The 72,089-nt window shown below is 36.2% G+C and overlaps 1 long non-coding RNA gene and 1 pseudogene across 8 annotated transcripts; both read left to right on the forward strand.

Annotated features, from left to right (window-relative positions):
• The first annotated feature begins 6,059 nt into the window (after positions 1-6,059).
• LOC123379926 lies at positions 6,060-45,870 on the forward strand. Of its 8 annotated transcripts, XR_006584983.1 has the most exons (9): positions 6,060-6,122; positions 15,272-15,395; positions 28,444-28,530; positions 30,844-30,993; positions 41,565-41,654; positions 41,945-42,000; positions 42,102-43,020; positions 43,216-43,314; positions 44,008-44,236. It is a non-coding gene; the product is annotated as an uncharacterized LOC123379926 (long non-coding RNA). The 8 variants fall into 8 exon arrangements; XR_006584988.1 differs by lacking the exon at positions 44,008-44,236 and adding an exon at positions 44,271-45,870 and having other exon boundaries at positions 41,945-43,020; XR_006584984.1 differs by lacking the exon at positions 42,102-43,020.
• LOC101081827 lies at positions 12,386-12,894 on the forward strand (annotated as a pseudogene).
• Positions 45,871-72,089: the final 26,219 nt, after the last annotated feature.

Consider the following 72,089-nt stretch of genomic DNA (forward strand, 5'->3'; position numbering starts at 1 on the left):
ATTTAATTGGATTATATGTGGGATGTTTTGGTGTTCCGTTATATATTCTTTATATTTTTTGGATATGAGCCTTTTATTAGGTATATCATTGAAAATATCTTGTCTCATTCAATACATTGCCTTTTTGTTTTGTTGTTGGTTTCCTTTGCTGTGCAAAAGCTTTTTATTTTGGTGCAAGTTTTTTTGGTCCTGATAGCTTGATTTTGTTTCCTTTGCCTAAAGAGCCATATCTAGAAAAGTACTTTTATGGCTAATGTCAAAGCAATTACAGCCTATGTTTTCTTCTGGGAATTTTATGGTTTCAGGAATTATATTAGGTCTTTAGTTCATTTTGAGTTTATTTTTGTATATGGTGTTGGAAAGTGATCCAGCTTCATTCTTTTGCATGTAGCTGCCCAGTTTTCTCAGAACCATTTGTTTGTTCTGTTTTCCCCATTGTATGTTCTTGACTCCTTTGTTGTAGATTAATTGACTATATTAGTGCAGGTTTATTCCTTGGCTCTATTCTGTTCCACTGATATAGGTGTCATTTTTGTGCCACTACCATTCTGTTTTGATCACTACAGCTTTGTAGTATATCTTAAATTTTGGGATTGTCATCTCTCCAGCTTCATTCTTCTTTCTCAAGATTGCTTTGGCTATTCAGGCAACTTGTGATTCCATACACATTTAAGATTATTTATTCTAGTTCTGTGAAAAATGTTGTTGGTATTTGATAGAGATTACATTAAATCTGTAGTTTGCTTCCAATCCATGAGCATGCAATCTTTCCATTTGTTTATGTCATCTTCAATTTCTTTCATCAATGTTTTATATTTATTGGAATACATGTCTTTCACCTCCTTGGTTATGTTTTTTCCTGAGTATCTTATTCTTTTCATGTAATTGTAAATTGGGATTGTTTTCTTAATTTTTCTGCTGCTTTATTATTAGTGTATAGAAATACAACAGACTTCTGTACGTTGATTTTGTATCCTGCAACTTTACTAAATTTGTTTATAAGGTCTAGCAGTTCTCGGGTAGAGTCTCTTGGATTTTCTATATATAGAATTATGTCATCTTCAATAGTAAAAGTTCTATTTCTTCCTTACAGATTTGGATGCCTTTTATTTATTTTTCTTGTCTGATTGCAGTAGCATCATATGGATATGAATCTTGCCTTTTTATCCATTCAGTCACACTATATCTTTTGATTGGAGCATTTAGTCCTATTACATTTAAAGTAGGGGTGGTGCCTGGGTGGTTCAGTCGGTTAAGCGTCCAACTTTGGCCCAGGTCATGATTTCGCGGTGCATGGGTTCGAGCTCCACGTCAGGTTCTGTGCTAGAAGCTCAGATCCTGGAGCCTGCTTTGGATTCTGTGTCTCCCTTTCTCTCTGCCTCTCCCCCCAGCTTGTACATGCTCTCTATCTCTTAAAAATGAATTAACATTAAAAAAATTAATTTTAAAGTAGTTATTGATATGCATGTATTTACTATCATTTTGTTACTTGTTTTATTGTTGCTTTTGTAGTTTTCTGTTCTTTTTTTCTTTCTTTGTTCCCTTTGGTTTGATGGCTTTCTTTAGTGTTAATGCCTGGATTCCTTTCTCTTTATTTGCTGTATATCTATTAAATAGGCTTTTTGATTTGTGATTACCAGTAAGTTCATATATAACATGCACATAACAGTCTATATTAAGTTGATGGTCACTTAAGTTTGAACTCATTCTAAAAGCATTAAATTTTTATCTCCACCACGTTTTGCGCATATGATGACATACTTTATATCCTTTAATTTTGTGAATCCCTCAACTGATTTTTATATTAATAACTGATTTCACTGGTTTTGTGCTTTAACCTCTACACTGGTTTTATAAACAATTAATCTACTTTTATTATATGTTTGCATTTACCTTTGAATAGTTTTTTTTTTTCTTTCATTATTTCCTTACTCCTGATCATGGTTTGTTTTTTGTTTCTTTGTTTGTTTTCTACTCAAAAACTTCTCTTTAACTTTCTTGTAAGGTTGGTTTAGTCGTGAACTACCTTACTTTTGTTTGTCTCAGAAACTCTTTATCTCTCCTTCTAATCTGAATGATAACCTTGCTGGGTTTAGTATTCTGGTTACAAATGTGTTTCCTTTTCAGTGTTTCAAATATATCCTGCCACTTCCTGTTGGTCTGCAAAGTTTCTGCTGAATAATCAAATGATAACCTTATGGGGTTTCCCTTGTATGTAAATCTTTTCTTTTTTCTTGGTATTTTAAAAATTATCTCTTTTATCACTATTTTTAGCCATTTTAATTATTATATGTCTTGGTATGGATCTCCTTGAGTTGATTTCATTGGGTCCCTCTGTTGGGAGATCTGGATTTATGTTTCTTTCCCCAGATTCAGAAAGTTTTCAGCTATTATTTCTTCAAATAAGTCTTCTGCTTTCTTTTCTCTCTCTTCTCTAAGATCCCCATAATGTGAATATTATTATGCTTGATGTCACCTAGTTCCCTTGACATATTCTCTGTTTTTATTATTCTTTTTTCTTTCTTCTGTTCAGCTTGATTGCTTTCCATGACTCTGTCTTCCAAGTTGCTTATCTGTTCTTCTGCCTCCTCTAATCTGCTATTGATTTCCTCTAGTGTATTTATTGTTATGATTATTTCAGTTATTGAGTTCTTCATCTTTGACTTTTTTTGTGTGTGTGTATTTTCAGTCTTTTTGTTGATGGTCTCATTGAGATACTCCATTCTTTTCTCAAGTCCAATAAGTACCTTTATAACTGTTACTTTGAATTCTTTACTAAGCATCGTGCTTATCTCCATTTCATTTCACTCTTTTGATTTTTTTTTCTTTTTCTTTAATTTGGTACATATTTCTCTGATGCCTCATTTTGTCCAACTCTCTGTTTGTTTCTATGTATTTGGAAAGCCAGCCACATCTTCTGTGTCTTGAAAGTAGTCACCTTTAGAAAGAAGAGGTTCTATGGTATCCTGTAGCAGAAGGCTCCCTGTGCAAAAGCAGGAGCTTCAAGAATGTCTACTGTGTGGCTTGTGTGTACCCCACTGTTGTGTCTAGGCCACATGTTTGACCTCAGTCTGGTAGACTGCAATTGCCCTTTGCCTGTTGTAGGTACATAGGCAGGTTTTGGCCCCTGTGCCGTTAAGCAGTCAGTCTGGGCTTGCTACAGGCTTGTAGTTGGGTGGTATCAGTAGTCAGACTAGATGTCTGCCCTCAGCCTATCTGCTGGGGCTGCAGTCACACCTAATGCAGAGGCTCTCTCTGCATAGTTCCTTGAGAGAGTTTTGTTGGAGAGTAGGGACTGCAGGCAGACCAGATGCCTGCCCCAGTCCCTCTTTTGGTGCCACAGTCAAACTGATTAGCAGGGCTCTGTATCTGTGCTGTTAGGTATAAGGGTTCAGCTTCTGGGATTTCAGGTGCACTGGTACATGTGGTTATCTTTTCCTTCCTAGGGCAGGAGTCACTTTAGAGTGGCACCATTTCCTGTTGGAACTTCTTGCAGCATGTGATGTGGCAGGAGCTGCATTGGAAGGACTTCTCTGTAGTGGGGTGTGTTGGATGGATAGACAGGAGAATATGGAAGACAGGGCTAGCAGTGCTAGCAAAATAGGGGGAGAGTGGCCCACTGGTTCCTGTAAGTGTCCTGTTATGTAGGCTGCTGAGAATGGGGAGACAAATGATGCCTTCAAGCTCTTTTGTTCCTGGAGAAATTTCCTAAAGATTGCTGCTCCTTCCATGCATGTTCCAAGACTAGTAAGTAGATCTCTCTGTATACCTCAGTGTTTTTCAAACTGTTGCTTCTATGCTGTAGCTCAGCTGGGTTAACTGTTATGATGGCTCTTGAAAGACAGGCTCAGTTTTCTAGTGCCCTCTGGCTTTCCCAGAGCCAAGCCCCAGGGTTTGTAAGAACATACAAAGCTAAGCCTTACTGGCCTTCAGAGCCAAATCTCATGGGGATTCATTTTTCTAATGCGAGTCCCCCATGCCTGAGAGGTGTGGTGTGGGGTCTGATTCTCTTGCTTCTTTATGTTAGAGGTGTCCCTCCTGTTTGTTATTAGTCTCACCAGAGACTGTTGGTTCCCAACTGCGTCTCCACCCATCCTATGTTTTTCAATATGGCTTCCTTTCCAGAATTAACTGTGGAAAATCTGTTCTCCCAGTCCCCAGATAGCTCTCAGAGTTAGTTACATAGTTGCATTGAGGTGACTGTAATCTTGGTCTGTCTGCAGGAGGAGGTGAGCTCAGGCCTTCCTATTCCATCATCTTTCCAGACATCTCCTCACTGCTTAATTTTTGAACTTTGAAAGAACCTTGAATTGCTAGAATAAACAGTACTTGATTGTATTTTTTTATCTTTTTTATGTTACTCGATTTGATTTGATATTTTGTTTAGCATTTTTGTATTTATGATTATGAAGCAAAGTGTATAAGCACTTCTTAAGTTTTCCCTGGTTTTGGAATTAGAGTAATTCTGGTTTAATAAATCATTTAATTGTATCCATTTTATAGAAGGATTGTATAAATTGGTATGACTTCTTCATTAAACATTTGTTAGAATTCACTAAATATCTAGGCATGGACTGTGTTTTTGTTTTTGTTATTTTTGGAAGGTTTTAAGTGTGTACTTAATTACTTTAATAGATATAGTACTTTTCATGTTATCTTCTTTTAATGAGTGTTAGCAGGTTATGTATTTCAAGAAATTTGCATACTTATTTACTTTTTGAATTTATGGATATGGAGTGGTTGGTAATATTAATTGATTAGCCTTTATTATCTGTGAGATCTGTGGCAATATTCCCTTTTTGTTTATGATAATAGTAATTTATGTCTTCCTTCTTTTTTTATTCTTCTTTGTCACTTTGGCTAGAGTTTTCTCAGCTTTATTGGTATATCAAAGAGCCAGCTTCTGGTTTCATTTTTTTCCTATTGTTTTCTATTTTCAATGTAATTCATTTATCATATTTCTATCTTTTGGGCCTTTCTCATTCTCTAGACTAAGCCTTGGGTACTACAACTTTTCCTTTAAACCTTGCTTTAGCTGAATTTTATTTCTTGTTTATTCAGTTTTATTCAATGCAAAACATTATTAATTTACTCTGAGAGTATCACTTTGGGCCATGAGTTATTCAAGATTTTATTGTCTCATTTTCAAATACAGAGATTATTAAACTTATCTTTCTGTTATTGATTTCTAGTTTAATTCAATCATGGGCTGAGAAATACTGCATATAATTTCTCTCCTTTTAAATGTATACAGAAGTTTGTCTTATGTAGTATAAAAAAAGTCTTGGTGAAGGTTTAATATACATTGTTAGGGGAATGTTTGAGATCATTAGGTCAAATTAATTGATAGTGTTCCTCAGGTTTTCTGTATCTGTACAAATGTTATTCTCCCAGTTGTATCAACTTATGAAAAAGAAGTGTGTTAAATTCTCCTAGAGTTGTTTCTATTCTGTAGTTTTACTTATTTTTGACTTAATGGATTTTGAGTCTTACTAATCAAGTAATCATGTAAACATGTAGGGTTGTTGTATATTGTTGGAAAATTGACCTTTTTATACCTATACAATTCTCTTTTCTTCTTGATAATATTCTATGTTTTGAAATGTGTCTTTACTTATGGGTATTGTTTACACGCTAAAGCTTTTCTTTCTTTTACTTTTTATAATGTTTTTTTTATTATATATTTTTTATTTTTGCGACAGAGAGAGACAGAGCATGAGCAGGGGAGGGGCAGAGAGAGAGGGAGACACAGAATCGGAAGCAGGCTCCAGGCTCTGAGCTGTCAGCACAGAGCCCGACGTGGGGCTCGAACCCACAGACTGTGAGATATGACCTGAGCTGAAGTCGGATGCTTAACTGACTTAGCCACCCAGGCTCCCCTACTAACTTTTTAATGTCTTTATATTTAAAATGGTGATTTAAAAAAAAAATTAATGTTTATTTTTCAGAGAGAGAGACAGACCGTGAGCGGGGAAGAGTCAGAGAGAGAGGGAGACACAGAATCCGAAGCAGGCTCCAGGCTCTGAGCTGTCAGCACAGAGCCCAACACGGGGCTTGAACTCACAAATTGCGAGATCATGACCTGAGCCGAAGTCAGATGCTGAATTGACTGAGCCACCCAGGTACCCCTAAAATGGGCTGTTCCTATTTTAATCAATCTGACAATTTCTGTCTTTCAATTAATGTCTTTAGGCCATGCACATTAAAACTGATACTGATATGGTTGTATTCTGTTTTCTATTTGTTCCATCTCCTCTTTGTTTATATCTTTTTTATTTGCCCCCTTTCAATTTAATTCAGCACTTTCCTTTCCATTTAATATTCTCTATTGGCATGTTATATTTATATATTTTAAAATTCCTTTTTAGTGGTTGCCTCAGGGTTTACTATATATTTCTTTAATTAATTACTTACAGTTTACCTTTGAATTACATTATACCACTTCATATATAGTGCAAGCACAGTATAGTAGCACATTCTCTATTTCTCCTCCTTCCACCCTTGAGCTAGTGTTGCCATGTATTTCACTTAGCCTATGATATGAACACAGTATCAGATGTTTTAAAATTTGGCTTTGATTAGCTACTGATCTGTTAGCATATTTAAGGTTAAACATTATTTTATCTTAATATCATTATGTGAATCCAGGGTTCTGTTATATTCCTTCTGCCTTTAGTAGTTCTTGTAGTGTAAATCTTTTGCTAAAAATCTGTGAGATTTTGTCTGAAGAAGTGAATATTATTCACTTTTATATTGAGAGATATATTTTGATGGGTATAGAATTCTGGTGTATATATATTTATCAATTTTGAGATGTATCCAATGTTTTTGCCTTAAGCTTTCTGGAAAGAATTCTGCTCTTTGTTTTTTTGTTTTGTTTTGTTTCTTTCTTTCTTTTGCTTGCTTGGTGTTGTCAGAGCTTATTAGGTAAATTTTGGTGCCTGTTGCCTGCTATTAATTTTGCAGAAGTGTCAGTCATTACTTTACTTCTTCAAATAATGCTTCAGTTCTATTTTCTTTCTCTCCTCCTTCTGGGACTTCAGTTACACGTTTGTTAGTTTAAGTCCCATAGCTTTCAGAGGATCCATTTAGATTGCTTAGAATTGTTTTCCTGTTTGTTTTTGAGTTTAAGTATTAACTTCAAGTGGAGAGATTCTTTCCTTGGCTTAACTGAGTCTACTGATGAACCTGCCAAAGGCATTCTTCGTTATTGTTTTCGCATTTTTATTCCTGCCATTTCTATTTGGTTCTTTCTTATCATTTTAATCCCCCTGTTGAAGTTACTCATCTTGTCTCAGGTATTCTTTATCATTTTTGATAGAGCCATCAACATTTTAAAAATAATTTTTAATTCCTTTTCAGAAGAAAATGCTAACGTATACATCATATCTGAGTCTGGTCCTTTTGACTGTTGTATGTGTTGTCAGTGCAGTGCTTTTTCTCTGCCTTTTCTTATGTATTTCAATTTACTGTTCAGTAGTGAAGATGGAAATAAACAAGTTTATGGTCAAAATGATCACAGCTTCCCATGCTCAAAATCTTTATTTGGGGGTTTGAGTTAATCTTGTTAGGAGTTGACCTGAGCTTGAAGTTTCAGTGGTCATTGGAATCTTCCATAACTGCTTTATGTTGAGGGTGGGAGCTGATTTGATGGAGAGTTTTTCTCAGTGTCTGTTACTCACTCACTCTTAGGCTTTTCCTTTGCAGTGTGCTTCCCTCTTACTTCTTACTAGATACTTGCTAGCCTTATGGCGATGGGTGTGGGTCAAGGAGTAACATCATTATCAATTTTTTGGGTGAAGACTCAGTATTAGGCAGACTGTGCTCTTGGGTCTCATGGATGTGACCTTCTCAGTATCCCTTCCATTCTCCTAGCTGTAGTTTTGGCCTAAAATTATTTCTGCTCTTCCTTAAGAATAAAGGTTTATCTGTGTTCCGTTCTTCTAGCTGCAATGGATTTCCATCATGGGTTGCCCTGAAGGCAATAGTTCTTGTTGTTATACCTACTGTAGATTAATGCTTTAATTTGTAGCATATTAGAGTATAAGAATTACTGATGAAGTCTCACGTCCACTATACTTGCTTTCCTAGCCCATGCCAGCACCATGATGGTGTCATTTGGATGATTACCTGGTGAATTAAAAATAAGGCTTGAAAATTCATATGAACTGTCTTGCATATAAACATGCCTCTTACCACACACTATTATCAGCCCACACTCTACCTATTTGTTGTTTTGTTGTTAACTGAATTTTTATTACTTTTGTTTAGCTATATATTCCTCAGGTTCACCTTCCCTTGTAGAAATCTCTCTCTCTTTAGATAATGGGCTGGTTGGCTGCCCAGTGACCTCAACCATTTTGATGAGTTAAAAAAAAAAGTGTACACACATTTTAGCCAGCTCTAAGTTTTAGAGCAATACTATTTTCTGAATTTTAAAAAATAATAAATTGAGCAAAAATTGGTCATCACTGAATGGTACAGAGTAGATATCAGTGTATATCAGTAGCTGTGGTTGGCTCTAAGTTTTAGGAGAAAGGCTTCTTATATCATAATTGTAAGCATGTGTCAAGGAAAGACAAGAATGGATGGAACTAATTCTACATTATGCTTCTCACCAAAGTTATTGATAATTTATATATTGTTGCTTGGCAAGTTAGATCTCATCTAGAAAAGGCCTCTTTCCAGTGGGTAGGATCTAGAATTTTGGTGTGATGGCAGAAACTATTTGGGGAGCATAATTATACTGCCTAAGACATTAACAAAAATGTGTTTTATGAGATATTGTTTTAGGTGGAAGTAAGTCTTTTGCCAGGCCGGGCAACAACAGAGCACAGATCTTAGATGAAGAGAGTTATGGGGGATGGCAGTAGCAAGAGCTGAAAATCAAAATACCAGATTGTCTGAGTTTTACTGCATAAATTTAATGGGGCCCTGGCCTACAAAACCAGAATTAAGGGATACATCTGGTTATAAAAACTAGGAAAGCATAGGAAGGATTAAGAGAAAATCATACTCTTATTTTGGTACATTGGTACCCCTTACTACATGGGTTTAGAACAACAGTCAAAGTTCAGATCTTTGTTTCTGGTGATTATATATATATATATATATATATATATATATATATATATATATACACACACACACACACACACACACACACATATACATATATATGTATACACACATATAAATACATATATACATATATGTATATACATTTATACATATAAATACATACATTTTTTTCAGTTCCGGGGGAAGCACCCTATTTTAATATCCCTACCACAAAAGAGTTTAGATTTCAAAAGAATATTAAAACCTCAGTGTGTAGGGGTTTTTGAAATGAGAGTTCATTTGCTTCCTTTTGGAGGCTGTTATTTATAATTCAATACAGTTCCTTTACAGTTGTCTTTCTGGATTATTCCACAAAGCTATTGTGAAGATACAGTACCATTCCTTGTCTTCTACTCATGAGTATAGAATTTCACTGAAATGTTCTGAACTTATCTCCAAGTAGTTTCATCAGATAAGTTTCCAGTCTATTCTTTATTTACAGTTTATTTTCCTATATTCTCTCTTCTGAATGTTTTGCTGGAGCAAATATAATTGAATGGCAAGTTACTATTTCATGACTCTGATGCCTCCTTAAAAAGGGGTAGGAGTGGAAAGGAGGGAGATCAAGATGGGCACATGGTACAGGTTACATTTCAAGTTTGCTTCCCAAAGTTAACTTTGCATATGATGACCCACTCTCACTACACACATGTATGGACCAGGGGAGCCTGGGTGGTTCAGTCAGTTGAGCATCCAACTCTTGATTTTGGCTCAGGTCATTATCTCACCATCCGTGAGTTCAAGCCCCAGATCAGGCTCTATGCTGACAGTGCAGAGTCTGCTTGGGATTCTCTCCCTATCTCTCTCTTTCTCTCTCTCTTCCTCCTCCACTTGTGCTCTCTCTCTCAAAATAAATAAATAAACTTAAAAAACAATGTCTGGACCAAACTGGGTAACCAAGATCATTATGGATTCTATAAACAAAAATAAAATACAACAAATAATGTTAACATGTGAAACATTTTAAATGTGATATCTTAGTTCAATTTAAAATGATTGATTTTTGCTTCAAATACAGTTAAACATATACAAAATATGTAAAATATATATAGCATATGACATGTCAAATATGCATTTTAAGGTAATTTTTGCCAGAAGTTAAATGTGTAGAGTTTATTTTGGCTCAAAATTAAAAAGGTTTTTCTTTAGTCGGGCATACCTGTGTACTACAACTGCTAGGTAATAAGGAAATTGAATGAATGCCCTGATAACTCTGTAAATTATTTTAAGGTTCATGAGAGCATGAAATTTAGTCATGACCTGTTCTTCTTTTCCCTTACATTACAAAAATGAAAGCTCAACAAGAATGTGTGGCTCCCTTTTATAAATTTGAAATCTACTTGTGTTTCAGAGAGACTGCTAGCTATTTTCAGGTGGGGAGAATGATTGTCTGAAATCTATTTAAATGTATTTGTGATTCCAAGAACATAAATTAAATTATACATAACATATAGGCCAAACACACACACACACACACACACACACACACACACACACAGGATCCACTGCTTCTTTTTAAACCTACTGTAAATAAACATAGTTTTCTACTTTGCTTTAGATATTTACGACTACCTTTAAAATAAAATGTTAACATTTCTCTTGCATCCAGGTTTCTTTCACAATTTGTGAGTTACTTTTAAATGTAAAATATTTGCTGATAAAGAAATAATTTAATAGCATGAGACAGTTTAATTGAATGGCCCTTATGGTCATGATACATCTAAATAGGCATTCCATCATCACACTCCACTGTCTCAGATTTATAAAGTAAGTTATTTCTCATCATCAGTAAAATATGTGGATGACACTACCTCGGTTTCAGAATTGCCGTGAAGATTAAATGAATTTCTGTTATTTCCAAAACCTTTATTATTCTGATCACCATGTTGTAAAAACACACTGCTTAGAATTGAGTATAATACTTGAGTCATGGGTGATTAACAAAAATCATTAATACACACTGTTTTTGCAATTAGATCTTGTATTAATGGGTCTTAGAATATGCTAGACATTTTAACAGGTGTCTAACATTGTTGGCTTGTTCAGCTTAGAGTAAATTAAACTTCAAACCTGAGTGAAATGCAGGTTTCAGATGATAGAGCCATATATATTCTTTACTTCCCAACAACAGGTTATTTGCTAGAATTGCAGTTATACAAATTGCTATAGGGAACAATTTTGTTCTCCAAATTTAATCAGGTAAAGCCGTAAACATATCAAAGTGCAGAAACTGCTGTCATTTTAATATGATTTGTTTACTATAATTTTTCATGTACATGTAAGCATAATTGGGAAATATGTCTATATTCCCTATGAACAGCAATCTGTTATCAAAATATAAGGATATACAGAGATTGTTTTTTTTTTTAATTTTTTTTTCAATGTTTATTTATTTTTGGGACAGAGAGAGACAGAGCATGAACGGGGGAGGGGCAGAGAGAGAGGGAGACACAGAATCAGAAACAGGCTCCAGGCTCCGAGCCATCAGCCCAGAGCCTGACGCGGGGCTCGAACTCCCAGACCACGAGATCGTGACCTGGCTGAAGTCGGACACTTACCCGACTGCGCCACCCAGGCGCCCCCAGAGATTGTTTTTAATGCAATTGATAGTACACAAAGTTTTCTACAATTACTGGAGGTGGGCCTTATCTATAAAAACTTCGCTAAAATTTTTCAAACAAAATTGAGAATTTCTTAGTATAAGACTAAGGAAGAAAAAAAACAGAAACAATAGTCGAAGTAAGAAAATAGACTTGCAATTCCAATTTTTAAAATTTTCTACACTGTTAAAAGACAGAAAAAACAAAATAATAGGGAAATGTGATAGGGAAACATTACTGCATTCATAATTGCAATGTAGAGAGAATTCCACTAGAAGAGCCTACACATTTGTCTTATTTACCATTGTATAAATAATTTATAGTAGATTAGCATATAATAGATACTAAGAATATTTAGAGAGAATATAAATAAACTAAAAAGTGAATAATGAATGGATGAATGGTGAATGGAAAGTTCCACCTATTTTGTGAAAACTTATCTTTTATAAAATTTTCTAATGTTTACTTATTTTGAGAAAGAGTGAGAGAAGGGGGAGGACAGAGAGAGGAAGAAAGAGAGAATCCCAAGCAGACTGTGCACTTGAACACACAAACCACAAGGTCATGACCTGAGCCAAAATCGAGTCAGAGGCTTAACCAACTGAGCCACCCAGCCACCCCAAAAATAAATTTTTAAAATTGAGATATAACTTACATATATTGAAATCTGAAGATCTTGTGTGTAGATTTAAATGAGTTCTGACAATCGTAAAATCTATATACTCATCATTTAAGACAAAGTATAGGATATTTTTGGTGCAGTACAGGGTTGCCATGACAGAGCTGCAGCAGCTCTGGGGGCAGGAGGAGGTATGCTCTGTGGTGAAGAGTCTGGGGAGAGACAAAGTCCAGAAGATACAAGGCCTCATGTTCCAGGGCAGCATCAGCTGTTGTGAGGACAGTAGGGCTTCCATTGCAGCTGATGCCCCAGTACATTGAGCGTTGCCATGCGCCTCCGGTGACCAGTGCATTGAATAAGTTCCAGGACCACCTGGCCCTGTGTACCATGCATTGCAATGACGAAGCCAAAGATTCAATAGATTCAGGAAGTAAAGAGCGTCAGGTGAAATGGAAGCTGGAGAGTTGAGTGACTAAGTGTGTGGATGACCACATGTACTGCATCCCTACCATGACCGAGAAGATGAAGGCGTCTCGCCTGTCTATTGGGAAATAGAAGTCTTTGCAATTGGCCATCAGAGCTGACAGCAGGGATCTATTTAAAATGTGAAATAGGAGTTTTGGACTTTGAAGTGAAGTTTGATGCAGCAAGTTTGGGGCATGTGCCACTTGCCTCTGAACCCTGGTTCCTTTGTTTCAACCTTAGAAAGCGAAACCGAAAAAACTTCTGCTAAAATTTGGGTCAGACATAGCACAGGAGAGGTTTTGATGGCCTCAGTTTCACATGCTTGTCTTGGCACTAGGGATCTCCCTTGCACCAAGCCTGAGCCCTCCAAGGTACCAGATTGTTCTTAGTATATGGGCACCAACAAGCTGGCAGGTTCCTCTACACTGCCTATAATCTGGTGGAGTGTGAGTAGAGGTGTTTCCATTTGTTGCCAACCTTCTGTTTATCAGAAGGACCTCTAAGTCATTTTCCATAAGCTGTAAAACAAAATCCACAAGGTCACTAATTTAGCAAGGGAAAAAATGGTTTCTGGGTCTTTGTTTTGCTTGGTTTTGTTTTATATAGAAGATCATGAAGTTGATTAAAGATGTGGAGCTGGGAGAGGTAGTTTGGATAAGAACTTGAACAATTCCTTGTGGATATCTGTTTCTGTCTATCAGGATGTTAATATGCATTTCTTGAAATACGCATTACATCTTTCAGCCAGTAGACCCTGTAAAAACATGAGAGGCGATATTACACAGGTTATGGGAAACCTACCTTCCCTCTGGTCGCCATGATGGGCCCTGAGGCTAACTGCAGCAGAGCAACAGAACAATCTTGCAATAACACGCTCGCTTGAAGGGAAAGAGGGTTTTGATTACACTACATGCCAGTATCCAGGAGTAAACATTGAAGGAGAAACTGTTGCCTTCTTAATTAAGAGAGTTATTAAGTACTAAATTTGGAAAATCCAGAATGGAATAAAAGTCTTAAACTCATTATTGCTTACTTAGCCCCCTGAAACAACAGAGCTCTCCTGAGACACTCCCTTGGCAACAAGAAGGTCAAAGGAGAAAAAGTAAGCAGCTCAGGGGTGAGCTGTGATTCCTTTAAAGGAAAAGAGGAGAAACTCCCTCGTTACCAAATGCCACTTTTGCTTGGGCCTTCTGTAGCAGTTTGCGGGCTGTCCCAGCTCTAGCACCCTATCATTTTGAGAAAGACCTTGTCTTTCTAGTAACTTATTACTTGAAATGACAATATAGCCTGTATTGGGTGTTTCAAAGCTGTGATATATTTCCTAGTGGTTTGGTTTTTTAAAATAAAGTTTAGTTTTTCATCCAAAAAACAAAGGGGGTATGGAATACTTCTTTCACCTCCTTACCTGTTCCATGCCCCAAAGAAAACCACTCTTGTTTCTACCATCAGCAATTATCATTGCCAGGTCATGGACTTTCTATAAATAAAACCAGAAAGTGACTACTCCTTTGCTTGGCTTCTTTTGCACCTGCATTTTGGAGACAAAATAATATTTATTTGGAGATAAAATTTATTTGGAGGTTTATCTGGAGATAAAATAAAAATATGTGCTTAAAAGTCTGAAATATATAGGAAACAAAATAGGATATTCTCTCTTCCCACACAATAACGTGAGAGACCCTCCTCTCCTTTTGTTTCCTTTCTGCCTGATACTTGCTGGAAAAATCACCAGGGAGAAATTCTAGGAACCCTGAAGGATGGTATGGAGAGAACCCCACTTGTCATGACTTTAGACTTACGTGAACAAGGCATGTGTCTTTGTTTTGTGAAACCCTTGAGATTTTGGAGTTGTTACTGCTGTTGGCATGCCCTAATATAAGTAGAAAGTAGATGTCTTATTTACTGCCATTGTAAAAGCAAAACACAAATTAAAAATAAGAAACTTAATTCTCTCTGTTGAAAATAAGGGAAGAGACTGCCTTTCCTTAGAGCATTTACTTTAGAAAACTTGACAGTAGTGAATTCTTATCTGCCTTCTTGAAATATTTGCAAATCTTTTTAAAAGCTAAAACTGCCCCACTTGCTGGCTTTATGGCCCAGAAATGTCTCTTTCAACAAGCAGGGAACCATCACCTTGAAATGTAATCATCAACAAAGACAGGGCCTCAATATTCCAATTTCTGGGGGAGAATAGGAGCCTAATTTTTGTAGCGCCTTTTGCCAAGTTGCAGAACTACCTTTTTCCAAGTTGCAGAAGATGCTGGCAAGTCTTCTTACTTGAAGACTGGTTATTGTTTCTCTTGAGAACATGTACGTAAATGGTGTTCATCTGTGTGGCTCTTTGAAAGGGTGAGAGATCTTTCTGGTTTTGCAAACTCTTAGCAAATTATCTGTGATGCACATCACATTCTGGTTTAATGCTTATGCAATAATGAAGTTGTTTTATCTCTCTTTTATCTTTGTGCAGAGGTTTTTGAGAAGATTTTGTTTTTAATTATATTTCTCCAACAATTCTGGTAATGAAGACAGTATGTTTGGAAGTTCCTGAACTGAGCAATGCAGCTGAAGTTCTGTGGCCACACAATAGTCAGGTAAGTGGCCATGAATTATAGAAAAGTTTCCCCTCCAGCTCTCCACTCTTTTGGAATACTAGGTAAACCACCACACTCTCTCAGTTCAAGATTTTACTATTGAATAGCATGGGTAATACAGGTTCTAAAACACCATTCAGATCATATTGTTGGAAAATATGAAAATGCAAGAATATTGCCTCTAGCTCTTCCTCTTAAAAAGCTGATATCTTTCTGTCATATTTTGAATGGATATATAAGAATCTGGTTCTTTAATGGCATAAGAACAGTTCTTTTGATTTGGATAAATTAATGTATTTTCCGGGATTCTTGGGTTTCATCCCAAATAAATTAATTATGGGTATTTGGGGGGATATAATTCTAAGAAGAAAATGAAATATGATTTGGATAACCAGAGCAAAATATTGAAAAAAAAAAAAAGAGGAAATGTGAGACTTAAAGGCACTTCCCCTTTATCAGAGCTTTCCTTCTTTCTCTACTGTTCCTGTTTTCTCCATTCCCCCTGTATCTCTTTGTCCTTCCTTGCCTCAAACTGACTCCTTGAAGAAGGTGATGATTTTTTGAACAAGCAGTTCCCTCATTAGTGGATTTCCTTGAAAAAAATAAGGAATAAGGGCACAATTTCTTGACTGGTTAAGAATCACCCACTCAGTTTGATGACACAGGTTTGTGTATCTTATACCTTGGACCTGAGTTGTTTTCATATTTTAGTCTAGATTCCACTTTCAAGCGTCTCTTCTCATCCATGCACTCTGTAGCTAGGAAAGCAGACTTAATGGTGAGATGTAATTGGGGGATAGTGGAGAATATAGTGAAAACCTATGACCCCCTGTATAACCAGTAGAATGGAGAGTAGCTACACCAGTCACTTGGAAAAAGGCAGGCAAGCAAGCTATTAAGTGGATGAATGCCAGCATGGGAAGGGAAATAAAAATGCCCCATAATTTACATTTTTCTTGTCTCAGTGCTAGAAAAACAAGCCCTTCCTATTTGGACTGACAGAAAAGCTGATAGCATTGAGTATCCAGAACTTCCATTCTTTCACATTCACTCAGTATGTGTTTTTAGGTCTGAGGTGAGTCTCTTGCAGGCAGCATAATCATGAGTCATGTTTTTTAACCCATTCTGGCACTCCTTGTCTTTTGATTGGAGCATTTAGACCATTTACATTTAAAATAATTATTGATAGGTGTGAAATTAATGTCATTTTGTTAATGTTTTATAGTTGTTTTTGTAGTTCTCTGTTTCTTTTTCTCTTGCTCTCTTTCCTTGTGATTGATGACTTTCAGTATTATCCATGGTTTTCTTTCTCTTTATTTTTTGTGTATTTATTATAGGTGTTGGGTTTGTGGTTAATATAGGGTTTATCTATAGCATCCTAAGTACATAGCAATCTATATTAAGTTGATAGTCACTTCAGTTCAAACACGTTTTAAAAGAATTATTTTTTTTTACTTCCACATCCATATTGCATGTATATGTTGTCATATTTTATATATTTTTGTTCATAATTTTCTTCTAAGTATAGTCTTTTCCCTGTAAAGAAGTCCCTTTCACATTTCTTATAAGGCCTGTTTATAGGTGATAAACACTCTTAACTTCTGTTTGTGAAACTTTTATCTATCAATTTTGAGTAGTTAACAACATTATCAGCAGAATATTCTTGATTGTAGGTTTTTTCCTACCAGAATTTTGAGTAAATCATGCCATTCCCTTCTGGCCTGCAAAGATTCTGCTGAAAAATCAGCTGATATCTGTATGGAATTTCCCTTACATAACTTCTTTTTCTCTCTTGCTCCTTCTAAAATTCTCTCTTTATCTTTTCTTTGACATTTTACTTATTATGTGTGTGGTGTGGACCTCCTTGGGTTCATCTTACTTGGAAATCTATGTGCTACCTGAACGTGGATATTAGTTTCCTTTCCCAGATTAGGAAAGTCTTCAGTTATTTCTTTAATAGGTTTTCTCCCTTTTTTTTATCTTCTCCTTCTGGGACCCCTATAACATGAATGTTTGTTTGCATGAGGTTCTCCAAAAAGGACTTTAACCTATCCTCATTTTTTAAAATGTTTTCAATGTTTATTTATTTTTGAGAGAGAGAGAGACAGAGTGCATGGGGGATGGAGCAGAGAGAAAGGGAGACACAGAATCCGAAGCAGGCTCCAGTCTCTGAACAGTCAGCACAGAGCCCGATGTGGGGCTCCAACTCACAAACCACTAGATCATGACCTGAGCCGAACGGGACTGAACTATCCAGGTGCCCAACTTGTCCTTATTTTTTAAAATCCATTGTTCTTTTTGCTGCTCATCTTGGGTGCTTTCCATCACCCTGTCTTCTATACAGTCAACCCATTTATCTGCATCCACTAGTCTCTTATTTATTCCCTCTAATGTATTTTTGATTTCAGTTACTGTACTCTTCAACTCTGATTTGTTCTTATCTATATTTTGTATCTCTTATTGAAGTTCTAAGTCCATCCACTTTTTTCTCCAGTCTGATGGGCATCTTTATGATCACCACTTGAAAGTCTTTATCAGGTATATTGTTTATCTCTGTTTCATTTAGTCCTTTTTCTGAGGTTTTGTCTTGTTGTTTCATTTGGAACATATTCCTCTATCTCCTCACTTTGCTTGACCTCCTGTGTTTGTTTCTATGAATTAGCAGAATAGTTACCTCTCCTAAGCCTTGGGAGTGATATTGTGTATGGTCTCCTGCTTTGTAAACTGTGTGTGCCTGGTAACTGCAGCTGTCTAGTTTGAGCTGTGGCTGGCATGGACTGGGGGTCCTAGGGGATCTGTACTGGGGGCTAACTTAGTTGGATGGCCAGAGCTAAAGTGGGCATGGGTGGGGGTAGTCCTTGGGCTCTCCACACAGAGGTCACATGGCAGGACAGCTAAGGCTGAAGTGGGTACAACCCAGGGAGTACAAAGACTCTTTGTAAAGAGGATGCCATGGAAGTATAGCTAACACTGAAGTGGGCATGGGCCATGGCAGTCCCTGGGCTCTCTGCACAGAGGGCATCCTGTCAGGATGGCTGACGCTGAAAAAGGTGCAAGTTGGGGAGGTCAGGGGCTCTATGCCCAGAGAGCTGTATGCACAGAGGGCATCCTGGCAGGATAGTTGAAATTGCAGTGGGCATATGCCAGGGTGTCCCAGGGCTTTCCACACAGAGTGCACCTTGGCAGAACTGTGGAAGACAAACCGGGTGTAAGCTGGGGTGTCACAGGGTGCTCAGTACAGGAGGTGACGTGGCAGAGGAACTGGAGTTAAGGCCAGCACGGGCAGCGTATTCCAGGACGCAGGGTGGGGCAGCTGGAGCTGAGGCAAGGTGCTGACGAGGGGGGTGCCCAGACCCTGCTGCTGCTGTCCATGCCATCAAGGTCAGAGGGAACATAATCTATGGGGCTCACCAGCCCCTCCCACATAGAGCCCCAGCAACTCCCCCACCATTTGGCAGAGTTCTAGGGCTACTTCCTTCATATTCTAGTTGCTTTTTTTAAACCATGGATTTTTTTTTTTTTCTCTGTCCCAGGGCTTCTGGGGCTTGTATGGACTAGGAGCCTGGGCTTGCTGAGGCAGCAGGCCAGCTATGGTGTCCAGACCCTATTCCTGTCTGTGCAATCAAGGTGGAGGGGGAATGTAAATTGTGGCACTTGCCAGCCCCTTCAACCCAGAGAGAATTCCAATAGCTTTCCCACCATTTGTCAGGGTTTTAGAGCTGGTTCCTTTATACTCCAGTTGCTTTTTTTTAAACTGTGGCTTTTTTTTCCCCATGCCTCGGAGCAAACAGATCTGTTTAGAGTCACTCTGTGTTATCCCTCCCCACTGTATAGCTTGCGGCATCAGGGTGGGCATTCCCTTTGCTACCGAGACTTTATCTCTTTGCCATACTCTATGTGGTCTCTCCACCTTTTGTTGTCAGCCCTCAGTTCTTCAGGAATAATTGCTTTATAAATAGGTGTAGATTTAGTGTGTCCATGGAGGAGGTGACTTGAGGGTCTTCCTATGTCACCATTTGGGACCAGAACCCACAATTTCAATATTATTGTGTCTCAGGGAATAGGGAGACTTAAGGAAAGGGACAGATAGGGGGAAACAAATGGTTGCTGGAACCGGCTGACAACACACATTTATTAAGTTTGCAGGCTTTGGGGTTTATGGTGCCCCCAAACAATTATAGTAAGATCACAGATCACCATAACAAATACAATAATACATTTGAAAGCTCATGAGAATTATCAAAATATGATACAGAAACACAAAATAAGCAAATACTATTGAAAAATAATATCGATAGACTTAGTGCAGAGTTGCTGTAAACCTTCAATTTGTTTAAAAAAAAAAAGAAAAGGTATCTGAAAAACACATAAAGCCAAGTGCAATAATATGAGGTATGCTTGAATAGCTTACTGAATAAAAGTAAACATTGAGTCCATGTGACATGCATGTGTGTGCAAGAGTGCAGAGAACAAAAGGCTCTTCTATATGTAAAAATACCCATAATGTAAGTGGAAAGAATAATAGAATAAGAATATTAACGTGTTTCAATCATCAATGTAATACTGATGCACTTATACACTATCAATAATTTTAGTTACTACATATTTAGTAATGTGATTAATCTTATAAAGATTTCTTTTTATAATGAAGTCTGAGGACATTACCTTAAATCAAGTAATGGAATTTAATATCCAGAATATTACAAAATGACCTTATGGCCTTACTAGAGTGATGAACTGAAAGTGACACAACATTATTTTTATAGTACTCTTGACACATTGTGTTTAATCTGAACAAAAAGATAACGATCAAGCAAAATCAAATAGGTGAAGAGAATTAGGAGGAACAAATTTCCAGTTATGCAATACATAAAGAATAGGGAAATTAGTCAATTATGATGACATTGCATGGTGACAGATCATAACTATACTTATCACTGTGAGCATTTTGTAATGTGTATAATTATCAATTATTATGTTGTACACCTGAAACTAATATAATACTGTATGTTAAATACAATAAAAAATTGCTAAAAAAATTTTTAAGTTGTGAGACATATTAAAAACACGCACATAAACCTGAGTTCTTTAAGGTGTCAATGATAGAAAAGACAAAAAAGCAAGTACATAGCTCTATTTTAAAGGAATAAAGAGAAGAGATTAAGGGCTATTCCAAAAAGATTAAGGAGGTCAAAGGAAAAAAAGAAAAATTACAAATAAATGTCATGCACGATCCTTAGTTGGATTGAAAAACAAACAATCATAATAAGGTATTAAATATATTATTGAGTCAACAGAAAAAAAATAACTGGTTATTAGATAATTTTATTGTTTTAAATGAAGGTTCTTTAGCGTATTATAGTTAAGTAGAAGAATGTGTTTCTTTTTTGAAATACATATTACATTAACTGAGTGACATCACAACGTTTATAATATTTTCCCTTTTAATCATTCATTTCCTTTGATCCCTTTTCCTGAATATTTCATTTTCTCACAACTTTTCAAATTTTCTTTTTTAAAAAAGTATGTCATAGTAAACAATACTTTATGAAGTATCCGATGTCATATTAATTTCAGATATATGACATATTGATTAAAGATTTATATATATATTACTCCGTGCTTACCATGGTAAGCCTAGTCACCATCTGTCATCATATTATTATTAGTCACATTATTAAAATATTGTTGGCCATATTTCCTATATAGCACTTTCAATTCCACAATCTATTTATTTTATAATTGGAAGTTTGTACCTCTTAATGCCTTTTATCTATCGTGCTATCCCCTTCTGCAATGTCCCCTCAGGAAATCACAAACTTGATCTCTGTATTTGGGTCTGTTTTTAGATTCTTCACATAAGTAAAATCCTATGTTGTTTGTCTTTCCCTAATTTTATGTAGGTCCATCATGTTGCAAATGGCATGATCTCAATAAACATAGGAATGCGTGTACCTTTTTAAATTAGTGTTTTTGTTTTCTTTGGATAAATATCCAGTAGCGGGATTACTGGATTGAATGGTAATTCAAGTTTTTTGTTTTGTTTTGTTTTGTTTTGGAGAAACCTCCACATTCTGAAGTAGTTGCCTCAATTTGCATTCCCAATAAAAGTGCACAGGGGTTCCTTTTTCTCCACATCTTTTTGCTAATGCTTGTTATTTCTTGTCTTTTTGTTTCTAGCCTTTCTGACAGGTGTGAGGTGATATCTCATCATTTATATCTCATCATGATATATCATCATTTCCCTGATGCTTAGTAATGTTGAGCATCTTTTCATGTGTCTGTTGGTCATCTGTGTTCCTTTGAAAAATGTCTGTTCAGGTCCTCTTCCCATTATTAAAGCAGATTTTGTGTGTTTATTTATTATTTATTTTTGGTGTTGGGTTTTATAAATTCTTTAATTTTTTTAATGTTTATTTTTGAGAGAAGCAGAGCGTCAGTGGGGGAGGGGCGGAGAGAGGGGGAGACACAGAATTTGAAGCAGGCTCCAGGCTCTGAGCTGTCAGCACAGAGCCTGACGTGGGGCGTGAACCAACAAACCGTGAGATCATGACCTGAGCTCAAGTTGGAAGCTTAACTAACTGAGCCACCCAGGCACCTGGAGTTTATAAATTCTTTATGTGTTATATGTATGAATCCTTTATTGTACATATCATTTGAAAATATCTACTCCCATTCAGTAGATTGCCTTTTTGTTTCATTGATTGTTACCTTCATTGTGAAAAACCTTTTTGTTGTAGCGCACTCCCAATAGTATATTTTTGCTTTTGTTTCCCTTGTTTGAGGAGATGTCTCCATAAGTATGTTGCTGAGACTGATGTCCAATTACAAGACGATATGTTTTCTTGTAAAAGTCTTATGGTTTCAGGTATCAAATTTAGGTCTTTCATTCTTTTTGAGTTTATTTTTATGTATGGTATAAGAAAGCAGTCCAGTCATTTTTTTGCATGTAGCTATCTCGTTTTCTTTAGCACCATTTAAGGAGACTGTCTTTTACCCATGGTATATTCTTGCCACTTTTGCTGCAGATTAATTGACCATATAAGTGTGGCTTTATTTATGGGCTTGCTCTCCTGTTCGATTGATTTTTGTGTCTATATTTGTGCCAGTACAAAATGATCCTTTTTTGAATACTACAGCTTTGTAGTATAGCTTGAAACCTGAAATTTTGATGCCTCTGGCTTTGTTCTTTTTTTCTCAAGATTGCTTTGACTTTTCAAGGTGTTTTGTGGTTCCATGCAAATTTTAGGATTCTGTCTTTTAGTGCTGTGTAAAATTCCATTGGTATTTTGACACGGGTTGCATTGAATTTGTAAATTGCTTTGGGTACTGTAGACAGTTTAACAATACTATTTTTTCCATCTGTTAGCATGGTATATCTTTCCGTTTATTTGTGTCCTCTTCAGTGTATTTCATCAATTTCATGGTTTTGAGAGTTTAGGTTTTTGACCTCAATTAAATTTATTCTTAGGTATTTTATTCTTTTGGTGCAGTTCTAAGTGGGATTTCCTTATTTTCTCTTTCTGCCATTTCATTGTCAGTGTATAAAAATGCAACATATTTTATAATGGTAACTTTCCATCCTGAACCTTTATTTATCAGTTCCAATAGTTTTTTTGGTGGAGTTATATATATATAGTATCATGTGATCTGCAAACAGTAACAATTTTACTTCTTCCTAGTTAATTTGGATGCCTTTAATTTTTCATTCTTGTCTGATTCCCGTGGCTACAACTTCCAGTATTCTGTTGAATAATAGTGGGAAGAGTGGACATTCTTGTTCCCAATCTTAGAAAAAAAGCTTTCAGTTTTTAACCATTGAGTATGATGTTAGGTATGGGGTTTTCATATATGGCCTTTATTACGTTCAAGTATTTTTTGTCTAAATTCACTTTGTCAGAGTTCTTATCATAAATAGATGATACATTTGAACATATTTGTTAATTTATATGAACATTTTGTCAAAAAAGTTTGCATCTATTGAAAATTTTTTAATTTTTCTCTTGTTAATTTGATGGAACATATTAATTTATTTGCAAATATTGAACCACACTTGCTTCCCTGTAATAAATCTTCTTGATCATGGTGAATGATTTTTTTTAATGTATTGTTGAATAGTTTGTTAATATTATGTTGAAGATTTTGCATCTGCGTTCATCAGATATATTAGATATATTCTTGTACTGTCTTTGGTAACAAGATAATGCTGGTCTTGTAGAATGAATTTATAAGTTTTCCTTCCCCTTATATATTTTATTATTTATTTATTTTTATTTAAGTAATCTCTATACCCAATGTGGGGCTCACACTCATGACCCTGAAATCAAGAGTTGTATGATCAACCAACCAAGCCAGTCAGGCATTCCTCTTATATTTTTTGGAATAGTTCAAGAAGAAGAGGTATTAATTCTTCTTTAAATATTTGGTAGAATTCACTAATAAACCCATCCATTCCTGGACTTTTGTTTGTTGGGAGTTTATTACTGATACAATTTTGTTACTAGTAATCAGTCTGTTCAAATTTTCTAATTCTTCTGATTTAGTTAACAGAGATTGTGTGTTTCTTAGGGAATTTATCCATTTATTCTAGGTTGTCCAATATGTTGGCATATAATTTTTCATAATTATACTGTATTTTGATGTCAGGTGTTATTTCTCTTTCTTCATTTTGATATGTATTGAGTCCTCTCTTTGTCTTGTTTACTCTGTCTAAAGGTTTATCAATTTTGTTTATATTTTCAAAAGACCAACTCTTGGTTTCAGTAATCTTTTTTTGTCTCTATTTCTGCTCTAATCTTTATTATTTTTCTCTCTCTCCTAATTTTTGGTTTTGTTTATTCTTGTTTTTCTAGATCCTTTAGGTGTAAAGGTAGGTTGTTTGAGATTTTTCTTGTTCCTTGAGGTAGGCCTTTATTGTTGTAAGCTTCCCTCTTAGAAGTACTTTTGCTATGTCTCAAAGATTTTTGACTACTGTGTTTTTATTTTCACTTGCCTCAATGTATTTTTTTTATGTGTTCTTTGATTCCTTGGTTGACCCATTGATTGTTTAGCCATCACAAGGGGTTTTTCCAGTTTTTTTTCCTTGTAATTGATTTTTAGTTTCATACCATTTTATGGATGAAAAAGATGTTTGATACAATATCAATCCTCTTAAATTTATTGAGACTTGATTTGTGGCCCTATATGTGATCTATCCTGAAGAATGTTCCATGTGAACTTGAAAAGAATATGTATTTGGCCATTTTGAGGGAGAATGTTTTATACATATCTGTTAAGTCCGTGTAGTCTAATGTGTTGTTCGAAAACACTTACTGTATTGATCTTTTGCTGGATCTTCTATCTACTACTGTTATCATATTACTGTCAATTTCTCCCTTTATGTCTGTTAATAATTGCTTATGTATTTAGGTGCTTCTATGTTGGGTGCACAGATATTTACCATTGTTACATATCATTTTGTTGGATTGATCCTTTTATGGTTATGTGGTCCCCTACTTTGGCTTTTATTACAGACTCTTTTAAAATCTACTTTTTTTCCTAATATCAGTATTGCTAGCCTGGTCTTTTTTAAATTTTTTTTCACTTATAATTTTATGATCTGTTTTTTCATCCTTTTGCTTTCACTTTGTGTCTTTAGGTCTTCTAAGTACAATATAAATGGGTCTTGTTTTTTTAATCCAACAAGTCACCCTAAATCTTTTTTTTTAAGGAATTAAACTCTTTAAAATTTTTTAAATTTATTTTGAGAGAGAGAATACCAAGCTGACAGCACAGAGCCCAATGTGGGGCTCAAACTCATGAACTGTGAGATCATGACCTGAGCCTAAATCAAGAGTCGGACGCTCAACCAACTGAGTCACCCCCACTTTGTGTCTTTTGATTGGAGCATTCAGGCCATTTACATTTAAAATAATTAATAGTTATGTACTTAATTGCCATTTTGTTCATAGTTTTGTGGTTATTTTTGCACTTCTTCTCTGTTCCTTGCACCCTTCCCTTGTGGTTTGATGGCTTTCTTTAATGTAATGCCTAAAGTCCTTTTTTTTTTCATTTTCTTTTATGTGTTTGGGTTTATCTATTGTAGTTTTGAAATTTGTGGTTACTAGAAGTCTTTTTTATGTTAATGGTAATTTAAGTTTGAAAACATTCTAAAAATGTTAATGGTGATTTAAGTTTGAAAACATTCTAAAAATACTAAATTTTTTTTTAATTTTTTTTTAACATTTATTTATTTTTGAGACAGAGAGAGACAGAGCATGAACGGGGGAGGGTCAGAGAGAGAGGGAGACACAGAATCGGAAACAAGCTCCAGGCTCTGAGCCATCAGCCCAGAGCCCGACGCGGGGCTTAACCGACTGCGCCACCCAGGCGCCCCTAAAAATACTAAATTTTAACTCCTTCCTTCACATTTTGTGTATATCATATTTTAGACCTTTTTATTTTACATATCACTTGACTAACATTTGCAGATGTAATTGATTTTACTACTTTTGTATTTAAACAAAAGTATACTATACTGGCTTTATAAATGATTAATCTAGCACCTTTACTGTATGTTTACTTTCACCTGTGAAACAGTTTCCCTTCGTAATTTTCTGCTAGTTCTAGTCTTTTCCACTTAAAGGATTCCCTTTATTCTAAGACTGGTTGAGTGGTGATGGACTCTTTTGACTTCAGTTTGGGAAACTCATTTATTTTTCTATTCTGAATGATAATCTTATCAGGTGGTGTATTCTGGGTCATGGGTTTTATTCTGTAAGTACTTTGCAGGCCACAAGGGAGTGGCATGATATATTCAGAGTTTCTGCAAAATCAGTCAATAGCCTTCTTGGGTTTCTCTCAGATGTAACTGTTCTCATGTGCTGCTTTTGAAAGTCTCTGTCATTACTTTTTGCCAGTTTGTTTATGTGGATTTCCTTTTGGTTCATCTTGGTAGGGGCTCTCCTTGCTTCCTGGACCTAGATGTCTGTCTCCTTCCTGTTTAAATGAGTTTCCTGCCCCTCTTCTCTCTTTTTCTTTTTGGACCCCAGTAATGTGAGTTTCATATGCTCGATAATGTCACTGATTTCCCTTAATCTGTTCTCATTTTTAATTATTCTTTTCTCTTTTTGCTGTTCAGCTTGGTTACTTTCCATTACCCTGTTCTAATACTCTAATCTGCTATTGATTCCCCATACTGTATATTTTTATTCTAGTTATTGGATGTTTCAGCTCTGACTGGTTCTTTTTAATATTTTTAAATCTTTGTTGAAGTTCTGAGTTTATCCACTCTTTTTTCTTAGTTCAGTGAGTATCGTATGACCATGAATTTAAATTCTTTATCAAGCTTTTGCTATAAATTTTGTCTTGTTCTTTCATTTGGGACATATTCCTCTGTCTCCTCATTTTGTTTAATTCTCTGTTTCTAGGTATTAGGTAGGTCAGCTATGTCTCCTGGTGTTGAAAGTCATGCCCTTTTGTAAAAGAGTTTCTGTGGTGTCCTGTAGCATAATCCCCCTTAGTCTCCAGAATCAGACGTTCCTGGCTTATTCCTGTGTGGACTGCATGTGCCCTACTATTATGGCTGAGCTGTGATTGCCCTCAGCCCAGCTGACTGCAGTGAGCTGCTTTGCCTGCTGAGGGCACATTGGGCAGGGTTTGATTCCCACTTTGTTGAGCTGAGGCTGTGTGTGGTTTGGTCACCCTCGGTGTCTGCATTTAGCCTCCTGCCTCAGCTGCTGGAGGATCAAAGAGCGGGGCTTGCTTCCAGTGTGGCTGAAAGGCTTTCATGGGTGAGTATGGCCTAGATGTCTTCAGTTAGTTTCTCTGCCATAGCTGGCTGTGCCGAAAGCAAGCTATGCCCTGCAATGCACCTGAGCTAAGAGGCTGGGTGGCTGGGACTATGGATACACTAGTGTGTGAGGTTAGTTCCCCACATCCTGCAGAGGCACCAGTCCCTTCCAGGTTTGCCTGCAGGGTGTGGCAAAACAGGAACCACTTTGGAAGGACACCTGTTGATGTGGGCGGGTTGGATGTGGTGGGTCCTTAGGAGAACACAGTACTTACAGGGTAGGTAGAGAGTGTTAGTGCTGGCTCCTGCAGGCATCCACCTCTCTAGTTTGGTGGAGGGAAAGAGAAATAGCACCCACCAGCACTTTTGGTCCCTGATAAATCTTCTGAAGATCCCTGCCCCTCCAGCGCCTGAAATTAGCCAATAAATCTCCTTTACATATACCTAGGTACTTTTCGAACTGCTACTTCTGTACTTGTCTTGGTGGGGTTATTTATTATTCTGGCTCTTTAAGGCAGGTGCTCAGTTTTCTATTGTCCTCTGCCTCTCCCAGCCTTAAGCCCACTGATTTGTTAAGTTCCCAAAGTTAAGCCCCACAAGTTTTTACAGCTAAATGTATGGGTACTCACCTTCCCAGTGCAGGTCTCCACAGGAGTTACCTGACACTGGATCTTATCCTTTGTTTCTCCATGCTTGTGATGTCCCTCCCATTTGTGGTTAGTTCCACCAGGGATTTGGTTTCCAATCAAGTCTCTGTCCCACCTCCCCCTTCCAATGTGGTCTCCTCTCTAGGATTAATTGTGGAAGGTCTGTTCTGTCTTTGGGTCATTTTTTAGAGTTAATTGTATAGATGTAGCTGTTACCTTAATGTGTCTATGGGATGAAGAGAGCTCAGGGTCTTCCTATGCTTCCATCTTCTCTAAATTCATCATCCTGTTTACAATTTCAAAAGATTTAACCAAAAAGAAGTATATATCTATAATTAGAGCTATATTTAGAAAGAAAGACGAAAAAATTACTGTAGTCAATGTTAAGAACAGATTTACAAAGGGAAAGGTATACAGGGGGGTGCTGATTTTAATGTTTTCATCTTTTCTGGAAATTCTTTTTAATTTAAATCAAAAGTTGGGAAGACGACTAAACCAAAGAACAAAAAATAAGAGGCAAAGATTATAATTAAGTTTTGATTATTTTCTTACCTGGGAAATGATAGAGTCCCTTGACTTATTTTTATAACCTTGGGAAATTATAAAATACAGGCTATTATTTATCTTTCAGGTATGTTTGCTACAAAGTACATTTTAATTGATTTGAAATATGTATAAACTTCCAAAGGAATAAAAGTATAAGAGCATCTATGCCCAGGTAATTGGGATATTTCTTTTAGGGTTATTTTTAAGTAAATAGTTATGTAATTAAGAAGAAAAAATTTGCTGCTTACCTGAGAGCGACATCATCTTTAATCTCTAGGATCTTGCCTGAATAGAGAAGTATGTGTTTTATAAACTGGTATTATGAAAGAACTTGGTTTTTTTCCTTTCAGTTTTTCTATTATATATTTACTCAGCTTGAATAAATGCTAATGTTTATTTTTGGAAAAGTGAGTTGTGGGAAATTTATGGAAATAATTCAATAAAATTATGTAACTTTAATAATTTACCATAGTCTAGAAGAAAATTTATATGATTAAGATGAAATTGTCATTCATCATAGTATTATTAAGTATACATTCTTAGGGGAAAACAAACAAAATTCCACAATAAAATTTGGCTTTTTCATATGTACGTTCTCTATGCATATTAACTCATATAGGTTGTATATGTAATCTTGTTGTCTTATTTTTTTCATTGTAAAATTAAAATAAAACATTTCACCATACATTAATAAGAATTAAAAAAAGTTTATTAGTCAATACATGATAGACTACAATCAATAGGTTTGTTAATGTTATAAAAGTCATGTTTTGCTTTCTTATATAAGGATTTTTAAAATATTAATGCTACTGTGTGATTATCTTCACTTTGTATATGCAGGTATGTGTAGCTTTCATCACAAGAACAAATGGCAAACACTTTAAAATTATTCTTAGTTATTTTTTTATTCTTCCTAAGGATGAGGATATGTTCATATTAATGTATAAGCACAATTAAAGCAGAGATTAAAATATCTTTTTAACAAAGATAGTTTGTCTCTAAATTACTACTGCTTATTAAAATAATTTGACATATCTTTGGAGACAATATTGTACATGATAAGTTTTCATGAAGAATGTGTGAATTACTATGAAGACTGAATACGTTAATCAAGAGATAAATTGCAATAACCTAAATATATAAATTTGCCGTTAAGAATTTGGAAAATTGGCTTAAAGTGCTTAAAAGTTGCTATACTTATAAGATAATCCAACCCAGCACAACGATGAGAGGCTGAATATGAATTTTGGGTTGAGTAGACCTTAAATATAGTGAGGAGGGCTGTTTCTGTGAACATATTCCTTAGTGTAGTATGTGCACGTGTTGAGAGAAGAAGTGCAATGCAGTGGTAATTAGTAAAAGGAGGCAGTCAAAAAGATGGAATTCTAGCTATTTTTACTAAGGAATCAGTCCTACATCTAGCCAAGCAGAGGTTTTGAGATCTTGATCCGAGGCACATGTAACCAATTTAAAGAGATGATCAGTTGTACCAGTGTTTCCACATTCTCCCTCCTGCTCCAAAATGGTTTGAGATCAAACTGCTACACAGCAGAATGGAATATACAGAGTTCAAACATAGATGTACATTAAAAATATTTTATATTTAAAATATATCTAATTGAAATATACATACCTATTTCTATGTGCTTATATAATGATATGTAAACATATATATACATATGATTTCACTTAAACAGCAATCAAAGTGAGGTCTTAGACATTATTAGTATTTTTTTTTTATATAACCAAAACAACCTGAGGGAAACTAGGGAGAAGTACCAATCGAGTACATAAGTAGGTATGTTTACTATGTATGTGCATGTGCACATGTTTATTGTTGCTGATATGTTATTTAGGCAGACTCCTGTTCCTTCTCTGTGACCTGACCCCCAGTGCTTATACCTCTTCTGCTCTAAGCTTCCTTTGGCATAGGAAGGTGGCTAATAAGATGTGTCAGTCATAGAGTATAGTTTCCAGAAAAGCTCCCAACAGTGATATTACAAGGTTGGCAGTTTAGGGGAGCAGAATTTGCCACCCTAAAATGTTTCTTTAGCATAAGGATTCTTTTAGGCTGGTTACTTTTTAAGAAACTGCAAACACAGGAGAAGCTCTGAAAATCAAGTAGAAGTTACCCTTTTGCAAGAGAACATTTACATGTATAAAGCAAATCTATTTGTAAAGGTATCTCTCACTGTGCCAAGAATATGGGGATAACTCTAAATCTTTAGAAATTTATGAATGGTGAGGACAGCAACTTAAATCTGCATTAAAAAAAACTTATTTTTGTTTATTGTGATTTTCTTGGGAACTGGCTCTCTACTCCCAACAATCTCTTAGGTGTCTAGCCAGAAATGATACGATATTAAAGGTGATGGCTTTGACCATTTCAGAGGTGCTCAGTTTTTCTGGGTCTCTCTGATATACACATACTCCTTAACTTTTGTTTTTCTCCTGCTAATCTGACTTATATCAATTTAATTATTAGACCAAAGAACCTAGAAGGGAAGAAAGGAGAATTTTTCTGCCCCTGAGGATGATAACCATGAAGGGACAAACTTCACTAGTTGGATACTGCTCACTTCATGGCTGCTGGCAGCTGAGAGATTCTATGACCACTGACAAAAGCTAGCAGAAGGTGAGAATTTTTACCATGTCAGGTCTTCTGGATCTCCGCCTTCAGGGTCTGGTGGAATTGAGAGTGGTAAGAGTCCTTTTCTTTGTCTAAATTTAGATTAGCAGAAGAAAATATTTATGGGATTATTTCCTTGGGTATAGTGACTTTGGTAAAAGTTTGTTATGCGTACTCATTTTCTATTGATCTTTTTCCCCCAAGAGGTGGTTATTATTTTCTTTTGTTTCTGTCATCTTGTTCCATATCTTGAGAGTGTGACCTCTCTGGTCTCTACCAACCGGAAGAGGTCTGTAGTGGCACACGTCTGGTGGACAGCCAAATAGGTTGCTGTTAACAACCTAGGCTTGCAATTGGTCACTTATTGTCTTCCTGACTGTGCCAGCTCTCAGGGGAGTTTATCATAAGGGATCCTGGCCCATAAGGGACCTTTGTCATCTCAACTTTTGTTATTTTGTTAGGCTAGAAAAGTCCAATTTAGTTCTGGCCAGTGTCAGATATTAGCAGATCTGTGACTGGAGGCGTCTCATGGGAAACCAGAGACATTATTTGCACTACACCATTCTTACCACCTGTCACCATAAAGTATTTTCTTTCTTAGACTATCTCTGGAAATAAACTTCCTGTACCTTGTGAGGACTGCATCTTTTAATCCTTTCTTTGGGATGCCTCTTGCATCCATGGGTAAGACATAAAAGTTTTATTGGTTTGAGTTACTATTAAGATTAATAGATCTTGGGGCGCCTGGGTGGCGCAGTTGGCTAAGCGTCCGACTTCAGCCAGGTCACGATCTCGCGGTCGGTGGGTTCGAGCCCCGCGTCAGGCTCTGGGCTGATGGCTCAGAGCCTGGAGCCTGTTTCCGATTCTGTGTCTCCCTCTCTTTCTGCCCCTCCCCCGTTCATGCTCTGTCTCTCTCTGTCCCAAAATAAATAAACGTTGAAAGATTAATAGATCTTACTCATCAATGGCCAGAAAGTAGATACTCTGAATTTTAAAAACTTCTAGATCAAAAAAAAAACAAAAAACAAAAAACAGTTTTATAGAGCTCTCATCCTTAACAGTTGTCTGACTGGTGCCTATGGACAAGTCCAAATTAAAAATTAGACACAAAGAGAAGTGAAATGGTTAGCCTTAGAGACCCCTTTAACAAAAATAAAAGATTACAAATTAAACTCAAAATAAAAATTAAACTCTATATCCAATGTAAATTCCCCCTTCTTGAATTCCAAGGAATTAAATATGCCGCCTTCTGGTACACACACCTGATTTATAAGAACGGCAGTCGAGAAAGCTGTAAATACCTACAAAAATGGCAGAATCATTCTAAGTTTGTTTTGTGTTCTGGCAACTTGACTTGATAACTGTCAGACTGGGGGGTTCCAAACTAAGGCCAGACAGAAGTGTTAATTGCAACCTGTTTGTGGCTAGATATGTCCAAACAGAAAATGTAGGTTAAATTTCATTTGGGCTAGGATTCTCCCAAACTGCCACCAGCCCTCAGGGGAATTACAACCTAGAATTACAATGGCCGTTATGAGGAATATGTCCCAACTACATAAGATTATTTTAAGAAGTGAATTAAAGGCAAGTGCTTTCAAATCAAACAAACAAAATGGAATACATATTTAATTGGTATGCAGATGCCTCCAAACATTTTCAGAATACCAAAATAGCTTCGTTGAAGGATTTGTTATAAGAGGCTAATTAAAAAATTAAAGTTATGAGAGGTACGAAAAACAAGAGTATAAAATTGATGTAATTTCTAGTGTTCCCTTCTTTATTTGAGGACTGTTTCTAGTAATCCTTTGTCTATTCAGTGTGGAAAGGAAATTCAGACAATTAAACAGATACCTTTCAAAATTAAACCATCCAGGGCTACTGGTAGTTCTCTTCAGATATCTTTCACTCCTTAGTCAAAGGCCAAAGTAAGGGCCATAGTTAAAGAATTTCTTAAACTCAGGGAGGATTCTCAAAAGGTTTTGTAAATGGATTACCTCCTGAGATTAGTGGATAGACAAAAAGCCAGAAAATAAAATGAGAAGCCGCAGGACTGAATGAACTCTTGACCATGGTTGATATTCAGAGCCTGATAGGAATTTTTTTTAAGGCTTCATTCCTAAGCTAAATGTGCACAAAGGGTAAGAACAAACTCCCATGTAGGTTGATGGGTGTGATAGTCCTTTGATATCATTTAGGTGCCAACCCAACTTTTTGAAAAATTGAGTACAGTCATCCTTGTTTTACAAAGCTAGGCTAGTTTTTGCAAAACTAGATGTGTGACTGCAGAAACAATTCAAAGTTTACCAATCCCTAAACCTTTCCTATTTATCTCAAAAGGCTTACAAATATTGGCCTTAGGAAACCAAAGTCCTTCCTTCCTGGAGGAACTTATTTTAACCTGTGCTTTTGAGATGTAAATGTTCTACAAACTTCAGGGAGGTAATTCTTATCACAGTGAAAACAAAAAAGAGACTTTGATTTAAAATTTAGGTGAATAAAAAAAATCGTGTATTTTCCAAAAATTTTAGTAAAAAAAAAAAAAAAAGAAAAAATGTTTACCCATCTGAGCAGATAAACTTAACACATTCTATCTAGTGAATTTTATATTAATTGTACCTGTATAATGGCTAGAATTTTAGGATTTCTCTTTGCATATATGTTTATGTGTGCCTATATATGTAAATTGTAAATGTGTGGTATGTATCTACACCTGGATGGCATTGCCAAAATTAATTTGGCTTAAAAGGTTAAAAATGAAGTATTCTTAAAATTCTGAAAAATATTACAACTAAACCACTGTTTTTCAAGTTTACATCATCTGGGGTAATCATGGGTAAATAATGCCTAGTTGAAGCCTGTCATTGTAGTTAAAATAGATCGATCTTCAGAGTTATCTTCCTTTCTGGTTTACTAATCAAATTCATGTTTGTTACAAAAACTGTCAGCAAGAAAATAGCTTAGGATGATAGTTGGTTTTATCCAATGTTTCATGAAGTTTTCATGACTAATCTAAACATAATTATTAAGAACAAGTGAGTTAAATAGGTACAACTAGGATACAAATTTGTAAATGATTTTTCAGCAATATTTATGTCCACTTAAATAGTTTACCGAAACCTTTTCGGTAATGTAAAACCTCAGAGGTTTGCTAAGTTAAATTAGATGATGGGTAGTCATTAAGTAGCTAGATCATTTCCAAATAACATAAAAGCTGAAACATTAAATACTGAACGTAGGTTTTTCTACTTACAGAGAGACTAAAAGATATTTGATATGTTAGTGCTACATTGGAAAATCGAAAAATACATGTTTCTAGAAATAATAAAATGTATTCATGAATTTGCTAATTTAGAGATTGCTGGTTTAACATTTCACAATTGCTTATTAGTTTTCACTAGAAATTAAGGCTTCTAAGAGTTAAGAATTCTATTTAAAATTTTTTCTTTTATAATTTTTTTTAAAAATATAATTAACAGTATTATATTGGTTTCAGATGTATAATCTAATGATTCAACTATTTAATCCTCTGTTTCATCCCCTCCACCTCTCCTCTGGCAACCGGTTTATTCTCTGCATTTAAGAGTCTTTTATTTATTTATTTATTTATTGTCTCTTGTTTGTTCATTTATTTCTTAAATTCCATATATGAGTGAAATCATATGGTATTTGTCTTTTCTAACAACCCCAATAAGTGTGATTCCTGGAAATAATAAGGGAAACAACACTGTAGGCAAGGAAAACACATGTTTTTGGTTAAAAAAACATAGGCTGGAGATGAAAGTGTAGGAAGATCCTGAACTCACCTCTCCCACAGACACACTGATTCTACAATTTTACATACAGCAGTTCCTCCTGAAGAACTGAGGGCTGGTGAAACAGCTTCGGCACACTAAAGTGTAGAGAGACCACATAGGGAATGGCAGGAGAGATTGAGACATGGTAACAATGGAAATCCCACTCTCAATACTGCAAAATGCATTAGGAAGGGATAGCACTAAGAGAACCATGCACATGTCTCCCCATTTTTTGGGAGCACAGAAAAAAAAAAAGCCACAGTTTAAAAGGCAAATAAAATATAAATGAAGGAAACTCATTTACTAACCCTAGAGCATCTGCCAAATGATGGTGGAATGACTAGAACTCTCTCCACAGTCAGAAATGCTAGCAAGTGCTAAGTTTGTGTTCCTCCTCCACTTTCATAGTACATACTTGAGCAGGCTCCAAGCACTCTATCCATCTTTTATACTGGTGAGCCCCAGGCCCCTAGCCAACACCAGCTCAAGCTCTCCCATCAAGGCAGCCACAGCACAGTCCACTGGGAATAACACTGGCCTGTCCACTACAGCTCTACCTATCTTGTCAAGGCAGCAGCAGCTCAAAGCACCCTGGGATACCTGGGGCCCATACCTGCTTTAGCTCCAAGCTTCTCAACAATTTACCCCTTGTGCACAGTGCCCCAGGACCCCTCTGGCCCACACCCACTTCTGCTCCAGCCATCATGCCAGTGAGCCCCCTGCACAGAAAACCCTAGATTGTGCACACTTTAGCTTCAGTCAACCCCCCAGGGTAGCCCTGGCATAGAGTCCCCTGGAAACCCCAACCTCTGTTCATTATAGCTCCAGCCAACTTGCCAAACCTGCAAGTCTCATGTAATCTACACAGGGAATATTCCTACACAAGGGACAGTAGATGTTTTGTCTATTTCGCATAAACAGAAATTGAATCAAAAACAGAGGAGCATGCACCAAACAAAAGAACAAGACAAAATAGAGTTAAGCACTCTACCTGATAAAGAATTCAAACTAATGGTCATAAAGATGCTCACCAGACTTAGTAGATAAACTTACTAACAACTTTGATAAAGAGAGAGAAAGTGTAAAAAAAGAACCAGAGTTGAAGCATACAATACCTGAAATTAAAAATACACTGGAAGCAATCCACAGCAGATTAGAAAATACAGAAAAAGTGGATCGATCTGGAAGACAAGGTAATAGAAAGCACCCAAGCTGAACAGCAAAAAGAAATAGAATTTTCAAAGTAAGACTACATTAAGAGACCTCTGGGATACTCAAACATACTAATATTTGCATTATTAGGGTCCCAGAAAGATAAGAGAGAAATAAAGGAGAAGAAGAATTCATTAACCTGGCAAAGGAAATGAACATCCATGTCTAGGAAGCACAGACTGCCACAAACAAAATGAACCTAGGGTGGTCCACACCACAACACAAAATAATTAAAATGGCAAAAATGAAACATAAAGGGAGAATCTTAAAAGCAGCAAGATGAAAGTAATTACTTACAAGGAATACCCCATAACATTAGCAGCTGATTTTTTAGAAGAAATTTGTAGGCCAAAAGGAAGTGGCAGGATATATTCAAAATGCTAAAAGGAAAAAAAAATGTACAATCAAGAAGACTCTATCTCTCATTCTAAATAATAAAAGAGTTCCCTAGTAAAATAAAAGTTAAAGGAGTTTCCACCACTACACTGGCCTTACAAGAAATGTTAAAGGATTTTCTTTAATTTGAAAAGAAAAGAACATAACTGGAAGTAAGAAGATTTTACAAGAAAAATATTTGGTTGGTTAAAGAAACATACAGTAAGTGTAGTAGATCAATAACTTATAAAAGTAGTATAAAGGTTAAAGACAAAAGTAGCAAAATATATCTAAAATATTAGTTAAGGGATTCACATCATAGGGGCACCTGGGTGGCTCAGTTGGTGAAGCAGCAGACTTGATTTCAGCTCAGGTCATGATCTCAGAATTCATGAAATCAAGCCCTATGTCAGGCTCCACACCTAGTATGGAGCCTGCTAGGAATTCTCTCTCTCCTACTTCTTCTCTCTCTCTCCCTCTGCCCCTCCCCAGGTCACTCACATTCTCTCTGTGTCTCTCAAAAAAAAAAAAAAAATGACATCATATACATAAAATGGATGAGACAGTAAAAATGTAGTGCTTTTAGAATGTGTACAAATCCAAGCAACTATTAATTTAATATTCACTACTATATACACAGGATGATATATATGAAATTCATGGTAACTACAAACCAAAAACCTGTAAAAGATACAGAAAAAAATATGAAGAGACAGGAATCCAAGCATAACACTAAAAGTCATAAATCACAAGGGTAGAGAGCAAGAAAAGAAAAAAGGAACAGAGGACAACTATGAAAACTAGCAGAAAAGAGTTAACAATGACATACCTAGCAATAACTACTTTAAATGTAAGTGGTATTAATGCTACAATCAAAAAACAGAGTGACTGAATGGAAAACAAGACCAATCTGTAAGTTGTCTGCAAGGGAACTGACTTCTGACCAAAAGATACATACAGACTGAAAGTGAAAGGACAGAGAAACAACCAACAAAACTAAAAGGCAGTCTACAGAATGGGAGAAGATATTTGTAAGTAACATATATGATAAAGGATTAGTGTACAAAATCTATAAAGAATTTATCAAGCTCAATACCCAAAAATCAAATAACCCAGTGAAGAAATGGGCAGAAGACATGAATAGACACTTTCCCAAAGAAATCATCCAGATGGCTAACAGACACATGAAAAGATGCTCAACATCACTTATTAGGGAAATACAAATCAAAACTACACTGAGATATCACCTCACACCTGTCAGAATGGCAAAAATTAACAACACAAGAAACAACAGGTATTCGCAAGAAAGAGGAAAAAGGTGAACATTCTTGCAGTATTGGCAGGAATACAAACTGGTGCAGCCACTCTGGAGAATACTATGTAGGTTCCTCAAGAAACAGAAATTAGAACTACCCTACGATTTGGCAATTGCACTACTAGGTATTTACCCAAGGGATCCAAAAATGCAGATTTGAAGGGGTACATGCACCCCAATGTTTATAGCAGCATAGTCAACAATAGCCAAACTATGGAGAGAGCCTAAATGTTCATTGACTGACGAATGGATAAAGAAGAGGTAGAATGGAAAATTACTCAACCATTAACAAAATGAAATCTTGCCATTTTCAATGATGTGGATGGAGCTAGAATTTATTACGCTAAGTGAAATGTCAATCAGAGAAAGACAAATACCATATGATTTCACTCACATCTGGAATTTAAGAAACAAAACAGATGAACATATGTGAATGGGGGTAGAGAAAAGAGGGAAACTGATAGAGAACAAACTATGGGTTGATGGAGACAGGTGGGTGGGAGATGGGTACATGGGTATTAAGGAGACCACTTGTGATGAGCACTGGGTGTTGTATGTAAGTGATGAACCAGTGAATTCTACTCCTGGAATCAATATTGTACAGTATGTTAACTGATTTCTTTCTTTAAAGTGAAAGGACAGAAAAAAATATTCTATCCAAATGGTAATTAGAAAAAAAAAAAGGCTAGAGCTGTAATACTCATATTAGACAGACTTTAAAACAAAAACTATAACACAAGACAAAGATCATCATATAGCAATAAAAGGATCAGCCAAATAAGAGATTATAATAATTGTAAGTATCTATATACCTAATGTAAAAGCACCTAAATATATAAAGCAAACATTAACAGATAAAGGAAAATTTGACAGTAATACAAAAATAGTAGGGGACTCTACATCTGCTTAATACCAATGAATACATGCCAATACAGAAAATCAATAAGAAAAGAATGACTTTGACACATATTCAGAACTTTCCATCCCCAAACAGGAGAATATACATTCTTTTCAAGTGCACACAACATATTCTCCAAGATAGATCACATGTTAGAGCACAAAATAAGGCTCAGTAAATTTGATAAGATTGGATTATAGCAAGCAGCTTTTCTGACCACAACAGAATATAACTAGAAATAATTGCAAGAAGGAAACTGAACAACCTGCTACTACACAACCAATGGGTCAATGAAGAACTCGAAGAGGAAATAATACCTTGAGACAAATGATAATAAAAACACATGGTCCAAATTATTTAAGATATACCAAAAGGATTTTTTTTTAAGTTTATTTATTTTGAGAGCACGCAGAGGAGGGCCAGAGAGGAGAGGGAGAATCCCAAGCAGGCTCTGCGCAGTGAGCAGAGCCCAATGTGGGGCTAGAACCCAAGAAACCAGAGATCATGACCTGAGCTGAAATCAAATACCCATCCAGGGATGCCTCTGCTGGGTATTTACCCAAAGAAAATAAACACTAATTTCAAAAGATTTGTTTATTGCAGCATTATTTCCAATAGCCAAGATACGGAAACTACCTAAGCATACAGTGATACATGAATGGATAAAGAAATGTCATATGTGTGTATTTGTGTGTATACACACATGTACATACACAAATATTACTCAACTATAAAAAATGATCCATGTTATGAATGGCAAGATTTCAATCTAGGCAGTGCTAACTGAAATAAATCAGAGGAAGACAAATATAATATGAGTTCACTTATATTTGGAAGTTAAAAAAAGAAAACCAGAATAAACAAATTTTAAAAAGACAGAGTGTGGGGCGCCTGGGTGGCTTAGTCGGTTAAGCGGCCGACCTCGGCTCAGGTCATGATCTCGCGGTCCGTGAGTTCGAGCCCCGCGTCGGGCTCTGTGCTGACAGCTCAGAGCCTGGAGCCTGTTTCAGATTCTGTGTCTCCCTCTCTCTGACCCACCCCCGTTCATGCTCTGTCTCTCTGTGTTTCAAAAAAAATAAAATAAAACGTTAAAAAAAAAAAATTTAAAAAGACAGAGTGGCTGGTTGGCTCAGTAGGTTAAGTGTCCAACTTTGGTTGAGGTCATGATCTTGCAGTTTGTGAGTTCGAATCCTGTGTCAGACTCTATACTAAAAGCTCAGAGCCTGGAGCCTGCTTTGGATTTTGTGTCTCCCTCTCTCTCTCTGCCCCTCCTCAACTCACACTTTCTCTCTCTCTCTCTCAAAAATAAACAAACATTGAAATAAAGGAAAAAAAAAAAGACTTATACAGAGAATAAACAGGTGATTGCCAGAGGGAAAATTTGTGAGGAAATAGACAAAATAGTTGAAGGAAAATAAGAGGTAACTTCTAGATTTAAAATAAGTAAAAATAAATAAATAAAAATAAGTCAGAGGGGTGAAAAGTATAGCACAGGAATATAGTCAATAATGTTGTAATAACATTTATGGGGATAGATGTTAATTACACTTACCATGGTGAGCATTGCCTAATGTATAGAATTGTTGAATCACTATGTCAGATGCCAAAAAGTAATGTAAGATTGTATATCAATTATACTTTAATTTAAAGAACCTAAAAAAATGTATGAGGTATGCATATGTGTTTTTGTTAAGGAAGAAAACAAGTAATTTTGTCTTGATTGTTCAGAATGGAAAAGAGAGGGAGAGGAGAGAGAATTTTACCTTGTATAATCAAACAGGCTCAAATTGAATTAATATTAAAGTCTATTAAAATAAGTTTTAATATTAGTAATGTGCTATGTAAAAGTAAAAGTTAATTTTCTTTCATTTGCTGAAATGACAAAATCTTTTTGTGCCATTTGCTCCTAAAAAGCAAAGATTGTTTGTTTTATCAGAATAAAACAAATTTATTTTTTTATATTTTATTTTATTTTTATTTTATATTTTATTTATTATCAGAATAAAACAAATTTATCTTTGCTTCATGTTATCTGTACCAACAGATCATTGATTACTTAAATAAACCTATTCCTTTTGATATTAAAATAGCTAAGTTTTGCTCAGAACTATATAACCTTCTATATTTGCCTATAAAGTCTTTAATTATCAGTTTGGTTAAACAGATAAATAACCGTTGTTTCACAGTGACCTATGCTCCTATTTAGTCAAGTGTCCAAAATATTTTGATACCTTTCAGAAACTTCCCCAAATTAAATTTATTAAATGAAGTCTTAAAAAAAAAAAGTTTATTTTGAGAGAGAAAGCACATGCATGCATTTGAGAGAAGGGGAGGGGCAGAGAGAGAGAGAGAGAGAGAGAGTCCCAAGCAGTTCTGTGCTATCTGCTCAGAACCCAACATGTGACTTGATCCCACAAACCATGAGACTATGACCTGAGCCAAAATCAAGTTGGGTACTCAACTAAGTCACCCAGGCACCCCTATATGAAGTATTTTTGACCTGAAAGATACTGTAGGAAATTCCAGAGGGTCCCTGGAACATCACAAAAGATTTGCTAACCTATTAAGCTTATTTTATATGTTAAAATTATGGAAAAAAATTATTGTCTAGTAAATGATGATAAGCCATCATATATTTACCCATAAAACATAACCTGTTATTAATATAAGTGTTGTAACTATATAACTATAATATAGTTGTTATAATGTGTTCTAGATATTCTAATAAATTCCTAAAGTTCTGCTATGCCCTGGTATGATGTTATCAGTCATAATTCTAGTTGTCTTAAAATGTATATCGCAGAAATAACGAAATATCTTTGTCAATTGCATTGTAATGAACTTGCTTTGCATCTGAGCTTTAAGTCTGTCATTTACAGGCAGTTGTTTTATCTGATGGTTTTGAAAAAGTGTTTACAACAAAAGTTTTTCATATATAAGGAGACTCATGGAAAGTAGACTACAGGTTTCTGATAATTTTCAGATCATAAAACTGAAGGGAGTAAGAACTTCCAGAACTAACAGAAAAACGAGACTCAAGCAAAACAAAATCAGTAACAAAGGACTAAATGAGGTAATGAGAATGATTATAGTGTTTGTGATATTTTTGTGTTGCCAAGTTTTTAATATTTTGTTTTGCCAGATTTGGAGAAACTTTTTCTGTTAAGCTATGACTTACAGCAATTTGATAAAAATATACCTCTGTGAACAAATTGAACCATTTGTCTTTTCCACCCTACCTGATTCCTTTAGAATCCAGAAACTTTCAGTGAGTTCTTATATTTTCATGGCAATACATTTGTTTGCCTATGTTCAATAAGAATCTGTTCTTCTTGTTTATAATCTTGTTTTTCTTGGATACAGTCAGAAACACTGGTTATGTTACAGAAGCTTTGCCTGGAATGTCATATTTGAGAGAGGTATGTATAGACTCAGAGGACAAAACAGCTTTAAGGACTATGCTTAATATTACAAAGCCACTAAAACCCCTTGGGAAGACAGAGTGGTACCTTGCCTACAGGGTTTCCAGCAGCCTTCCTAGGTGACTTAGGATGGACATTTCCTGGGAGGTGCAGGAACCTCTAGATATTCTGGGAGCCTCAAGAAGAGAGGAATTCACCCACATCTAATGGTATTACAGGCAAGTCTGATGGCAAATCTTTGGCTTGGCTTCTCATCCTTGAGAGGATTTTAGAAGTTCAATCTGAGCCTCCTTATAAAGTTTCTGTAATGCAGATCTTAAAAGAAGTTATATAATTGATTGCTATTCTTGATGTGCTTATGTAAATAAGCCAAGTTTAATTGGCTAGACTTACTCCACAAACAAATCAGCTTTAAGTTGGCTATCTTTGCTGAAAATAAGAGTATTTTTAGAAGGAAAAATTATGTTTTGGTAACACACTTTTGTCAATATTAAATTCTAGATCTCATTGTTTTTGAGGGTTTGTTGTTTGCCTACAAACTGGATACTGAAATTTTCTGGTTTCCTCAAATATCTGGCTATGACACTCCAAAGTAACATTCCAATTTTCTCCCATTCTTTTGACTTGGAATCTTTGAGAACTAAAATTGCCCCTTTTTCTCAATGCCCTGCAGACTGAAGCTAGATGACTATGTAACCTTCAGAAAAATCACAACAGCTCATGTTTAGACAAATCGTGTCTGTTGCTATGTGAACCACTTAGAGTTTACCTGAATACCTGATGACATTATCAGAGAAGTTCAGACTGCAAAAGATACTTTAACTCCTACGTCTAGAAATGTCTCAACTGGCTGCCCTCAAGATTCAAAATGGATTTACAGTAAAACCTTGGTTTGCAAGCGTAATTTATTCTGGAAACATGCTTGTAATACAAAGGACTTGTATATCAAAGCGAATTTCAAGAACCATTGGCTCAGTTGTGATCATGGGATGTTCGGTGTCATGTACTACTCGTAATGTAAGACATTGCTCCTTTGTCAAGTTAAAATTTATTAGAAATGTTTGCTCGTCTTGTGGAAAACTCCCAGAACACGTTACTCACAATCCAAGCTTTTACTGTATATTATATTCTAATCATTAACCTTTAATTGTTTTCGTTTCCATAGAAATGCCTTATTAAATACCTTTTTTTTTTTTTTTACCTGCAATATAGGCCTACCTTGGAAAGCCCACCTGAAAGACCTGCATCCTTAAATGAAACACAACTCTTTAAAATGACCTATTCTCAGGTCTGAGAGACTGGCTCACTGAGGTATGGAGCAAATCTATCAACTTAGCTTCTGCATTGTGAAACTTCTAAGCTTTCAAAGCAAGACTGTAAGGGAACAAAACTTGCTGTGCAGAATGTCTCTCTTTTTAAATTTTTTTTAAAAAGTTTATTTATTTATTTATCTTGAGAGAGAGAAAGAGAATCTCAAGCAGGCTCCATGCTGCCAGAATCCACAAACCGTGAGATTATGACCTGAACCGGAAGAGTCATGAAAGAATCTGACGCTTAACTGATGGAGCCACCCAGGCACCCCTAAAATATGTCTGTTTTGCATAAGGATTATTTTATGCTGATTGTTTTTAAAAAACTGAAAATAGAATTTACCCTTTCGTAAGAGACATTTACATGTATGAGGCAAATCGACATTCATAAGAGTGTCTCCCTCACTGTACCAGAAAGATGGGAAGGACTCTAAATCTCTAGAAACTCTTACCAAGAGGACAATTTCAGTCTGCATTACACCGTTATCCTTATTCAATGTGCTTTCCAGGTAACATCCCATAACTGACTCCCCACCCGAAACATCTTCTTTTGCCTGTAGCTGGAGATGGTATTTGAGGTGATAGCTTTGGGCATTTCAGAGTTAATCCATTTTCGGGGTCTGTCCCATGTATATATGTTACCAAACTTTTATTTTTCTCCTGCTCATCTGCCATGTATCAATTTAATTATTAGATCATCCAAAGAACAGAAGAATGGAACATTTTCTGTCCCTATGCAGATGTACAAGTTACACATCCCTTTTTGCTACTTATGCAACCCAGAACTCACGGCAGAAGCGATAGCTTCTTGGAGCCAAGAGAATAAAAAGACATCAGCATTATCAGCTTAAGCTATGTACCCTCTCTAAGCAACTTTATTTGTAAGGATGCTAGTAAATAAAAATACACAAGTTGCAAAGAAAGTCTAAACATGTATTCTTTTTTTTTTTTTCAAAGTCTATTTATTGTAGCAATCCCTGCACCCAGTGTGGGACTTGAACTCACGACCTCGAGATCAAGAGCCGCATGCTCTACTGACTGAGCCGGCTAGGCACCCTGAAAAATATGGAAAGAATATCACTGGGAAAAATAGATGTTCAATGCCAACACTAAGGAAAAATTCAAATAGAAGACAAACTACCCGTCATATAGTGCAAAATAAGGGATAAAAAAAATCAGGGTAAAAGACTGCCTTTGGGACATACCTATTATAGACAAAAGACTTAAACATTCTAATATTAAACAATTTTATTCATATGGGTCTTCTCTAAAGGCCCTGCCACACAATGCCCAGAGATGTAAGTGCAAATGTGTTCACTTCATACTGCGAGTAATGGTTTAAAAAAAAAAAAAGAGGAGTGACCAGAAACACTAACATCTAACTGCTCATTTGGGGAAATGGATAAATAAATTGAGTTATTCAAAAAATGGAATACTTTACGAAACATTAGAATGATGTACTAGGTCTCCATGAAATAGGGAAGCCGAAAGGACTCCAGTTGAGAAAATCTTTATTTCTGCTGTTTTTCTGCAAGGTCCCATTTCTGGATAAGCCAAAACACTATATTCCCACCTCAAGGGGAAAACAAGAAAATTAATAATTCTCTGAGTTTTGTCCTACGCCCCAAACACCTGATAACATTTAAGAAGAGCCAGATCCCAAACATGTTCCAGAATATCAGCTCTGAACAATCCTCTGCTGACGCTGGCATCAACCCTCCTTACCGTCAGTGATTTATGCAGTAATACCTATTGTTCACCTGACACTCACCGTTGATAGATTACCCTAGATTCCTACTCTAGATTCCTGGAGGCACATGGACCCTAGACCCCTTTCCAGGATAAATTCCTAACCGCACGTGATAGGGAAACTCACTCTCCTTTCCTTTGAGTCTCCCAGACACTCCGTCTGCTTTGCTCTGACACACTATTCAATAAACTGTTTTTAATTTCTCCGGCTCATGTTTGATTTCTATTCTGCATGAAGCCAAGGACCTTACTGGCTAGTCCTACAGGACCCTCCTCCATATCCTTGGACCCAGCCTACCTGCATCATCCATATGTCCAAAATGGAAAAAATGCAAAAGCACAATACTGAGTTAAAAAAGTAAATTGCAAGATGTCCCCTTTAAGATAGCATTTATGTTAGATTTTTTTAAAAGGATTTATTTATTTTTGAGAGCAAGTGGGGGAGGAGCAGAAATGGTGGGAGACAGAAGATCTGTTGAAGCAGGGCTCAAAACTCATGAGCAGTGAGATCATGACCTGAGTTGAAGTCAGACACTCAACCGGCTGAACCAACCAGGTGTCCCACATTTATGTTAGATTTTAAACACATGCACCCATGTGCATTCTTTTCCAATGTTTACTATATGTGTAAAGCTCTGTAAATGAAAATGCAAACATATATGTGCTTGTATGCACACATAACATGTTTACACAAATAGTAAAAGTAAAAAATAAAACACTCATGGGCATAAGATATTCCAAACTCAGAACAGTGTTTGTATCACAGGAGGGAGGGATAGTGAGTTGTTATATAATTTTGCAAATAGCTCAAGGCCTGTCTAGGTATATATTATACTTTTTTTAATGTTTATTTTTGAGAGGGAGAGAAACAGAGTGCGAGTCGGGAGGGGCAGAAAGAGAAGGAGACACAGAATCTGAAGCAGGCTCCAGGCTCTGAGCTGTCAGCACAGAGCCCGACCCAGGGCTTGAACTCATGAACAGTGAGATCATGAACTGAGCCGAAGTCAGACAGTGAACTGACTGAGCCACTCAGATGCCCCTATTCTTTAATATATGTTTTATGTTAAAAATATATTTTGCAAAATAAATATTTTACATAGAGCCATTTCAAATGCAGAGTACTTTTGTCAGTTTAATGACAGCTATAGGTATATAACCTTTCTGTTATGTTAAAACTTCTATAGTTATACATATTCAATATTTTATATTTGGCATTAAAAAAAGCCAAGATCAGAGATTAACAGAAATGGTGACTAACAGAAATAGTCTACCTGATATAGAAGCAACTTAAATTTTCTTTTATCAGACAAGTTGATGTGAGCAGTATGATATTGTGATTTAAAAATGACCTTGAGTGATGTTTTAATATAATATGGCCAACTATCCATTGAGAAATTGTCCCTAGGGAAGCAATTCCCAGTTCAGAATACCAATGAATAATGCTTTGGCAGAAAAATTGCCAATCTTGGCATTTAAGTCTTTGGAAATTATGATATTGGCTAATGAAGTCTTAAGAGTATATAACATTCAGACAACTGTCAAATTGGTTCCAGGCCTTGAGGGATCTGAATGTTCATTAGCAGGAGGATCATATATTAATACATACCCAGTTATTCATTTCAGGACACTGAATTAGGTTGAGAAAAAGAAAAAAAAAAGTTCCTATTGAAGATACGGTGATGTTCAAGGTCATGTGAATGTGACTAGCCTATAGCTCCCTAAATCATTTTGCCAGATGACTGGATGAGAAAATGGCTTACAGCCTTGCAAGATATAAATTTCTCTTCTAAAACTCCCATCCTCTTTATGAAAATAGCATGCTTTTAAAAACTTTTTAGAAAATAAAGATATGTAGATTAGTTCCATTATCTTTCCCTGTTTCTGGAAACAAAATAGAAAGTAATGGAATCTGTATTCTAAAATATCTTAAAAGGAAAAATCAAGACCCTCATGTGCCTACCAGGATTTAAAATTAATGCATTCCTATTTACTGTGTTGCTAACACTGACAGGTTATAACAGGCCTAATTTCTCTGAGTTGGCACTCATAACACACCGAATTCCTAAACAATCTATATGAGATAAAAAAAGAAAATTTCAGTCTCAGAATTTCTATATTCTACTTTCTATCTTAAATTCTTTGCTTGTTTTTGTCATAGCAATTATCACAATTAGTAAATTATTTTTGGTTTATTATGTTATGATTTATGTTTTTGTTTTTACTCACCTCTAGAAAGAATTCACTATTCAGAGGCCATATATCATGTATCTTAGTTTTGCATTTGTATCCCCAGTCCTTAGCATGATATCCAACAGTAATAAACCTTATTAAATATCTGAATTCAGAATGACTATGAATGAATCAAATAGGACAGAAGTTATTACTGTAATTAATGGTAATACGGCCATGCAAAAGAGAATACATAAGAGACAATCTGGCACAAAAAATCCTAAGGTTAAAAATAAAGCAAAAAGCTAAAAAACTTGCAAATAGCACCAATAGTAAGAAGAGTGGGAATACAAACGTGTTCACTGTTGGCAGTTCTATAGAACCAGACTCCGTTTAAAGGAGATTACTAGGCAATACTTTTTTAAATAAGAATAAAGCAGAGAAACTAATTAATTGTAAAATTTGAGCATTGGAAACAATATCAAATATGGTCCAAGGAAAAGAACCAGGAATAAATTCTTGGCCCTCTACCATAATATTGATAATAATAACAACATTGCTATCATAGTAAGTGATAATTATTAAATTTCATTTTGGCTTGTTATTGCTCTTAGCAATTACTCTGGCACCTGGCACCGCCTCACTTTTTAGCTTAGCCGAGATCCTGACAAGTAGGTACGCACAGAAGTGTGAAGTAAATACTGAATAAGTAATAACATATAGATTAAACAATAATACATTGAGTATTGTTACAGAGAAACTAATATATAAGTTATTCCATAGAAAACCACAGGCCCAAAACATTCTCACTTAGACCGAGTTCTCAAACTGAGGCTTAATACCTAATCTAACCTCCCCAGAAATGTTTTAACCAGTCAGAAATTTTCCAAAAAGTGCCAATGAGTTGGTTAAGTGGGCCCTCACCAGCCCCCAGAGAAAGATGGAGTAATATGCATAATAGGACACCTTGCTTTTCCTCCAAGGGAAAACCACCTTGCCTGAAACAATTCTTTTCCTTTAACAGCTGTCTTGGCCCATTTTCCTTCTACAAAAACCTTTTGTATACACTTCCTTGGCGCCTCACTCTACATGCTAGATGGGAGGCTGTCAATGCATCAATCATTTAATAAAGTCAATTAGATCTTTATAATTTATGCAGTTGAATTTCTGTTATTTAACTGATTTGGTGGCAGTGATGGAATCTGACGTGAACTTCCAGCAGCATTGAGAAAGGGACACTGAGAAATGCGGGCGTGATGTTTGAGAAGACAGTTAGTTAGACTTTAATAGGATGCCTGGAGACCAACAAAGGGGGAGTCAAGATCCATTATGAGGGAAGTTAACAACCTGCCTTGGCAGCATTCCACAAACAAGGCCACAAGAAGCCACATCGAATCAGACAGACCCAAAACAAAGGTCGGAGACACTGACCAAGTAAGGAAAAAGGATGCAAAACCCTGCTCACAAAGAAATCCCCTCCCCAAATAATAAATATTCCACCTAGTTAACAACTGTTAATAAAACCCCAAGCACAGCTCTCCCTTGAAGTCGCCTGCTGTCCTATCTTGAGAGTTTACTCTTTTTTTAATAAGCTCTTCACTTGTGCTATTCAACCATTATCTGATCTGTCCTTGAATTCTTTTTTATTTAATTTTTTTAATGTTTATGTATTTTTGAGAAAGAGAGAGAGACAGAGCATGAGCAGGGGAGGGGCAGAGAGAGAGGGAGACACAGAATCTGAAGCAGGCTCCAGGCTCTGAGCTATCAGCAGAGCCTGATGCGGGGCTCGAATGCACCATGGGATCGTGACCTGAGCTAAGTTGGACACAACCGCCTGAGTCACCCAGGTGCCCCAGCCTTGAGTTCTTTTCTTGGAACCAGATTAGATGTCCCTGGAGGCAGGCTGGGTAGAGGACACAGGGCCAGTCAACTCAGCAGCAAGGGTAGCCATGACCCCTCTGAATTCACTGTATTTCTTGCCAATTCTGAGGGCCATGGGTAAGCTCTTCTCAGTTGTGAGCTTTGCTCTTTTTGTGTGTGTTCGAGCTCCTGATCTAACTGGATTTCCTTTATAAGGCAGGTCCGCTTGAGCTGGCAGATGGTTATGCCTGAAGCCTGAGTAAATTGGCATGTTTGCCTGGAGCCCAAATGAGCTGGCAGTTCTGCCCTAAGCCTAGTTGAAATGGCGGTTTTGCCTAGAGCCCAAGTGAGCTGACAGAAGGGTCTGCCCAGAGTCAAGCCCCTAGCCTTTCAGACCACAATTCCTCAGGTGGAGGAAGATTTTGGAGAAGAATCAGAAGATTCTATTGGAATTGGTGATTATTCACACAGTGCCTCCTCGTGGTCAGGACGCTGTACTACGAGTACATTAAGGTGCCCGTGGTTGTAGTCTTATTTCGTGTAGATAAAGGCTATTGCTAGTGGGGATGTCAGAGGCCAGAAAGCTGCAAAAATTGCTGGGCATGGTTTGAGCACTGACAGGCACTGTTCACCACTTCAAGAGGACTCCCATAAGTTGTTTACGGAACTGATTAGATTTATACCAGGTCACCTACCTAGAAAACTGTCATGCAATGAGGTACACTGTAAAACACACAATCCCCAAACTATGGAATATGCCTATCCCTCATAGGCATTAGTTCAGCTCTGAGAACTAACGGATTTCTTAAATTCTGAAGAGTCAAATGTACTACCTTCTGGCATACCTGCTTATTTTATGTCTAAGACTGTAGTTCTGGAAGTTACAGATATCTAGCAAGATAAAAAAAAATACTAAAAATAACCTAGAATTACAGTGGCTATTATGGGGAATGTTCCAATTAGACAAGATTGTTCATTTAAGAAGTGCACTTGAAAGTAAAGATTCCCGAATTAAACAAATGGAATAGGTTGCCTATTGTAATTGGTATGCAGAAGGTTCCCAAAGGCTTCAAGATTCCAAAATAGCCTCATTGAAAGATTCATTACAAAAGACTAATGGAAAAATAAAAACACAAGAGGAACTTAAAAGACCACAGAACTGAAGTGGCTCCTACTGCTCCCCTCTACTTTACCTGAGTTCTCATAGTCTACTTTCTGTCTGAACTACTGAACTACCTTTCCACTCGGAAGAGACAATTAAAGTTACCTCTTAGATAAAATCGCCTGAATTTGGAGGCAACCCTCCTGAGATATCTTTTACCTTTTGGTGGGAGACTGAACTAAGGGCCATAAAGAATTTCCTACATGAAGGGAGGATCCCCAAAGGTTTTTTTGAAGAGTTTAAAACCCTTATCAGGTCCTATAACCCTGGGCTGCCACATCTTTCTCAACTCGCGTACATGGTGGTAGGATTTGGTGAGGTACAAAAAAATGGATGTGGGAAGTAGAATGGCATAATCCTGAGAATGATCATTGAGGTCCTCAGTCTCTAGTTCTCCTACGGATCGGAAAAAACAAACAAACAAAAACAAAAAAACAAAACAAAACAAAAACCTTGCAAAATAGCAGCTAATCTTTTAAAAAGCCATTCCTAGAGCCTTTCCTGCCCATACTGATTGGTCTATTGTTTAAACATGCAAAAGAATGGAATATGAAAGACTCTAAAGCCCATTTGGAGGCATTCTTTCTGTGGTATTCCAGCTTCCATGCAATAAAAGAGATCACTCAACATGCCCTAGCTGCCCTACTTGTAAATGGATTACCCCCAGAGATGAGTGGGTTAATAAAAAGGCAAAAAATAGGATGGGAGGGCAAGGCCTGACCGAGCTCATAGCTATCTATAGCTGAGTATTATGAAAGGACCTTGGAGCAAGACTATAAGCAAAACTCTACCAAACTGTTGGCTTTACGGCTACAACAGGTCCAAGACCAGAGACCTAAAATAACATCCGGGACCCCACATTTCTAAGGGTCCACCTTCAAAATGATGGCCAGAAGATCAATGTCTAATTCATAACAAACTGGAGCACTGGAAAAATGTCCTCAAGGACCTATGTAAACTCTTCAGTTTTAGTGTCCCCAAGGGAGGCCCCAATGTGGGCCCCTCTCTGAGTTGAGAGGACTCCAGAGGATTCTCTTGTAAGCTGCTACCAGGAATTGCCTTAAACAGCCAAGAGGAAACTAAAATTTAAATTAATGAAAAATCTTGTGAAAACTTGGTTGATACCAGAGCTACCCTTTCTATCTTAAAGCCCATTTCTCCTAGGAAAACAAATTTCTTAGAGTGAAAACAATGTTTCCATAGTGGGGGTATCAGACTTTCTGAAACAAAATTGGGTCAAATTGGAAGCTGGTATTCAAAACCTGAAAAAAAATTTTTTTAGGTCTTCTCTCTTATGCTAAATGTACCCAGAGGAAAAGAAGACATTCTCATAGGTAGATGGTGTATCACTTTGGTTTTTAGCAACAACCATCTGTTTTCGAGAAATTGAAAACAGTTGTCGTTGTTTTACAGATCAAGTCTTTACAAGAGAAAAAGAGTGGTTCCCAAAACAATTCAAACCACCAATCCTTTTTTACCAATCCCAAAACCTCCCCTATTTATTTCAAAAGGCTTATAAGTATTGTAAAATTTCTGACCTTGAGGGAACAAAAGTCCTTCCAGAAAGTGCTTGCATTTTTTTCCCTGTGACTTTGAAATGTAAATGTTCAGTGTTCTACCTGGTCTTTTCCAAGATCTCTTTATCAAGTCCATCTCTTTAAAATGCAAATTTCAGGGCTATAATTCTAAACAAATAAAGCCAAGGGGAAAGGGCCATTTAAAACTTGCCAAGGATAAACACAAGTCTTAAGTATCTTCTCTACAAATGCTAAAATAAAGCTTTATTCATCCAGATAAGTAACCTTAACTTATTCCATCAACACGGAAAACAAACCCAGACTCAACTTTTATAACTAGTGAATTGTGTACCTATCGCAGTAATTTAAAAACAAAAGCTCTAAGATCTTTGTTAACTTAAAACCCTCAAAGTTTTGCTAAGTGATGAGTTTACTTAAATTTATTTAATATCCGGGGCACCTGGGTGGCTCAGTAGGTTGAAGGTCTGACTTCCACTCAGGTCATGATTTCATAGCTTGTGAGTTCGAGCCACTAGGGGTCTGTGCTGACAGCTCAGAGCCTGAAGCCTGCTTCTGATTCTGAGTCTCCCTCTTTCTCTGCCTCTCCCTGCTCACGTTCTGTCTGTCTCTCTCAAAAATACATATACATTAAAAAAAAATTATTAAATATCCACATAATTTCCAAATAAGACAAAATAATAAAATAATTACTAAACATATGTTACCTAATTTTGGCTTCTAGGGGCACCTGAGTGGCTCAGTGGGTGAAACATCTGACTCTTGATGTCTGCTATGGTCATGATCTCAAGGTTTGTGAGATCAAGCTCTCTGAGCTCTGTGCTGGTGGCATGGAGCCTGCTTGGGATTCTCTCTCTCTCTCTCTCTCTCTCTCTCTCTGCCCCTCCCCTACTCACTCAGCTCACTCTCAAAGTAAATAAATAAACTTAAAAAATATATGAAAAAGTCATATGCTTCTAGAAATTTTAAAATGTATTAATAAATTTACAAATTACAAAATGCTAATATGAAAGACCATTCATAATTCTTAATTTTCACTAGAAATCAAGTTTCCTAAGGGTTAAAAATTGTAATTAAAATATGTAATTAAAACTGTTAGGTAGAAGCTACTTGTGAACAGTGGAAGAAACACACTGAGGCAGTCCCCAGGCCTTTGATGGGGGAATGTTGGGGGGAATGATAGGGACCCTAGCTGGAGGCAAGGATGGTGATAGATTATGATTAGCATTAAAAAATGGAGGGATTTGGTGGGGGAGCACAACATCCTGTCTATGACCCTGAGGCTAACAGACCAAGAGCCACAGGTGCTGAGCATGGGCTCTCCTCTTCCACTTCTGCTCCAGGGTAACCCCTAGACTCATTATAATGCATTTGCACCATATAGCCCCAACACAGGAAAAGGCTGCCAAGAGAGTTCTGGCACAAAGGTTGTAGGGTCAAAAACTCCCCCTTCCAAGCTTTGAGAGTCCCACAAATGATTGGAAGCAGCCCCCACTAGAGACCCCACAGCCACCTCTGGGTCTGCCCACTCTCCCACCTAGAGAGTGTACTGTTGCTTTAACAAAGCTGCATTCTGCTTTCACCTGGGCTCTGATCTCTGATTCTTACTGCATCACGTTTAAGAGCTGAGACACAAAGCGCTTTTCGCTTTTCCTAGTGACAAAGCTGGATAAGATTAAAACAAATGTTATTACAATTTTGCTTTCTCTCTGTTAAAAGGACAAAGTTTTCTTGGACTTTCCGTCTGCCTTTGATAGGGATGTACAAGTTTCCTTACCTTTTAAATATTAGGTTTCAAAATTATCTGATCCTATTCAGGCACATGTTTTCAAACTTTCTTTTCTTTCTTTCTTTCTTTCTTTCTTTCTTTCTTTCTTTCTTTCTTTCTTCTTTCTTTTTTTACAAACTTCCCAAAATAAAATTCTAAATGAAGTCCTTTGACCTTGAATATTCCAAATAAAAATGCTAAAACTAATTAGGCTTATTCTATATATAAATTACATGAGAAGCAGTGTCAAATAACAAATACTAAGCTGCCTTTATATTTGTAAGATTGTGACACATGTAGATAAAGTCCATTTTGTTTCCACAAAAATGGCCCTTCAGTGCCAGACTTTTGTCACCCTGATGTCCTCATGACAGACTGCTTCCAAATAAAAATAATTAAGATGGTCATATGATGGTTGTAAATTCAATGAACACTCAGGGTTATGGGGAAGCTCAAGATGACTGTTCAGTGCTCCTTGGCCCCCTGACAAATCCCATTGTTCAATTTTTACATTCCTTCACCCAACTCGGTACATTTAAGATGACTCAAATTATTAAATAGACATTGGTATAAAATTACAAAAACAGGCTATCAGCAACATCTGACTTGTTTGGTCCATAATCCTGAAAAAAAACTGTTGTTGTTTGTTCTTAGAGGCTTCAGACCTCCTTCTGGACCATTTAAACACCTGCAACCGGGTATCATTAAGTTGCCACTTATATAGGTTATCAATATGTTCTTGTTATTGTATGTGTGTTTTCCTTGCTGCAAAGCTGATGCCCTCACAGAAAAAAGCGAATGAACAATAACAAAAGAGTTAAAATAATGTGTATCCCACCTGAGGTATATTTCCCACTATCTCCAGTGATCAAGGCACCTATGTCACTGGACAAATCATAGGAGCCTTAACCAAAATGTTACAAACTTCTTGAAATTCTATCAGTATACAGCCTTCTGTCCATCCCTTCTTATCTCATGCTAAAACGATCAACTACTGTAAGTCTCTAATGTCTTAGGCTCCAGCCTCTTATCAGCCGATTAAAGAAGGCTTCCTGGATCCTAGTTCAAAGGAAACTGTCAGTCACAATCTAAAGCCTGATGACTGGGTATTCCAAAACATTATCAGAGGAAAACAGCCTTCAAGCCCCTTTGAGAGGGGTCTTACCAAGTAGTCCTAACCACTAACACTATTGCAAAACTAAGACATGCTAGAGCCCTCTAAATCAAATAGATGAGAAAGAGAAGTAGCTGATATCAAGGTAGACTGCTTTCACCCAAGACAATGGATCAGGACCATATTTTAGCTAAAGATAAAACCCTTTCCTTTTTTTTTTTTTTTTTCTTTTCCTTGACTCTGCCATTGGCCTGGAAAGGTAGCACTCTCATCTGTATCTCCCAGACCATTGCTAAGGGAGAGGAATAACCTTTTATTTTAGGCTAGGAGAAAATCTAACTGTCCCCATGACTTTTCCCAAGGAAAATAAGCCATCTCATTGGTCAACTCTCCTGAATTTACATTGTTGAGTTAAAAACTTACCAGGAGGCTTTTCTGATTCCAGATTTACTCATGTTGGTAGGTCCTTATTTCCCTGGTTAGGGAAAAAGGTAAATGAGGCTATGATGAAGAATTTCTTAATTGTTAAAATTATTACAAAATGGACCACTAAAGCAATAGCAGCACAACAAAGATTCTTAAACTCTCTAACCAAAGTCATCCTTGATAACAGAATAGCTCTTACCTATCATTTAGCTAAGCAAGGAGGTGTCTGTCCTGACTCCAACAACACCTGCTGTGACTGGATTAACACTTATGGGGAGGTTAAAACTCAATTACATAAGAACAAGCCACTTGACTTAAAAAGGTGATCACTTCCACAAGGTCTCTCTTTGATTTATTTGATTTTGATTGGTTTGAGTCTTGGGAACCATGGCTCTAAAAGTACACTCCAAACATTGGGAATTATCCTACTTAAAGCAATCATAATAATCTCCTTGGTGTGTTATATTCTCTCAGAACTTTAGATGTGCTTGCAGCCACTAACCACCAACCAAAGGATCGCCTTAAGACTGGAACATCTAAAGAATGAACAAAATAACCAATGCAATGTGAGCCAGAAGACAGAACCTGTGAATGTCAGAGGTTAAGTAACAATGTCATGGCCTCTGCATGCCACAAGGAGGAGCAAAAAAGCTGTGGGAACCTCAGAGCATTAGCTGAGAATGATTTTGATCACACCTGTCCGTCGAAAACCACACACCCAAAAGGGGGTCACTTAGACCAAGTTCCCAAACTGGGGCTTAGTACCTGATCTAATGGCAGTTTCATCCTCCCCTAGGAACACAGTCCTAAACTGGTCACTCAGGAATTTTCTGATCTCCACCAATGGATCTTCCATGCAGGCCTTCTCCATCTCCCACCCCCCCAAATGCTAAACAATCCGCTTGATATGATATCTTTTGTTTCACCTAAGGGAAAGCCGCCTGGCCTAAAACCATCTTTTTATTTTGCTAATAACTTTTTGCCCCACCTTCCTTCTATAAAAACCTTTCGTTTTGTACACCTCGTGGAGCCCCCCTCTACTTGCATGCTGTCAACACATGAATGATTTCATAAAGCCAATCAGATTGTTACTTTTACTTGGTTGAATTTTTGTTAACAAAATGAACTTTCCTAATACGTTAAAGGAAAATTGTAGATTAGCACACTAAATTATTTCGGATGATAAAGGGAATATAGACACAAACCAAAATAGACAAAAGTGGCTAAAAAAATACTCTGGACAACTAAGTCTGAGGTTCCTACTTGGAGAACAGGGAAAACCTGTGCACTGTTGATTTTCATCTTGTGGCACTTTCATTCAGCCTGCGAGATACCATATTACGTAAAGAGGCTCTGGTTAATGAAAATCCAGTTCAGTTCAGCAGAATCTATAGTTTTGTTTTGTTTTGTTTTTGTCAGATTTTAAAGAGGAATTAGAAAAGTACATTTTTTAAAAAAACATGGTAGATTTTATTAAAATACTTTTCGAAATTAAACTGTCATTTGTAGGTAGATATTCATTTGTTTTGTAAACAAAACATCAGGGTTTTTTTTTTTTTTTTTCTTTTCATTTCACGCAGGTGTTTTCACATCTTGAAAACATGTTTTTGTTGGTTATGCCCATCTGCCCATCCTTCTGTGACGGTTTTTTCTGGCCACAGAAATTTGAATTAAACCCTCCAGTCCTCATTTCACAGCCATTTCTATCAGTGTTTACACGCTGTACAGTAAATGGTCTGTTCCGAAGTCAGTTTCTCCCCGTAGCTTATGCCATATTCTGACAGAGTACTCAATAAATGTGTGTTAATGAATAACATTGAATCTTTCTTGCTGATATGACTTTGCTTGTTAAAAAAAAATCACATTTAAGAAGATCAAAACCCATTTCAAATTCATTCATTCATTTTAAAGAGGAATTTTATAATCATTTGTTTTGATTCCCCTCATGAAATGTGTGTTTTACGTGAGTTTATAGCGTTCTTAGCCGATGTGTGAGCAAAGAAGTTTGCATTACAGTGTCAGCAGTAGTAGGAGATCTGTTTTACATTAAATCATGCAAAGGCTGCTTTCAGCTTTGGCTCACTTTCTATTTTACAGTAATGAAAACAGTTGATAAAATAACATTAAAAAGCACATACTATGTTCACCAACCCTTAATAATATTAAAACCTACTTATGAAAGGAAATGTTAGAAACTATGGAAGAATGTTTTCTAAATTGCCTAATTTTCATTCTGTCAGGACTTTATTTACAAAGTGATGTGAAAATTGATAACAGAAAACCTCACTAAAATGGAGTCAGGAGATTTCAGCAGAGGGAACTTACACACCCTACGACTCATAGTCAGTTGCAAATGCAACAGGAAGACACGGACTTGACTTTGTGTGGGGATACTACCTTACTATCCCAGCCAGAGGAAGACACACTTTAATCCCTGGCAAAAGCTCAGCCAATGAGAAGCCATGGTACTTCCAAACCCTTAGTTTAACCCAATTGATTTTTAGTGTATAAGAGCCTTCCCAACTCACCCCTTTTGTCCATCATAGAAAAGCACGCATCTCTTGTTTTCTGGATGCCCGCCCCTCCCCCCCCCCCAGGCCCTCCCCCCAGCAACCGCCACAGTTTTGCTTGCAGTTTGTCCTGGATTGCAATTCTCTTTTATTTCTGAATAAATCAATTTTTCAAGGTAAAATAACTAATTTTTTTTTAAGTTTATCATTGCTTGGTGGCAATGATGGGATCCAGAGAGGATCCCCCAACAACTCTGGGGTTCTGGGCAAACAGGTGTGCCCCCCTCCACCCCTCGAGATCCCGAGATGATTGGGCTCACTGCTTTCCTGCCAGCTCTGGGGATTGAGAATAAGTTTTCTCCAGGATTTTTAAATTCCACACCTTATATCCAGAACCCTCCAGGCTTTATTCAGGATCTATTTTAAGGCTTTTTTTTTTTTTTTTTTTAATCTCTGCAAATACTCATTTGGATTTAGTCCCGCTCATTTTCAGGATTGGACTGTTCCTACTTCCCGTTTGAAATTGTCCTGTTCCTGCTGAAATTGTGCTAGCCTTAGGTCTGACTCCTTTTCTGAACCAGACTGTTCTTTTGAAACTATACCAGTTTGAAATGTGTTGACCTTCAGTCCAAATCCCTTTTGGGATTAGACTGTCCCAATTGGAACTGTGCCTGATTTTTTATTTTTTTATGATTTAGTGAAAATTACGTAAATTCATTACCTAAATATATAAAGTACTACATTAATCTTTACATGCTTAACAATAACTGTCTTATGACAAAACAAGCATGATCGAAGTTAAGTATATGAGAATGAGAAGGACCAAGAGAGACTCCAGAAAGTAATCTAAAAAGAAAAACCACAGAGGACAGTTGGTACAAAATTAGCAGTTAATCAGAATCAGCAATGCTCCAGAACTATAAGGAATTCTAATTCCTGTAATATTCCAGGCTGTTTCATATCTCCTCTATACTTTCCTTTCTACTTGTATCCCTCACTTTTTTTTTTTTTTTAATATTTTAAGATAACCATTCTTTTAAAGTTTTTTGAGAGACAGAGGGGCAGAGAGAGAGGGAGAGAGAGAAAATCCCAAGCAGGCTCCACACTGTCACTGGCACAGAGGCTGTTGAAGGACTCAAACTCATGAACTTGTGAGATCATGACCTGTGCCAAAATCAAGGGTCAGAGGCTTAACTGACTGAGCCACCTAAGTGCCCCCAAATAACCATTTTTTAAAGGCTTCCAGTCCTTTTTTATTTTTTTCTTTATACATGTTCTCTATACCCAATGTGGGGCTCAAACTCATGACCCTGTGATCAAGAGTCACATGCTTTTCTGACCAACCCTGTCAGGCACCCCTAAGATAACCATTATTCATCATTCATTAATATATTTTCCTTAATGTGACCTTCTTATCCTTCCATGTTTCTATAGTCTTTAATACTTTTACTTTTATAATAAATGTTTTAATTATATACATGTATATAAAACAAGAACAAAATTCATTGATTAGGACTATGTTCCTAGTGCCTAACACATTTCCTACTTCATGGTACGTGCCTAAATTGGTGAATTAGAGTCTAACTATACTATGGTGTCCAGAAAGTTCAGAGAATAGGTCAAATATCACATAAGCAAATTTCTCATTTATGTGGCCAAAATATGGTAATGGGGATGAATTGCGTATAATACTGGAAAACCAAATACATTTTATTCATCATCAAAATCAGATATCAGGGGCTCCTGGGTGGCTCAGTCAGTTGGACCTCCGACTTCAGCTCAGGTCATGATCTCGCAATTTGTGAGTTCAAGCCCCATGTCAGGCTCTGTGCTGACAGCTCAGAGCCCGGAGCTTGCTTTGATTCTGTGTCTCCCCCTCTCTGTCCCTCCCCTGCTCATGCTCTCTCAATAATAAATAAATGTTAAAATTTTTTTTTTAATCAGATACCAAAAACTGAGCTATAGTTTAGGTTGAAAAAAATTATTAGACAGCAGAATTTGGGGCACCTGGGTGGCTCAGTCGAGTGTCCGACTTTGGCTCAGGTCATGATCTCATGGTCTGTGAGTATGGGCCCCACGACCGGACCGGCTCTGTGCTGACAGCTCAGAGCCTGGAGCCTGTTTCAGATTCTGTGTCTCCCTCTCTCTCTGCCCCTCCCTCACTCATGCTCACTCTTGCTCTCTCTCTGTCAAAAATAAACATTAAAAAAAATTTAAAAAAAAAGGCAGAATCTGTTCATTGTGGAGCAAGTAACCCGTGGCAATGTGGAACTTGCTTTCTGCATTTTAACTTTTTCTGCATTTTGACTTAGATGTTGATTGTTGTAGATATACATCGACTCTTGTTGGCCCTATATTTTTATGCATTGATAAACAATTTAAAAGATTACTCAGAGGGTGCATGGGTGGCTCAGTTGGTTGCTCATCAGACTCTTGATTTCAGCTCAGGTCATGATCCTGGGGTCATGGGATTGTGGGATGGAGTCCCATGCCTGGCTCTCTGCTAAGTGTGGAGACTGCTTAAGACTGTCTCCCTCTGCCCCCTCTCCCCACCGCCCCCCTCGCATGCTTTCTCTCAAAAAAAAAAAAAAATTAGAAGCTCTTTTTATTTTAAATGTTTGGAAATGATTAATCCCTTGAAAAATAGCAATTAAGTGAATTTAACGTACAATTTTGAATCCAATTTTCTCACATTAGCTAATCTTTTTGTTTAATATTGGGAAAATAAGATATTACATGTTCTATACACTTATTTAGGCACATGCTTATATGACAAAATTCCAAAGTGGTTAGGTTCATTAATCTCATAGTATAAATTTTAATCAAATAAAAGCCTTGCTAGGTAAGATGTAATTTAGTAATTAAGGCTACAAATTATATGCATATGTATATCGTCTTGGAAATTGTCTCACTCAGTGACTCAAATTTAAAGTAGTTATCGCAATAATCATATAGTTTCTTTCTTAGAAAGTGATTGCACCTTTATAACAAAATCAGAACTTGTATAGCCTGAACAGTATAGCTGATAATAGAATTATGTTTTGGGAAAAAAAAAAGTTTGTGTTTTTTTAAAAATATAAAAGATAAAGTTAGTCTTATGATATCCAATGAGTGATATGAGAATTAATGGTTTAGTTTTTCCCAACGTGGCCTTGTAAAATGAGAAAAATAATGTATAGACCTTTAGTAGTATATTCAAAGGCATACTTGCTATTGTTTACTTGTGAGAAACAGATGGCAGTGCAGTTTAATTTTGTGGTGGGATCGATCCTGGAGGGAAGACTTAAATAGCTTAACAGATGGAAAAAGAAAGAAATACTCTAGGTACAGAGAATGAAATAGAAAGGTGAATGGAAAGATGCCCAGAGAACATAAATGTGATAGGCACCCCAAGAATATACCTCAGCTACTATATGTGATTGTTTGATGAGCATTTAAAGATGAGACCATAGAAGTAGGTTTTGAAATGTGAAAAAAATATTTTGAAACTGATGAAAGAAGAAAGAGTACAGTTAGTAAATATACCAGAAAAGATTATCTTAGCTAAAAGATTAGGAAACAGGAGCAAAAGGTCACTGCTAGTAAGTTTTTATCTCTATTATGTAATCAAAACTAACGACTAGTTTCTTATCCTAGAACCTAATGTAGTGTCCGAAACAAAAATATATTTAATAAGCAATAGCTATTAGGTAATAAATTGCCAGTCTACATATCTTTCATTCAAAGTAATCAGCTATATTTAGATAGTTATCCAGAAAATGTGGGAAATTGTAGAAAATCAAAGAAATTCAATAAAAATTATGGATATGTTGCTTTGCAAAATAAACAGAGAGGAGATACAATATTTATAAACTGAATCTCACTTTTTACCATGAGATGCCCTTTGTTTAAAAAAATTAAAACTAAACAAAACGCTATACACTGAGTTTTAGATATTCAGACCTTTGGGTACTCACATAGGCTTTTTGTTTTTCTTAAGTGCAACCTAGTCTCATTTACCAACCCAAACACTGTACTGAAAATAAATAATGATACTCTTTATCCGCCTACTTATTTAAGTTCACCAAATTGATATAAACTTAATTTTCTAAAATGGTTATTTGATAGCTTCATGTGTGGAACTGTAATTTGTATATGATATTTACACAGAAATATTTAGTTTCATGACTTTAGACAATTGTATACATCTGTGTAAGCACTCCGAAAATTAGAAGTAGACAAATTTTCATAACATAGAGATGTACAAAATTCCCATAAGCTCCGCTTCAGTCCATTCTATCTCTCCCAGAGTCAACCATGTTTTGATTGCTATCATTATTAGTTTTTCCCAAGTGAAAACTTATCAGTACATTTGTGTGGGTTCCTCTCAAAATGCTGTGTTTATTTTTTGTTTTGTTTTGTTTTGACTCATCCATGATGTTTAATGTATCAATAACTCGTTTGTTTTATACTTAAATATTATTCCATATCATAGATATACCAAATGTGTTAATTCATTCTCTTAAGAATATTTGGGTTGAATTATAGGTTCTCATGAATACATATGTGCAAATATTTTTCTACGTCTTTTAAAAATGTACGTGATTAAATATCTAGAAGGGTAATTGCAGGGTGGCAACCTAATGTATATTTAACTTAAATTATAAACATGTTTCCACAAAGTGGCCATACAGCTAGCTATTCTCCCACCAGCAACATACAAAGGTTCTCATTGTGTCGATCCTACCAAAATAGGGTAATCAAAGTAGATTTATTTTAGCTATTCTAGTGTGTATGAAATGGTCTCCTATGAAGAAATTTGCATTTTCTTCATAAATAATGGCATTGAACACATTTTCATGTGGTTTTTTTTTTGCTATTTCTATATCTTTTTCTTGTGTGTGAAATGTCTGTTCATGATTTTACCGATCTATATTATTTCTGTTTTCTATTGTAGATTTGTAAGAGTATGTATAGGAATTTTTTTTTTTTTGTAGGAGTATTTACTCGGAGGATTTTAAGTAAGCTCTTTGACACATATAAGAATTACAAATGTTTTAGTCTGTGACTTGTATAGTAAATTTTTTTTTAATATTTTTTTCTGACTAGTATTTTTTAAGTTTATTTATTTTGAGAGAGAGAGAAAAAGAGAGAGAGCGCGCACAAGCAGGGGAGGGGAAAAGAGAGAGAATCCCCAGCAGTCTCCATGATACCACTGCAGAGCTCGACATGGGACTCATGTGGGGCTTGGTCCCATGAACTGGGAGATCATAACCCAAGCTGAAATCAAGAGTTATATACTGAACTGACTGAGCCACCCTGGCACTCCTGTAATAAATTTCTTATAAATTTCTTTTTTTTATTATAAATTTTCTTTTTAGTATTTATTTGGGGGAGAAAGAGAGACAGTGCAAGCAGGGAAGGGGCAGAGAGAGATACAGAATTTGAAGCAAGTTCCAGGCTCTGAGCTGTCAGCACAGAGCCCAATGCAGGGCTTGAACTCATGAAGTGTGGGATCATGACCTGGGCTGAAGTCAGACGCCCAACCGACTGAGCCACCCAGGAGCCCCATAAATTTCTTAATGATGACTTTGACTAGCAAACATGTTTTATTTGATGATGTAAAATTCATTTTTTAAAATAATTAGTGCTTATTATGTACCATTTAAGAAAATTTAACCCAAATTCTTGAAGAAATTTTACTGTTTGATTCTAACATATTTCTGATTCTGTCTTCTACAATTAGGTCTATCTATTTCAAATTATTTTTATAATGTATAGGATGAGGTAGGTGCCATGTTTTATTTTCCCCATGAAAATACCCCGTTGTTACTGCCAATGCTCAAAAACTCCTTATCTATTTACTTGACTTGAAAACTGTATAAAATTGCGACGCCTGGGTGGCTCAGTCGGTTAAGCGGCCGACTTCGGCTCAGGTCATGATCTCACAGTCTGTGAGTTCGAGCCCTGCGTCGGGCTCTGTGCTGACAGCTCAGAGCCTGGAGCCTGTTTCAGATTCTGTGTCTCCCTCTCTCTGACCCTCCCCAGTTCATGCTCTGTCTCTCTCTGTCTCAAAAATAAATAAACGTTAAAAAATTTTTTTTGAAAAAAAAAGAAAACTGTATAAAAGCCATGAATTGAACTCAATTGAACATATATGTATAAGTCTAATTCTGGATTATTATATTCTACTAACCCATGTGTTATTCTTATGCCAATGTAGCACTATCTTGAATGCATTATCTTTATAGCAAGAGTAGACATCAGTTATTTCAAATCCTCCTACTTTGCTCATCTTTTGTAAAAGTCCTAGCATTTCCACATTCTTTGCATTCTAGTGAAACCATTTGTCTATTTTTTCCAAAATGTTTGTTTATATTTTGAGTGGGATTGCACTGAAGCTATGGGTTATTTATTTATTTATTTTGAAGATGTGGATTTAGCAAAGTGAATATCATAAAAATATTATCTTGTAGTTCATGAATGTAATATATCTACATTTATTTGTCTTTAATTTTTGCAGCCATATATTCCAGTGTTCTGTCTAGAAAACTTGCATAACTTTAAAAAAACATGTTTTTTAAAAAATTTTCTATGTGTGTGTGAAAGAGAAGGCATAAGCAGGAGAAAGGGGCAGAGAGAGAGAGAGAGAGAGAGAGAATGAATATTAAGCAGCCTCCATGCTCAGCGGAGCCTGATGTGGGGCTCTATCCCATGACCTCAGGATCATGACCTAAGCTGAAATCAAGAGTTGGATTGAGCCACCCAGGTGCCCCTTGCATAACTTTTATTAGATTCATTCCAAGATATATTTATGCTATTACAAGTGGTAGTGGTTTACTGTTTTCCGGTTGTTTTTTTGTGTGTGAATTTGTGAAGTTGAATTCACGTACTGATCTTGCAATTTGCAAACTGATAAATATACTTATTAGTTCTAGTAACACTCTAGAGATCCTATACTAACCTATACACATAAGGTGATATCATCTGTAAATAACATGTTATAATATCTTCTTTAACTCATTTTGGTTTATTTCTTTTGCCTAATTGAATTACCCGAATAACAATGACATGCAGTATAAACATAGAAAGGTAAGCTTAAAAATTGACCATTCTTTATAAATTAAAATATATATTTGCTAGAGAAATAGAACCCTTCTTCGTTATTATTGTTTGTGGTATTGTGACACATTGGACAGTACACATGAATCATTAATATCGCACAAAGTCTAGAAAAAATCATACTGCTATTACTTTTGCTAAATTATGTCAATTATGGACTGTCAATAAAATATTAACGTCTACTGAAGTTTAGTATCACTTGTGAGAAATTGCCTCTCAATTTGGTTTTTGTTTGAAATACAAAGATGTGAATCATAGAAATGTATCAATGATTCCTAATTGCAGATAATTATGTTTCCCTTGCTAGTATAGAATTAGTATGTAACTCTGGAAACTGCTTGACAACCAATCTGGGAATTCAGGTTATAAAGTTGAGGGTAGAGGTAAACGGCACTTCCCAAGGGGTGATAGCTTAAGATTTAGGTTGTGACTTATTTTCATTATGGACATTAATTTTGGGGAATACAAGTTCTGTTCCCATCTTCATGGTATCTAACCAGCTACTTGACTTAAATTACTGGTAACTATTTTTTTTTTATGCTTCACTAGTCACTGGGAGAACCACTTTCAGGGGACCACTTGAAATTAAAATTTTTCATTTGGGACTTCAAGATCATATCAGTGATGCAACATGTATGCAAATTTTTACAGCATGCTTGTGGCACAGACCTTCAGGAAATATTTTCTTTTCCTACTTCTTGTTCGTAACTGCAAGACTTATCTGCAGTCAATGATAGCAGCTAGTAGTGGGCTCATTTATGGTTCATAATTACTCTTACAATGTACCCTTTATTTTACCTGATTAATGATGGAATGTATCTTGCTTTCCTGTCCACATTGGGCATCCAGACCACTCATTATTAAAGTAAATAATTGAAAACCTTCACTTGGATGTGAAATAGAACTATTTTTATGTATAAATCTAATGAATAACAGATGTTGAAGCACATTTGTCTTTTCTTTCAGAAGGGTATTAGTTTTTGTGTTCCAGCAATTTTCACATACCAGAGCCCCTAACAGTTTGCTTTCCAGTTCACCTTTTAAAATCACAATGCACTAGATGAATGTTTTAAGAAAAAGATAGTTTTAAAAATGACTGAAGTTAATCATCTTTATGCCCACCTATTTTTTTGGATATGGAAAATAAGCTATATAGCAGTTCTAAATCACATATAAATGTAAACACTGGAAACAACACATAGCAACATAACTTTATGATATAAAACAAACTTATGAAAATTCCTTAGAATATATTATTTCAGGCCAAGGTTCACTTCAGGTAATGGTAGAGTAGCTTGTAAAGGACTAATACTCCAGCAGCAATTATAAGCTCAATCTATATTTGCATAATATTTAAAGCCATAGTGGAGGCCAAAACCAGGCAAAACTCTGAGGTGATTTAACTTTTGAGAAGAAAGAACCACGCTCACTGAATGAGATTTGCACTTATATATTTCTTTTGGTGCTACTAAACTAAAATACAAAGCTACAATTCCATTGACTACAGGTATCTTCAGATGTGGTTAGGGCTGTTAGCATAGCTGGAAACTGAAAAGAGAAATCCCAGAAAGGAGAAACCAGTGTAGTAAAGGAAGGCCCTGAAATAAACCTAACAACTCCCCTTAAATATTTGGCCAACACTGAAGATGCACTGTCTGTAGCTCAACAGAAAAAAGAGCACAAAAGGATGTTTCAGTAGAAGACTCCTGTTATATGTCAAAGTGATAAGCAAATCACTAAATTTGGGGCATGAAAGAAATGTAAAATTATCTGAATATTTGGGATGCTGGCTGGCTTGCACATAAATTACCATTTTCAGCAGCTTGTCAGGAGAAGAGAAGCAGAAAAATGAAATAGCTCTGCAGTCCTATGCAAGCATTTTCTGTAGAGCAGGGACTTTCTAATGTGGGGTGAAGGAATACCCACTGTTCAAAACACATGTAAAGAGCTTGAACACATGGTGCTGTGTAATCAGACTTTGGATTTTCTTTTCTTGAAAGTCATTTATAGAATCTATGGGATGGTTTTACTGATTGGAAAATAATAAAATCCCCAGTGGCCCTGGCAATGTTCTAATGTCAGTATCAAAAAACTGGGGCTTCCTCAGTCTTGATTTTCACTTCCGTTTTCATTTCATCCTATTTTGCTAGAATTTAGATATATAATCAGAAAATGCTTTCTAAAAAAAAAAAAGATACCTAGATTGCTTGTATAGTCAAAGGCAATATAATGAAATAATGTTTTCATAAAATTAAGTTTAATTTAACTAAGTTTATAAAACACTAAACAACAAAAAAACCTCATATCAAAGGGTAAAAACCAACAAATTGATGTGCATATTTTTCAAACACTCCTAATTTTGACTATCTGCATTTTTTAATTTTAAGGAAGCCTCATATTAAATATTTGCTTACAGATTTCCTATCACCTTGACTATAATAGGAAAATGAGTATATCCCAACTAATTAATAGTTCTTATATTTCCAGAAAAGAAATGGTGCATGATCATAATATTCTTTTAGGATTAGAATTTTCATATATACCCACCTATGTGTATATATATATATGTATATATATGAATGAGAGTATTTTCAGAATATAGCACAGAAAGTGGGAACCTAGGTGAAAATGGACAGGTTCCCTTAAGGAAATATATATGAAAAGTAAAAGATCAGAGCATTGATCACTGAAGAACCTCGGGAGTCCTGCAGAATTCTCCCCTGGAACATCGAATTGAGTACTAACCAGTATATACCTGAGGGAGATTCACCTTAGGCTGGGGATAGAACTATCCAAAAGAATCAGTGGTAATTGTGTCTATTACTGATGTAGATTTGGGAATAGTACTCATTCCCATAAGACAGACTAGACAATCTCAAGATTCATGGGGCTTTGGCTCAGCGGTGGGGCAATAATAAGCTCGAGACCGAGCAACGCTCTATTAGCATTTAGCAAATCTTAAAAGCAAGACCCAAAATATCAAACTTTTTCCATAACTTCCAAATTTTTCCATAAATTCACTGCATCACAGACAAAAGCTCAAGAATACATGTAAAACAAAAACAAAAACAAAAAAAAAACCTACCACTTAATAAGGTAAACTTAATGATATCTACCATCCAATTAAAATTGTCTAAGTATAAAAATATGAATAATAATATGAAAATAAGTCAATTGATGGAAACCAATCCAAACTTGTCATAGTTGTTTGAAACACCAGGCACACTAAGCACATGGAAACACCAGAATACTAAAATAATTATTAAAACTGAGGAGCTTGGAAAAATGGTGGTATAGGAGGACCCCAAGCTCACCCCAATCCGTGTTTACAACTAGTGATATCTAGTTGGAACCATGAACATAAATCAGAGAGTAATCTAAAGAATGGCAGGACAAACTCCACAAATGTAGAGAAGTCACATCTGAGAGGTTAGGATGGTCAGAAATGGTATCTGGGAGTTGCCTGCAGGAGAGAGAGAGAGATGTAAGTGCGAGAAAGGGAAATCACTAGGGAATGTACATGGGAAAGGCAAATCCCAAGTCTGTTTTTGAAAAGCAGAGGGTTGCAATCCATGAGTTTATATAACCATTAGGACCAGGAGCCTGGAGCTTTAAAAGTCAGCTGACTCAGCACTGGGCAAGCAGAGAGAGGGAATGATAGCTGGATCCTTGCCCTTAAAGACACAGCAGCCCACAGACAGGCAACATAAAAGTGACAGTTTGCACAATGGGGCAAATGGGAAGGAGATCTATTTATTCTGATTTCAGAGCATCTCAGGGGACCTCCTTGGGAAGAGTTGGTGAGTTCCACCTTCATCTATCTCATGGCATAAACACGGGGTCATGTGCAGGAGATGGCACTGCACACTCTTGTTACTTAACCTGCTAGCAGTGTGTCCTGCCCATGTGTACTCATGAAGACGTACCTATTCCAAGCCTGCTGGCTCAGGGCAAATTTTGCTACCACCACTACCCAGCTCATGAGCCCTCTTGAGCCACACTCCAATCCAAACTGCCTGGATCTCACTAACACCACAGAGAGCAAGCACGGCCCAGAACAGGCAGTCAGTGCAGACATCCGGACTGAAAGAAAAAGTGATTCACACACATTAGCAGGACATAAGCAACACATGTAGGAGACTCCTCTGAAGTGCCATGTTCTGGTGAACAGGGGATACAGCAGAGCAGAGCACTACAGAACCTCTTCTTTACAGAACCACTACTTTCAAAAGCAGAAGATGTAGTTGACTTTCCTAACACTAAGAAGCAGACAGACAGGTAGACAAAATGAAGAAACAGAGAAATGTGCCCCAAATAAAAGAACAGGACAAAATTACAGCAGATCTAAGTGAAACAAAAGTAAGTGATACACCTGATAGAGGATTTAAAATTACGATCATAAAGATACTTCCTGGACTTCGGAAAAGGGTGGAAAACATCAGTGAGACTCTTGACAAAGAGATAAAAAATAATATATCAGAGATGAAGAACATAATAAATAAAATAAAAAAATACAATAGATGGAATAAATAGGATACAGGAAGCAGAGGAATGTATCAGTCACCTGGAGGATACACTAATACAAATTAAACTGAACAGGTGAAAGACAAACAAATACGGCATAAGAATAGAATTACAGACCTCAGTGACAATATTAAATGTAATAACATTTGCATTATAGGGATCCCAGAAGGAAAAGAGAGAGAAAGGGGGACAGAAAATATATTTGAAGAAATAATACCTGAAAACTTCCCAAATCTGGGGAGAGAAACAGAGATCCAGATTTCGGAGGCACAGACATCCCCTAACAAATTCAACCCAAGAAGGAGTACACTAAGATACATAGTACTTAAAATGGCAAAAAAATATAAATATATAGTGATAAAGAAAAAAATTTAAAGTTTGCAAGATGAAAAAAAAACTTACAAAGGAAATCCTGTAAGGCTATCAGCTGATTTTTCAGCAGAAACTTTGCAGGACAGAAGGGAGTGGCAGGATATATTCAAAGGGCTGCAAAAGAAAACAATCTGTAGCCAAGAATACTCTAAATGGCCAGGCTATTATTCCAAATAGAAGAGATAGTTTCCCAAACAAAAGTTAAAAGAATGCAAGGCCACTAAACCATTTCTCTACAAGAAATGTTAAGGGGGACTCTGTAAGTGGAAACCAAAAAGCATAAATATGAGTTAGAAAAATAGGAAGCAGAAAGGCAAACAAATGAAGTATACCTGCAAACAAATGAAGTATACCTCTAAAAATCAGTGAAGAGAAGCACAAAATAAAAGGATACCAAATGTCTGAAATATCAAAGGAAGAGGGGTAAGAATGAGTTTAAAATTAAGCAACCATCAGCTTAATATGGACTACTATATACAGAAGATGTTATACATAAATTGAATGGTAGCCATAAATCAAAAATCAGTAATAGACATGCAAGAAATAAAAGGAATCCAAGTTTAACATTAAAGAAAACCAGCAAACACTGAAAGAGAAAAAGGATCAGAGAAAAACTACAAAAACAACACAAGTAACAAAATGGCAATAAATACATATTTATCAATAATTACTTTGAATGTAAATGGACTAAATATGTCAATCAAAAGGCATAGGGTGACAGAGTGGATAAACAAAAAGACCCATATATATAAGGGTCTATAAGAGACTCACATCAGACCTAGAGTCACCTGCAGATTGAAAGTGAGGGGGTGGAGAACATACCATTTTGCCATTTGCCATGCAAAGGGAAGTGAAAAGAAAGCCATGGTAACAATGCTTATATCAGACAAAATAGAATTAAAGACAAAGAACTTCACAAGAGGCAACAAAAGACACTCAATAACAAAGGGGACGATCAAACAAGATATAATAATTGTTAATATTTATGCACCCAACATTAAAGCACCCAAATACATAAAATAGTAATAACAACCATAAAGGAGCTAATTGATAGTAACACAATAATTATAGAAGACTTTAATACCTTACTTACATCAATGGACAGATTTTCCAAACAGAAAATCAACAAGGAAACAGTGGCTTTTTTTTTCTTGACTTTCCTGACCAGATGAATTTACAGATATATTCAGAACATCCTATGCAGAAGAGCTGAATGCACATTTTTTTTTCCAAGTGCACAATGAACATTCTCCAGAATAGGAAACATATTAGGCCACAAAACAAACCTCAACAAATTTTAAAAGATTGAAATCATACCAGGCACCTTTTCCAACCACAATACTAAGAAACTAGAAGTCAACCACAAGAGAAAGTCTGGAAAGACCACAAATAAACAGAAGTTAACTAATATGCTACGAAACAATGAATGGGTCAACCAAGAAAACAAAGAAGAAATTTAAAAGCACATGGAAACAAGTGAAAAGGAAAATACAACAGTCAAAAACCTTTAGGATGCAGCAAAAGTGGTTGTAAAGACAGAAGTCTATAGCAGTACAGGCATACCTCAAGAAGAAAAATCTCAAAACAACCTACTTTTATACCTAAAAAAAAAAAAAACTAGAAAAAGAACAACAAACAAAACTGAAACCAGCAGAAGGAAGGAAATAATAAAATGAAACCAGAAACAAATGAGATAGAAACAAAACAAAACAAAACAAAACAAAACACCACATAGAACAGATCAATGAAACCAGGAACTGGTTCTTTGAAAAGTCAAGATTCATCAGGGGTTGGGGGCTAGGAAAGGACTTAAAAAAAACACAAATGAAAGAGGAGTAATAATAACCAACACCACAGAAGTGCAAACAATTGTAAAAGAATATTACAAAAAAAAACTATATGCCAAAAAATAGATACTCTAGAATAAATTAATAAATTCCTAGAAACATATAACCTATGAAAACTGAAGCAGAAAAATATAGAAAATTTGAACAGACCAATTACCAGCAAGGAGATTGAATCAGTAATCAAAAAACTCCCAAACAAAAGCCCAGAGCCAATCAGCTTCACAGGTAAATTGTACTAAATATTTAAAAGGAGTAAATACATATTCTCTTCAAACTATTCCAAAAATAGAAGAAGAAAAATTTCCAAAGTAATTCTATGAAGGCAGTATCACCCTGATACCAAAACCAGATGAAGACATCACAAAAAGAAAACTACAGGCCAATATCTCTGATGAACTTATATGTGAAAATCCTCAAAAAAATACTAGCAAATCAAATAAAACAATACATTTAAAAAGATCACCCACAATCAGGTGGGATTTATTTCTGGGTTACCAGGGTGGTTCAATATTTGCAAATAACTCAACAGGATACCACATTAATAAAAGAAAGGATAGGAATCATATGATCCTTTAAATAGATGCAGAAAAATCATTTGACAAAGTAAAACATCCATTCATGATAAAAGCCCTTAACAAA

The sequence above is a fragment of the Felis catus genome, chromosome C2, assembly GCF_018350175.1.
Source record: "Felis catus isolate Fca126 chromosome C2, F.catus_Fca126_mat1.0, whole genome shotgun sequence".
NCBI classification, from domain to species: Eukaryota; Metazoa; Chordata; class Mammalia; order Carnivora; family Felidae; genus Felis; species Felis catus.